At 40.9% G+C, this 72,089-nt stretch overlaps 2 protein-coding genes, 1 long non-coding RNA gene and 1 pseudogene across 3 annotated transcripts; 3 read left to right on the top strand and 1 right to left on the bottom strand.

Moving 5' to 3' along the window:
* Positions 1–371: 371 nt before the first annotated feature.
* On the bottom strand, positions 372–10,254 carry LOC117530855 (heparan sulfate glucosamine 3-O-sulfotransferase 2-like). Its single transcript, XM_034193799.1, has 2 exons — positions 9,704–10,254; positions 372–991 (listed from the first exon to the last, which is right to left on the bottom strand). Exons 1-2 carry the CDS (start codon positions 10,204–10,206, stop codon positions 373–375), a joined length of 1,122 nt encoding a protein of 373 aa, XP_034049690.1. The 5' UTR covers positions 10,207–10,254; the 3' UTR covers position 372.
* A 26,601-nt stretch (positions 10,255–36,855) lies between these two features.
* Positions 36,856–44,682, top strand: LOC117531105 (annotated as a pseudogene).
* Positions 44,683–57,424: 12,742 nt separating this feature from the next.
* Positions 57,425–69,481, top strand: LOC117531107. The gene is made up of 3 exons (XR_004566526.1): positions 57,425–57,590; positions 63,699–63,701; positions 69,471–69,481. It is a non-coding gene; the product is annotated as an uncharacterized LOC117531107 (long non-coding RNA).
* LOC117531106 (leucine-rich repeat-containing protein 4B-like) lies at positions 64,986–67,834 on the top strand. The gene is made up of 2 exons (XM_034194144.1): positions 64,986–65,451; positions 65,543–67,834. The coding sequence occupies exons 1-2, from the start codon at positions 65,209–65,211 to the stop codon at positions 67,517–67,519; spliced, it is 2,220 nt and encodes a 739-aa protein (XP_034050035.1). The 5' UTR covers positions 64,986–65,208; the 3' UTR covers positions 67,520–67,834.
* Positions 69,482–72,089: the final 2,608 nt, after the last annotated feature.

The raw sequence follows: 72,089 nt of genomic DNA, 5'->3' as shown, positions 1-72,089 counted from the left end.
TAGCTTAATCCCGCTGTTCCTCAAGTCCTCACTGACATTTTCCAAGGTCTGGCTTTCCAACCCTGCCTTGATTAGTGAAGCAGGTTTTAAGAAGAGCTAATCCCTGGAAGTTCTTACATTTATAAAGTAGTCAGCAAGCAGGAGAGCAACTCAGCGGAAACATAAAGAAACGGGATCAGACACGGAGATGCTGAAGCTAGAATGATGGCTATATCTGGCAACAAAGAGGCCGCTGACGCCGGCTGGTAACGGATCTTTACAAGTGCATCATCAGAAAGTTGTCAGGTTCACGTCAAATAACAGTGTCTTTGCAGTTTGGCTCAAAAATGCAGACTATATAAATCTCTTGGGGTCCTATTTGTCAAGTCTTTATTACTCCCACTTGAAATCATGGCCGACCATTTCATAAAATCTGACATTGTAAGGTCTGTAGAAGTCTCTCAGCAGCTCGATGGCGTCTCTGTCTATTTGCACGTGGGTCCGGCCCTTGGACTTGCCCAGGCAGCGTGGCGAGCTGCTGCTCTCCGGCTTTTTAAGGCAAGGGAAGCCTTTGGTGCGATTGAAGTAGAAGTGCTTGTCGGTGACGATACGTTTTATCCCAAGGAAATCTTGCACTCGTGCCAACTCCCCCGCCGGGTCGGTGATTAGACGCTCCCCGCTAACAAAGTGGATCTGAGCCAGAGGGAAGTAACGCAACCAGTTTTCAAGATGTAGTGCGTAGAGGCCGATCCGAATGGCGTTCCACGTGGTGTCCACCAGGCCCAGGCTCTGGTTTCTGAAGGCCAGCTCTGGGAAGCTTGGCAGATCTGGAGTTTTTGATAAAGTCTGAGTGTAATCGGATATTGCGCGTGTGACGGGGTCACGTACTACCACAATGAGCTTCATATCTCGGGACAGGGTGGAGATCCGCTGTGGTGTTTCTTTTGTTACAAAGTAGCTTGGTGTCTTCTCCATTGTGATTTGGCTTTCAAGAGTCCGTGGCATCAAACTTCTGAATGAAAAATGAAAAGGAAAAAGTCAAAGTTTCAGTCAATTATATTCCCATTTTATGTCACATATATTGTTAAAAGTATTAACCACTTTTGGATATGACTTTTAACTTTTGTCAAAAAAAAAAAAAAAAAAAAAAAAAAAATCAGCCTTTTATATAAAAAGACCTAAAATAAATTTACTTTCAAAAAATCTCAAAGTGAAATTAAATCTGTGCAACACTGTAATGAGCAACAAAAAACACAATGGCTTGTACGCTATGCAACAGAAGTGAATACACTTCTGTAAAAAATTAATTAGATGTCAAATGAAGTTGTATCATGTGTTATTCTTTGCTTTATACAGTGGCTTGAACAAAAACAAACAAACAAACAAAAAAGCTCCAGCAGTCTGTGGCGCTAATATGTGCCGTCACCTAACCACCATCTCCAACGAATAAAATATGACTTCGAACACCATTAGCGGCACAATTAGCTTCTGCTAAATTCCACTAGCTTTAAGTCTGCTAGCATTTAAAAAAAATACAGTTTAACTTTCAAAAACATTTGTAAACCATAAATTCATACATTTGTTCCCGTTAGAGCATATTCTTGAGGTCTGCGCCACGTCACTTCCTGCAAAGTGGCCAATCCGAAGGCGAGAATTCGTACTTCCCGACTAGCCACTCGGTGAAAACACGCTCGGGCTGTATGCTTGTCTACTGAAACCAGTTGATTTGGTTTGAAATGAACCACTGTACATTAAATTGACTTTACTAATGAGTGACCTGACCTCTTTGAAAAGTGACCAAATTACATGTACTTGTACTGAGATCGGTGATGTTTTCACTGACAAAAATGGCCACTAGAGGGCGCTGGGGTAATGTCCAACCTCGAGAATAGGTCTCTTCTTAAACTAGCGTTACGAGACACATTTCATTTTAAATATTACAATTTCATAGAACAGCATTTAGCACCAATGCTTGCATTTGTGTATCAGTTATTTATTTATATGTGTATAAAATTGTCCTCTTCCGCTTTTACCAGAATTGTTTTTTCTCCTGACCTAGTGGTTAGCTATGTGTGCTTGCCTGTTAGCCTCCCCCAACACTGTCGGGTTGAGACACATTCTGTAATCATAACGCAGTAGTCATGCACGTTTTTCGGTATGGATATACTAAGGTCCCCATGTTGTTGGCATTGGTGATGAAAAGACTTGCAGTTACATTTTGTGTGCGTCTCTCTGTTGCATTAGCATTAGCAGCTTCATCTTTGCTTCCCCTCTGTCCTAAAAAACTTTCTGCACAGACAGTAATCCATGTGGACGCCAGTGGTCTGACTGGTTCTGAAAGAATATTGCAGCCAAATATCTTATTGTTATACACAAACTATTAAAATGATGTATAATAGTGGATGCTGGCTGCATGATATGCTAACAGAGCTATAGCTACAGGAGGCTACTTGTTCACATTGTCCTCATATCTGAATGTGTTCAATTCCAGATCTACTCCTCCACACAACTAAATTCATGTAATAGGTTAGCCGTAATCACTTCATAAACATTTTTCAGCTGTATTTCGGCTTAGCGTGATCACAGTTAACTTTTCAGTAAGCGGATTAGCCGCTACCGAAGCTGTCTCTTTGGTTAGCTGTGCCCACTGCCCACCACTGGGATTAAGTCAAAGCTGCCAAGTATGAGTTCACGAGCATTCAAAACTAAAGACTTTAAAAAGACTATGTTGAAACTGCAGATCCCAAAGTAGAAACTAGATGCTACAATTAGATAGCTCAGGGGATGGACACCAAAATGTCTGTATCTCTTGGATTTCATGTCATTCCATCAGTAAAAAAACAAAACAAAACTAAATATTATGCTTTTGTTTGGAGCAGATTCTCTTTAAAACAAACAAACAAACAAACAAACAAACAAAAAAAAAAACTGAGTGATTGCAAACAACATAGGTGAGTGAGGAAAGCTTCCAAAAGCCCAATGACAACTCTGAAGAAGGTGAACTCATACTGTAGGTATCTCATATTTGAGTGACTGAGACCCAACATCAATAGATGTATCGTCTATACAGAAATCTTGCGATCAAAGGAACTGGCGTAATGATTGACGGGGCAGCTTGTGGACAAATTGTTCTGTAGTTTTGTTGTGGGCTTTGGAACTCTCTTGTCTTGGTGACTGGTCTGGCATAGCCTGTTTCTCTGGGCTTCTGATCTACACCTCACTGTTGAACATTCAGTTATCCCACCACTGAAAATAATGGCTGGAGATACACACTCTAAAAAAGGAACTGCTGTCTCAACAAGAAAAACTGATGTAACAATTTGCATAGATTTTTTTTTAACTTGATTTCAACTTTCAACTGAGTTAATGCCACAAGACTCTTTGGTTAAGTCGAAATAACAAAAAAATTGTTATATCATTTTTTTTTCTACTTGAGACAGTGGTTCATTATTTAAGAGTGCAGTTGTTTGGTTGCACCATTTTTTTTGTGCTTTTTTTTTTTTTTTTGCTAGAATGGCTGTAGCAGATGGTCATCCTGCTGAGTCTGGTCAACTTGAGGTTTCTTCCTGCCATGAAAAAACACTGAGGCAGTTTTTCTTGCCATTGTTGCAAATGTGTTTGCTCACAGGCTGGGTCGAGACTTTACTCATACCGTGACCTTACTAGCACTTTGAGGTGACTTACGTTGTGATTTGATGCTGTATAAATAAACTGAATTAAATAAAATAACACAAAAAAGGACAAAGTTTTAAAAAAAGAAGATGTCAGATTTAAACTGCCATTTGCCAGAAGCCACAGGACAGACTTGAGCCTAGATTTAATCTGTTTTAATGAATGAATAAATAAATAAATAAAATCCTTCTTTATTTCATGCTACGATGACAATCTAACTGGTAAAATGGCAGCAGACACATTGCACTATTTCTAGTTTCTTCAATCACATCCACAGAAGCTTGTAACTCATCAGAGGTACATCGAAAACTTCCCTCACTTGTCTTATTTGGTTTAACAGTGAATCGGCTCTAAACAAACCTGCCGTGCTGTTTATTGCTTTTGTGGCCAAAAAATGTTCTTATTTCCTTCCCATGCTTTGTTTTCTCATTTGGATGAACTTCCTGACAGAATTCCACATGACATGGACGATGGGCAGAACTGGTTTTGTACTGGGAAAAATGAAAGGGTATATATACGATACTTTATTCTTGAACTTAGTTTTCTAAATTGTACATGTAGTCTTATTACAAGAGACTACACTTTGCCATAATGTAATTATGTAATTACTGAGAGGGGACATTTTGGTAATTTTACACACAGCCGAACTACAGAAAAACAGCTCTCCAGAGTCAACTAAGTTTCATATTTTAAATTGCATTTTTTAAAATAAATATTTTGCATGAAAATTCTGATTACTGATTGTCAGAAAACAATAAAACCATGCAAGATACCATTATTTTTCCTCTTTTTTTTTTCTTTTTTGCTCTTGTACTTGTGCTTTCAGTGGCTTCACACAGCAGTGGCTAACTCAATCAGACACAGAGGACATGCCGTCCTTACATTCACTCCGTCAGAAAGAAAATATGTATATTAGATGTCTATTTAGGGCAGGATTACACCAGTGAGTTGCAACATGTCAAAACTGAGAAGCTCCAGTTTGCTTGTGAACCCAGTTTCTCTGTGTAAATGATAATAGGACCACTGAAGCAGTGTCGTAGCAGCGTGTTGTCACAGGAGACTTGTCTTGAAGACAGCTCTCCTGTGCATCAGCTTCTCTATGGTTCACCAGCAATAAATCACCCTGAATGCAAACGGAACATATGCAGTAGCGAGACCCCTTTCAGGTTACTTCTGGGTCTAAAAACTAGGCCGCCGTTGAAATAATCTGGACAAGCTCGCCGATTCAGAAGCCATGAAGCTATTACTAAGAATTTTTCAAAAAACTCTTTAAAGCAACAGTGTGAAAAATGTAGTGCCATCTGGTGGTGAAGTTGCAGATTGCACAATGCTGTCGCTGGTCACAATTTTGTTTCCCTTCATGCTTTTGCTTTTCTCTCTGTGCTGTGAAATGTAAAAAGGCAGAGTAAGTATGTCCGTTTTGGGCTACTGTGTCAACATGGCGGTGCAATATGGCGGTCTCCATAAGGGGCGCACTCCACTGTAGATATTGATTGCTGTATTCCATCTCTGCTAACAGTGCAGCAGATAAGAGAATATTTAGAGTGGAATACTGCAAATGGTGATACAAGCATCAAATTCGGCACAAATACTACTTAGACATTCCTCTTTTGAAAAAAATGATTAGCCTCTTGAATTTTCAATCAGCATTGAGGTAGGGGTCAGTGCTTGCAGTAATATTAAAAATGAGTCAAAGTGAACTGATTTCACAAATGTGCACAATGTGAAGTTGAGCAAAAACCTCATCTGAGAGTAAAAAAGGCGCATTTGGTGTGTATAAATTCGAGCTTGTTGTTCCCAAGACAACTTGTGAAAAATGTGCTCCACCAGAACCAACTGTCTGTGCTCAGAAACCTTTCATCCAGCACATTGCATGATTATTGTAATGAGTTTTGCTCTTACTTTGTTGCGATATTACACAATCTGAAGCGTGCACACAGCAGCCTGTTAGTGGAGAAAGAATCGATTGCTGCAGGTGCGGGCAGATATGTCCACAGAGGCCAAACAATCCCCGAATCACTCCCAGTCTGAATGCAGATATTACTGTAGTATGTCCAGATTGTCTCTCGTTTATAACAGACAGGTCTCACCCAGATCAATGTGGAGAAATTGATTAAAAAAAGTCCAATTTCACCTCATTGAACCTTGTTAATAAAATGACAATCCACAAAAGCAATCTAGAGGTGTTGTCTCCTTCAAATTTCCACAAAATTGACAAACTTTACTTTGTGTTCAAATCTAGATATTGTAAAGTACCTTCATTTTTGTGGTTGATCACAAAACATGAGCAAATTTTATTGCTGGTATTTATTTTGGGGTGACCATGAAAAATATTGTGTGTTTGCTCCATGAATTCTTGGATTTGATATGGAGCAAACGCATGTGCGCACATGCACAAGGTTCGAGGTTTACCATAGACCATACGACCGTGTCTAAAACATTAACCTCCCCACTGATTCACTTGGGCACACCAAGTAGTAAAAACATAACGGTAACTAACGCTCATATTAACAGCAGACCCGTGTGAGTCTTTTTTTTTTTTTCACCTGTCCAGCAGGTATCCAGCAAAAAATTCTGGTGAAATATGTTCACATTTTATCCTGAGTTTTTCCCCAGTAGGATACGTGGTTAACTGTGTTTACTAGCTGTATCTATTGCTTTCTTTCTGCTTCAGTTATTTGTCGTTTTACGCCCTTTTTTGACTCTCATTATTGAAGGTCTGCCCTGCATTTCTTTAGCGACATTACTTTAAAACATTGAAATGTTACATTTACTTTATCCAGTTATGTTAAGTGGTCCCACAGAACTTTGTTATTAATAAATGGTAAATGGACTGCATTTGTATAGTGCTTTTTTTATCAGAAGCTCATAGTGCTTTACAATGATGCCTCACATTCACACAGACACACCGATGTCAGGGTGCTGCCATGCAAGGCACACCGGGAGCAACATGGGGATTAAGGACCTTGTCCAACGGTCCGGAGTGATTGTCCGGCTAGACAGGGGTTTGAACCGGGATCCTCTGCTCTGAAGCCCATAATGCTTAACCACTAGACCGTCACCTACAATTAATTGTAACAATAACCCTTTTCCATTTAAGCAACCAAGTTTTGTGGAAGTGGTTGACAACTAGATTAAGCAATTTCAATTTCAATTTATTTTCATTTATATAGCGCCAAATCACAACAAGGTTGCCTCAAGGTGCTTCACACAAGTAAGGTCTAACCTTACCAACCCCCAGAGCAACAGTGGTAAGATAAAACTCCCTCTGAGGACAAAACCTCAAGCAGACCAGACTCAAAGGGGTGACCCTCTGCTTGAGCCATGCTACAGACACAAATTACAAAACAATTCACAAAATGAACATTAGCAAATTTATTTTTTTTTTTAAGTGTGGCAGATCAATTTTGCTGCTCAAGGGTTGGAAAAGCCCCCCCCTCCCCCCACCATGTCATCTATGATGTCACCACAGAAAGTGTCATGGCATCTTGTCACTGTATTTTGAACCCTATGGGGTCAAAAATCCTAAATTATTTCCAGACAAGGTGTATTTTGATCATTGTTGGCGATATAAGAATTTGAATTCTTGATTGGAATGCTAAAGAATAAAACTATGATGTGCCAAAGAAAATATTTTTTATGACTTAAATTGCAAAAACATCAAAAGGGGCCACAGCTTTAAAGGCTTTTCCCCTAAGTCTGATCATTTCACCAAATTGTGTGTCAAAAGTCAGAATTAAAAACATAACCTCTGGTGGAGGCTAAAAAAAAAAAATCACTTTATTGATGACTAACTGTTTACAGAAGAGAAGCAAATATTTGCTTTCAAAGCGATCCGCAGCCGCCAGTGATTTAACATTTGACCTTTTCTTGCTGGCTCTGACAGCTGACAGTCAAACTCCCGCGATAGCGGAGAGCGAGTTCACGTCTCGGAGATAAAAAGGCCTCAGCAGCCGACCATCCTGAAGTCTGCCAATTAGAGGAGATGCTTCCAGGACATGTTTTCGAAAGCCAGCGTGGCTGCTGCAGGGGGAACAACGGTTCATCATTAGCGGGAAGTGGATCTACGAGCGGCCAAAGCAAAACATATTTACACTCTAAACAGGAGCGAACGGAGGGCAACGATGACAGGAGTGTAGAGCCACGCAGTTATTCCGTCATCGATGCTGCTTTAAGATCAATAAATCCATCAGAGTTCATTTTGAGGTGATGGTGTGATCACCATAAACAAACATCCCAGAGCATGACTCAGCACTTATCCACAATGTAGGTTAAAGTGAAACAAGGCAATTATTCATAATCACAAAAGGAATAGCAAATAGAAATTATTCATACCGTATCACAAACAATAACAACAAACAAACAAACAATTATTTAATTATCAAAAATAACTGATTATTTTCAATGGAGTAATTGTTGAATGACATTATTTCTGCACTACGTTACTGCTCTTCCTTGTTTTGGTTTCATATTACATCCAATAAGAAGGTTCCGTTTTAGCTGGCATCTAACTAACAAACAAACAACTGATCCAATTAAATTAGCAGGAGAGGCGGGGCATCGGCCAAGAAAGAAATCATTAAAAATGGAAGCAGATCCAGTATTATTTTTATTTATTATTTATTTTTTGGGGGGTGGGGGGTACTTTACAAATGGCGAGACAGGATATTATTTTATTTATGTATGTATTTTACCATATTTATACATATTTATACTCACTATATTCTATTCTATTACATAATCTGTTCACATCAAACATCGTGATGTACTTTAGTCACCTTTCTTTAATGTAAATATTTTTCTTTTTCTTTACTACTACTTGCTGCTGCAACAAGTGATTTTCTTTGCTGTGAGGTCAATAAAGTTTATATTATTTTATCTAATTTATTATGTATTTATTTTTTCCATGATCAGATTTTCTTCTTCTTCTTCTTGTTCTTTTGGTTTTCACCTGCATGTCCTCCCTCAGCACAACCATAAACCTCCTCTTTCTCCCCCTCCTGCCTGGTGGCTCCATCCTCAGCATCCTTCTCCCTATATACCCTGGGTCCCTCCTCTGCACATGTCTAAACCATCCCAATCGCGCCTCTCTGACTTTGTCTCCAAACCGTCCCACCTGAGCTGTCCCTCTGATATGTTCATTCCTAATCTTGTTCATTCTCGTCACTCCCAAAGAGAATCACAACATCTTCAGCTCTGCCTCCTGTCTTTTTGTTAGTGCCACCGTCTCTAAGACGTACATCACAGCTGGTCTCACTACTGTCTTGTAAACTTTCCCCTTCACTCTTGCTGATATTCTTCGGTCACAAATCCGTCCCGCCACCTTTTTCCACCCCGTCCACCCTGCGTGCACTCTTTTTTTTCACTTCTCTACTCTTCATTACTTTGGACCATCTTTTTGTCCTACAAGAGCTGCACAGATGTGTGGAGGATGTTCGGCAGACGTATGCACTCCAAGGTGCCCTTCCAGTTATTATTATAAATATTGTTATTTTTGTAAGGGGGTTGGGGGGGGGACTGTTTAAACATCACAGGAATTAAATTATTACTTGCTCCGCCCCTCCCACTTTCTTTAATATTACAAAGCAGGGCATTAAAATAAAACATGGCCATTTTTGTGACTTTTGATGAATACGATAATTGCACCCCGCCTTGGCACATGTGCACTATGATGGAAAAAAACAAAGCGTAAGACTGTGCTGGCACTCTGCGGAGTGCCCTTCCAGTTATTATTATGAAAAGCAAAAGAAAAATGCAATTTTGCAATCAGAAATAAGCATTTGGCTTCAAAACAAAAGGGGGAGAAGATTAAATTTATCACCAACTTTGATGTTTTTCAGCTTTAAACATTTGTGGACTTAACTTGATTATATGGGATGAATTTTGGGCTGATGGAGGCTCTTTTGAAAAGAAACAATATAGATACAGTGTATTGGGGCCCCACGCACAGGGACCCTTCATTAAAACACTTGGAGTGGTTTATAACTGAAGTCCTACAGAAAACAGTACAAATGTTGACCTTAAGCAGGATTTTATTTGTTTCTTTATTTACCTGTACCACTCCAGGCCCCTGTCGTAGTTCCTGTCGAAAAAATGGGTCTCTGTTCCAGCTGCTCTCACATCAGGATGGATTCGGATGAACTCCAGAACCGCTCTGGTTCCTCCTTTTTTCACTCCAACTATGATGGCGTTCGGCAACTTTTTATTCCCAAACTTTAAATTCCCCACGGGTGGACTGGGCGTGTCGTTCCGGACCACACGGCGGTACGAGGGGGCTCTTTGGATGCCGGGGTCGAGGCGCGGTGCCTGCGCGCCGCCCGCTCTCGGATCGATCGGCAGAGCGCACGATTTCTGCAGGCGCCTTTTGCTTCCATCAGCCGAAACGCGCCGACAGCCGCGCGCCGGGTCATCACCTGACCCCTGCAGGACGGTGTCGGACGGGAAGAGCGCAGAGTAGCACAGATATGACAGAAAAATGGACAAGACGCAAAGAGAAGATCTGGTGAGCCTGTGCGAGAACGGAACAAGTCGACTGAAGACGAGCACGCACGCCATCCCTCCACGGACAGCGCATGGTTTTGATTGTTCCTTCCTTTCTGGCTCTTTCAGTCTCTCTGTGGCATCGCGCACCTTCTCCAAAAACCAAAAACAGACACTTGTGCGCTTCGTCACTTGCACGCTCGGTCCGTGCGCGTCCCTCCTGCTGGGCTCATTGAGCGGATCCTGCGCGCACCGACTTTGGACATCCTCCTGCGAGACGGCGCGTATGACGCACGGCGCTGGTGGGGAAACAGGAGAAAACTTCCAATCCCCAAAGAGGCAAGAGAAGATTTCACCGCCGTGACGTCACTAAGGGCACTTTGATTGCAAACGCTGACAAACTTTGGCCAAGGAGGATCATAAAACAGTGCAAGGAGACTTGTGAGGGGAGCCACCAAAGACTCCAACTAGAGTAGTGCTCAGATTTAATGACTTTTGAGCGACAATGACCGTTTTCCAAGGCAGCTAAAAGAAATATTTCACACTAAACGTCATATCTGGCATAAGAAAAGACATGGAACATGAAGGTTGGTGGTGGCAGCAGGATGCTGTGAGGATGCTTCTCTCCTGGAGACCCATTACAGGCTCCTCGGAGTAAAAACAATGCTGTAAAAAAAACGTGAAATCCTGGAGAAATTAAAGATTGATGCAGTCTGCAGAAATCCTGTGATGTGGAATATTTGTTTTCTACAGTTAAAACCATACAGCAATTTAAAATTGTCTGGGCTCAAAGCAGCATTCCACCCATCCTCAAATATTTCATAGCCATGGCTTTTTGAAGCATGGCCTTTTGAAACACTGAAAGACAAACTGCTTCACAAAATAATTCACTGCTTCAGCTTGAAATAGCTGATGAAATTATTTCAGACAAGGACTTGCTGTTTTCAAGCTCAACAAAAACTAAAATGCTTTAGAAAAGAATTACTTTTGAAAAGCTCAAAGCAATAAATGAAACAATTATTACAAAATATGTTTCACTTCTGTTTATGCAGTGGTCAAAACACTAAATGAAACAGTTGATTCAGAAAAAAATGATCTGCTGTTTCAGAATACTCAAACACTATTATGTTTCAAATAATAAATGAAACAGTAGTTGCAGAACATGGTTCACTGTTCTTTTCGCAATACCCCCTCCCCCCCAAAAAACAAACAACAACAAAAAAACACTAAATAAAACAATGCTTAAAACTTAACACAAATGTTTCAGAATATAATTCAATCATTCGAACTGTTTCAAACAACAAATTAAGCAGCTGTTGCAGAACAGGATTCACCTTTGTTTTTGCAATGCCCCAAAAAGAATTCACAAAACAATTAGCTGTTTCTGAATGCTCAAAACTCCAGATTCTCTGAATCTTCAGATTATATGATGGACTGTAGATGATGGAATCCCTACATTCCTTGCAATTGAACATTGAGAAACATTGTTCTTAAACTGTTGGACTGTTTTTTCATGCAGTTGTTCGCAAAGTGGTGATCCTCGCCCCATCTTTGCTTGTGAACGGCTGAGCCTTTTGGGGATGCTGCTTTTATACCCAGTCATGACACTCACCTGTTTCCAATTAACCTGTTCACCTGTGGAATGTTCCAAACAGGTGTTCTTTGAGCATTCATCAACTTTCCCAGTCTTTTGTTGCCCCTGTCCCAGCTTTTTTGAAACATGTCCATTTCAAAATGAGCAAATACTTGCACAGAAACAAAAAAGTCTATCAGTTTGAACATTAACTATCTTGTCTTTATGGTGAATTCAATTGAATATAGCTTGAAGAGGATTTGCAAATCATTGTATTCTGATTTTATTTACATTTCACATAGCGTCCCAACTTCATTGGAATTGGGATTGTAATCAGAATATTTGCAAAAATGTCCAAGTTACTGAATCAAAGAAAGTTTTCAAACACTGTAATTAAAAAACATACAGATACAAAAATTTTCACAACACAATTATCGTCATACTTTGGTGAGTAAATTATCACTTTTGTTGCCAGCTGTCTTTAAACAAGCTAGGTGATAGATACATGAATATTTCCAAGTTACTGAATATGTCTTGAACTTTATTTACATAAATCATCACTAAAAGAAATACAGTCTAAGTATGTCTAGAGCCATCAGTTCTGAAAAACTGAGTGCCTGTGCAAGGAGACGAGTGAGGGAAGCCACCAAGACACCTGTTACAACTTTGTAGGAGCTATAGCTTTCTTTAGCTATCATTGGAGAAACATATCACCAACTATACAACTTCATGGAGAAATTAAACAGAATTTTTTTTTTTTATAGGTCTTGAAAAAGCCTAGACATGTTCCCTTGAAAATGTAGAGTGAAAAGCTGAATCATTGTGTTCCTCTCCTCCAGTTTGTTAACACAATAACTCAAAAACAATAGGTGCTATCATCTTGTAACTCACCAGATTATGAAAAGAATAAACTACCTCTGCCAATACTACTTTCCAATTTCACAAATTTTTACCTTATTGGAAAAAAAAATTCAAGGTTAGAGTCCTGTTAGAAGTGACTTTTCACAAGCTAAAATATTATACAAAATATAGATCAAAAGGGCTTTTCAATGTTAAAATCAAATATCCACTAAATACACAATATGGATCACATGTGGCTCAGACTTAGTCTATTCATTGATAGTGCCGGTTTGCCGCTTAGTGTCACAAATGAGAGTGACTTATGCACTTTTGATTGACATATAATGCAAAATGTACACCAAATGGGCTTTTCAATATTAAATTCAAATGTCAATAAAATCCATAATCCATATCAGATCTGGATCAAACCTGTCAGGCGATAGTGAGTGCCAGTTTGCACATCACTTTCAAATATTAGCGCGATTGGGCCATGTTTGGTTAAGATATCATGTAAAATATACATTAAATGGGGTTTTCAATGTTAGCTTTAAATGGCCACAAAATCTGTAATCTGGATCAGATCTGGATCAAACTCTGTCAGTCGATAAAGGATATTGACCTACATAACACTCTCTTATATGAAAGAAATTCAGTCTTTGTTGACCGAGCTATGAATTTTTGAAAATTTGTTCAATGTTAAAGGATAGGTAAGTAAGTCCCTTCGGCTGCTCCCTTGTTTGCACTTGGGGTCGCCACAGCAAATCCCAGGTGGATCTGCATGTTGAATTGGGATTTTTCAAATTTTCCAAGACTTTTTCTGACTTTGACCTTTGACCTATGACCTTGAAATTTGAACCAGTTCTTGCCTATCAGGATATGAATCATCTGTAAAAATTTCATAATGATAGATGAAAAATTGTGGGTTACAGGCTGTTCACAATCAGACAAACAAACGAACAAACAAACAAACGGATGAAAACATAACCTCTGACCAACTTTGTTGGTGGAGGTGATAATGAGAACAACCCCGTTTGCATCTGGCTTCAAGAAAAAAAGCAACTTAGGGTAGCTGACGTAATATCCTGTAGACATATCTGCCACCTGCTGGAAGGTCATTAATAAACATTCAAATGAAATTAAATTAAACATCCAAACAGATGAATAGTCTTGTAGGCATTATATCAGTGATTGTTTATCCAGTGTTATCGTAACAATGTCTTTTTTTCAAATGTTTACTGCAGCCATCATTATAGTGTAACATTTTTAGTGCAGTATTATTTCAGCGGTGTGCGGTTTTCCATTTGAAAGCTAAAATAGTTGCAAATTTTCTGATCAGGAGAGCAGAAACAGATAGGATGAAACCTAACAGATAATCCTTTAATCAGAGCCGTCAGTTCTGCACCTCACTTCCAGTGTGACAGATCTGCAGGAAACTTTTTGGAAGGTCACACTTTGGTTACCGCCAGAGTCAGAGGCCATGCATCCTGAGAACAGGATTCTTGTCCTTCCCTGACGTGTTAGCGGAGTGTGGAGGGCGGATCATCCCTCTCAGTTTCCTGATGAATGATACAAATGCAGACAAGCTGCAATGAGAAGAGGATGAAACTCCCAGAAGTGCAGATACACATACGGAGGAGTTGGGGTGCCACGGCGGCGCTCCTGCGGGTGTCTGCGCCCAATCTCAAAGGTTTTATTAAAGAATGATTTATAGGAGCTGGTAGCAGAGCCCCGCTCTGTAATCTGTCTACTGAATGAGATTTTTTTTCCTCTTGAAGAGGGCGGGTAAATCAAACCTCAGGGCGAGGAGCCTGCCCAGCTCAGAGATAGGGCCTGTGATTAAATGGTATAATCTATTCTGCTGAGAGTGCGGCTGCTTTCTGCAGCGCCGCCCTCTGGGAAACTGAAGAATACGTCCAAATCAAATCTGGTTAACCTTTGTTTACTTTACAGTGCAGAGGTCCCGTTACACTGGTGGCTCCAAGTTTTTTTTTTTTTCTTCGTAGGCCTATACATGAGAGTGTGATTACATCATAGTGGACCAGAGGATTTTTAGGAAATGTGCAAATATGCATTTTAAAGTAAATTATAAGTGCTCTTTTTGTCTTTTACAGAAGTACTAACAAAACAAAAGAGGTTTCTGCCTCTCCTTGAAACTGTATAAGGTGTGATGCAACAGTCACAAGTTGCACTGTGCAGTATCTCAAATCACAGTCACAGAAGCCTATAGTGTTATGTGTCGGACGCGGGCGGAGAACTGACCAGCGTTTGAAGTAAGACCCAGTATAAAATAAGCAGAGCACGGTACAAAGGATAACTGAATTTAATAACATAACAGTGATGTGCAGAATTACAAACAAATAAGTGCACGGTCTGGCATGGTGGAATAGCGGTGCGCTCCCAGCAGCACAAACGGTCCGGAGCCAGAACAGTTCGGACCCAAGGACCCCGCCGACACCCCCCAGGTGGCCGCGACCAACCGAGTCTGTGAAAGAAGACACCATCATGTGAGTCCACCACTCCACACACAGAGAGACCACTCAAAGGTGTACACAAACAGCAAACACTTCCTGGCTTAATCACTAATCAGCTTCCCACCCTGCAGGCATGGAACACCCAGTTCAATTCTCCACTGCAATGGAAGCTGATTAAATGACTAACATAACAGCTCAATATAACAAGGTGTGAGGGACACCACATCTACTGACTGTACTCATGTTAGTCACAAAACCTAAAGTACCTCAGGAAGTGTGCTGACGAGCGTGAGACCTCACCCCCTCCTCTTTCACAGACCATGGCGTCAAACCTGGTACGGTCTCTGCATCCATGATGATGAGATGGCTCTGTAGACGACGATCTCACCCGTCTGGTCACAAGGTCGAGTCTCTGGAAAATACACACTGTGTACTCCAGACTTAAATGCAACCATGCCCCAATCCATAAAGATGCACCACAGCTGTGAGTCCTGACGAGCTGCACATGACCAGCCTCAGGTGATCAAGGTGAGGTCCTGATAGCTCAGCCACACAGCCACTCAGTCCTGAACGCAAGCCACCTGGAAGGAAAAACAAAAGACAGAACAGAAGACAGAAACAAAAGGCAGCCAGGCACCCCCAGCCATACAACATATAGTCCCTTTAGATTTAACATGGGTCTTTTGGTGGCTTCCTTCACCATCATCATCCAAAAACTCCCTTTTAACAGGAAGAAACCTCCAGCAGAACCAGGCTCAGGGAGGGGCAGTCTTCTGCTGGGACTGGTTGGGGCTGAGGGAGAGAACCAGGAAAAAGACATGCTGTGGAGGGGAGCAGAGATCGATCACTAATGATTAAATGCAGAGTGGTGCATACAGAGCAAAAAGAGAAAGAAACAGTGCATCATGGGAACCCCCCAGCAGTCTACGTCTATAGCAGCATAACTAAGGGATGGTTCAGGGTCACCTGATCCAGCCCTAACTATAAGCTTTAGCAAAAAGGAAAGTTTTAAGCCTAATCTTAAAAGTAGAGAGGGTGTCTGTCTCCCTGATCTGAATTGGGAGCTGGTTCCACAGGAGAGGAGCCTGAAAGCTGAAGGCTCTGCCTCCCATTCTACTCTTATAAACCCTAGGAACTACAAGTAAGCCTGCAGTCTGAGAGCGAAGCGCTCTATTGGGGTGATATGGTACTACGAGGTCCCTAAGATAAGATGGGACCTGATTATTCAAAACCTTATAAGTAAGAAGAAGAATTTTAAATTCTATTCTAGAATTAACAGGAAGCCAATGAAGAGAGGCCAATATGGGTGAGATATGCTCTCTCCTTCTAGTCCCCGTCAGTACTCTAGCTGCAGCATTTTGAATTAACTGAAGGCTTTTTAGGGAACTTTTAGGACAACCTGATAATAATGAATTACAATAGTCCAGCCTAGAGGAAATAAATGCATGAATTAGTTTTTCAGCATCACTCTGAGACAAGACCTTTCTGATTTTAGAGATATTGCGTAAATGCAAAAAAGCAGTCCTACATATTTGATTAAAATACGCTTTGAATGACATATCCTGATCAAAAATGACTCCAAGATTTCTCACAGTATTACTAGAGGTCAGGGTAATGCCACCCAGAGTAAGGATCTGGTTAGACACCATGTTTCTAAGATTTGTGGGGCCAAGTACAATAACTTCAGTTTTATCTGAGTTTAAAAGCAGGAAATTAGAGGTCATCCATGTCTTTATGTCTGTAAGACAATCCTGCAGTTTAGCTAATTGGTGTGTGTCCTCTGGCTTCATGGATAGATAAAGCTGGGTATCATCTGCGTAACAATGAAAATTTAAGCAATACCGTCTAATAATACTGCCTAAGGGAAGCATGTATAAAGTGAATAAAATTGGTCCTAGCACAGAACCTTGTGGAACTCCATAATTAACTTTAGTCTGTGAAGAAGATTCCCCATTTACATGAACAAATTGTAATCTATTAGACAAATATGATTCAAACCACCGCAGCGCAGTGCCTTTAATACCTATGGCATGCTCTAATCTCTGTAATAAAATTTTATGGTCAACAGTATCAAAAGCAGCACTGAGGTCTAACAGAACAAGCACAGAGATGAGTCCACTGTCCGAGGCCATAAGAAGATCATTTGTAACCTTCACTAATGCTGTTTCTGTACTATGATGAATTCTAAAACCTGACTGAAACTCTTCAAATAGACCATTCCTCTGCAGATGATCAGTTAGCTGTTTTACAACTACCCTTTCAAGAATTTTTGAGAGAAAAGGAAGGTTGGAGATTGGCCTATAATTAGCTAAGATAGCTGGGTCAAGTGATGGCTTTTTAAGTAATGGTTTAATTACTGCCACCTTAAAAGCCTGTGTTACATAGCCAACTAACAAAGATAGATTGATCATATTTAAGATTGAAGCATTAAATAATGGTAGGGCTTCCTTGAGCAGCCTGGTAGGAATGGGGTCTAATAAACATGTTGATGGTTTGGATGAAGTAACTAATGAAAATAACTCAGACAGAACAATCGGAGAGAAAGAGTCTAACCACATACCGGCATCACTGAAAGCAGCCAAAGATAACGATACGTCTTTGGGATGGTTATGAGTAATTTTTTCTCTAATAGTTAAAATTTTGTTAGCAAAGAAAGTCATGAAGTCATTACTAGTTAAAGTTAATGGAATACTCAGCTCAATAGAGCTCTGACTCTTTGTCAGCCTGGCTACAGTGCTGAAAAGAAACCTGGGGTTGTTCTTATTTTCTTCAATTAGTGATGAGTAGAAAGATGTCCTAGCTTTACGGAGGGCTTTTTTTATAGAGCAACAGACTCTTTTTCCAGGCTAAGTGAAGATCTTCTAAATTAGTGAGACGCCATTTCCTCTCCAACTTACGGGTTATCTGCTTTAAGCTACGAGTTTGTGAGTTATACCACGGAGTCAGGCACTTCTGATTTAAAGCTCTCTTTTTTAGAGGAGCTACAGCATCCAAAGTTGTCTTCAATGAGGATGTAAAACTATTGACGAGATACTCTATCTCACTTATAGAGTTTAGGTAGCTACTCTGCACTGTGTTGGTATATGGCATTAGAGAACATAAAGAAGGAATCATATCCTTAAACCTAGTTACAGCGCTTTCTGAAAGACTTCTAGTGTAATGAAACTTATTCCCCACTGCTGGGTAGTCCATCAGAGTAAATGTAAATGTTATTAAGAAATGATCAGACAGAAGGGAGTTTTCAGGGAATACTGTTAAGTCTTCTATTTCCATACCATAAGTCAGAACAAGATCTAAGATATGATTAAAGTGGTGGGTGGACTCATTTACTTTTTGAGCAAAGCCAATAGAGTCTAATAATAGATTAAATGCAGTGTTGAGGCTGTCATTCTCAGCATCTGTGTGGATGTTAAAATCGCCCACTATAATTATCTTATCTGAGCTAAGCACTAAGTCAGACAAAAGGTCTGAAAATTCACAGAGAAACTCACAGTAACGACCAGGTGGACGATAGATAATAACAAATAAAACTGGTTTTTGGGACTTCCAATTTGGATGGACAAGACTAAGAGTCAAGTTTTCAAATGAATTAAAGCTCTGTCTGGGTTTTTGATTAATTAATAAGCTGGAATGGAAGATTGCTGCTAATCCTCCGCCTTGGCCCATGCTACGAGCATTCTGACAGTTATTGTGACTCGGGGGTGTTGACTCATTTAAACTAACATATTCATCCTGCTGTAACCAGGTTTCTGTAAGGCAGAATAAATCAATATGTTGATCAATTATTATATCATTTACCAACAGGGACTTAGAAGAGAGAGACCTAATGTTTAATAGACCACATTTAACTGTTTTAGTCTGTGGTGCAGTTGAAGGTGCTATATTATTTTTTCTTTTTGAATTTTTATGCTTAAATAGATTTTTGCTGGTTATTGGTAGTCTGGGAGCAGGCACCGTCTCTACGGGGATGGGGTAATGAGGGGATGGCAGGGGGAGAGAAGCTGCAGAGAGGTGTGTAAGACTACAACTCTGCTTCCTGGTCCCAACCCTGGATAGTCACGGTTTGGAGGATTTAAGAAAATTGGCCAGATTTCTAGAAATGAGAGCTGCTCCATCCAAAGTGGGATGGATGCCGTCTCTCCTAACAAGACCAGGTTTTCCCCAGAAGCTTTGCCAATTATCTATGATGCCCACCTCATTTTTTGGACACCACTCAGACAGCCATGCTTGAACCCTCGTGGGCATGCGAGAGTTTTTTCACGCCTGTCAGTTACGTCATTCGCCTGTGGGCAGTCTTTGAGTGAGGAGTTGTCCACCCTCTCATCGTTTTTTTCATTGTTTAGGAATGGCTCAGAGACTGCTGCTTTGTTTGATCAAAATTTTTTCAAAAACTGTAAGGCACAGCTGAGTGGACACCATTCGATAAATTCAGCTGGTTTTCGGTAAAGATTTTAACGGCTGATGAGAGATTTTGGTCTGGTAGTGTCGCTTTAAGGACGGTCCACGGTGCCTGACGGCGATCTGCGCTTCGAGGCGGCAGCGTCTCGCCGTTTCAAGTTGAAAACTTCCACATTTCAGGCTCTGTTGACCCAGTAAGTCGTCAGAGAACAGAGAACTTTCAGAAGAAGTCGGCATGAGAAGTTTATTCGGACATTCCATTGTTAACGGACATGTAATGAAAGAACGTGCGGGCAGAGTCGCATGTCGAGCCGGACCCGACCACGGGGGGTTGCGACAGGAAAAACACCTCCGTTGGAAATCTTAACGGGCAAGTTGGAACATGCCCAAGCTGTTAAACAATTTCTCAGTTACTCACTTGTTGAAAGCCATCAAAAGACGCCTGAATTTTACAAATGGTTTTCAACACGGAGGTGTTTTTCCTGTCACGGCGCACACAGATTCGCCGAGTTGTCACGGAAACGACTCGCCGAATTTGCGCGCACGTCTTTCATTAAAAAATGTCCTTAAACAGTGGAATGTCCGCATAAAGTCCTCATGCCGGCCTCTTCTGAATGTTCTCTGTTCTCTCACAACGTCCTGGGTTAATTAAGCCTTAAATTCGGATGTTTTCAGGTCGAAACAGGCCGACGACGGCGCCTGGAAGCGTTGCGTGACGTCCCGCTCCGTGGTAAGTCCTTACAGCGACAGAAACACCCCATAATCTCTCATCAGCCGTTAAACTTTTCACCGAAAACCAGCTTAATTTCTCGAATAGTGTCCACTCGGATATTCCTCACAGGTCCAGAAAAAATGTTGATAAAGCAACGCGCACCGTCCGCAGCGGCTATTCAGACAAAGAGATTCCGACGGGCGGGGTGGAGCACTCCTCACTCAAAGCCTGCCCACAGGTGAATGACGTCACCGACACGCGTGAAAAAACTGACGCATGCGCACAAGGGTTCAAGCATGTCTGACGTAAAAACATATGAATCAAATCCATTTATTTTTTGAAAAAAATAAAAAGGACTGCTTTTTTCATCACAGACCTCGTATATATATAGTACTATTCAACTAAAAGATTAAGGCAACTATTTGCATGACTGTGTTTTTAAGTAATTGTAAGTCACTGCTGAGTACATGCCATGTTTTAGGTTTTTGTTGTTGTTGTTTGTTTTTTGTTTGTTTTTTTTACTAATTCCACTTGTCATAATAAATTACATGTTGAAATTCCAGTTTTACCCTCAAAAAATTATTTTAAAACATTGTCCAACTGTTTTTAAACTGTGAAGTTATCAACTTACAAAAAATATGAACATAAAAAAAATAGTTTTTCATGCTGAAAATACTGAACAATTTATACAAATTAACCCCACAAAGCATTTTTACAGTGCACACATTCAAGTAAACACTTACAGTTAAATAAAGCATATAAATAGATTACTTGGTTTATTGATTGTTTGGTTCTTTTACGTAAAACAATATCACCAGGTTCCTATATATACTAAAGTTCTAATAACTGATTTTTGATTACATATGGTTAAAAATTGAAGTAATCACTTACTTCGAGTTTTTAAGTCCTGCCAAATTATAGTGTTTTGAACGCAGTATATCACATTGTTTGTATATTTTAATGATGTAAATGAACTCCAAGACATATTCAGTGTCTTGGAAATGTTCATGTTGTTGTGCAGGGGGTCATGTTTGTTCCATAGTCGTGGCTTTAATTCATTTATATTTGTGCCATGTTGTAAAAATTTGTTTTCACTGCAAGTTTAAAGGGCGTATATATATATATATATATATATATATATATATATATATATATATGTGTATATGTATATATATATATATATATATATATATATATATATATATATATATATGTGTATATGTATATATGTATGTGTATATGTGTATATGTATATATGTGTATATGTATATGTGTATATGTATATGTATATGTGTATATGTATATGTATATGTATATATATATGTGTATATGTATATATACATGTGTATATATACATATATATATACATATACATATACACATATATATATACATATACACACACATATATATATATATATATGTGTATATGTATATATATATATGTGTATATGTATATGTATATATATATATGTGTATATATACATATATACACATATATATATGTATGTTTTGTTGGAGTGTAGCTGCTCGGTCGAAGCAACGACTGACCTGATCCTCAATCTCAATGCTGAAGACCGATAATAGTTTGACAACTTGAAGAATAACCCCAACTATACCAAGATGCCCTCTGTAACATTTCTATTTGACCTTTTAATTGTGATTTTTGTGTCTTCAGAGCAATCCTTCTTTCTTTCATATAAGTGAAAATGAAACAAACAAACAAAACAATAGCAACACAACACCCTACCCCCTCAAAAACCCAAATAAACTAAACAACAACAAAAAAAACTCCATTCTAGGAGTTATTTTTCGAAGTATTGACAACTGCATGAAAGAATTTGATGCGTCATAAAGCTTCTGAATGATTTCTAAAATCACAGAATAATCTTAAATAAATGTCTGAGGAGAATTACATATTTTGAAGTTATCTACTGAATTAAAACATCATGACCAAAATAAATAAATGAATAAATAAAATCAATAAAAACAAATGAAAACAGATCTGAAAGTTAAATGTGGTCGGTTCAACAATGTTGCAATACTGCTTCCTTGTGGTCACATTGTGATATTACATGTAGCGATAGTTAATTTCAGGATAACTACATCCAAATCAGGTGAACACTACATGAATCAGAGCAGAAGGTTTTTTTTTTTAATGTGTGAAAAGTTAAAGTTGCTCCAATTTTGGTAAAAAGTGATCCAAATTGTTAGTTGAACTAATAGGATTAATAAACATGAGTAGTTTTGACGGTTGAGTGCTTGGTCTCCAAAATAAAGGTCAAACAATGCCAACGTCCATTGGATCCTAGGACATGTGACACATGTTACCCCGTAACATAACTATTTCTTTTTAAAACCTCATTACTCATTACCCTTTACTGATCCGTGTACAAACTGAAATGGATCTTTGTCACCATTCTTGCTGTTTTTAACCCATAACTCCTTGACATTCAGTCACACATAGTCCAAACTATACCTTTTTGGAATCTTTATGTTCAGACAAATAATAGAGTAGAACAGAACAGAATAGTCTTTATTGCCATTGTATGGGGGAGGGGGAGGTGCACAACAAAATTGGGGGTGCTCCTGCAGAGTTACTGTACATCACAATAAAAGAAAACAAAAAGAAGACATCTTATACACCACCAAAAATTGTTTTGTTACATATCAAATATAATTGGTACTGTATACTGATTATATATATTGAGGTTCACCAGTGACCATCTGGATGATCCAGAGGAGGCATGGGAGAAGGTCTTGTGGTCAGATGAGACCAAAGTACAGCTTTTTGGTATCAACTCCACTTACCATGTTTAGAGGATGAGAACAACCCCAAGAAAAACATCCCAACCATGATGCATGGGGGTGGAAACATCATACTCTGGGGATGCTCTTCTGCAAAGGGGACAGGACGACTTCACCGTACTGAAGGGAGGATGGATGGGGTCATGTATTGCGAGATTTTGACAAACAACCTCATTGAAGATGGGTCATGGCTGGGTCTTCCAGCATGACAATGACCCCAAACACACATCCAGTGGCAACTAAGGAGGGGCTCCATCAGAAGCATTTCAAGGTCCTGGAGTGGCCTGGCCAGTCTCCAGACCTGAACTCAATAGAAAATTTTTGGAGGGAGCTGAAACTCCAAACCTGAAAGATTTGGAGAAGATCTGTATGGAGGAATGGACCAAAATCCCTGCTGCAGTGTGTGAAAACCTGGTGAAAAACTACAGGAAACGTTTGACCTCTGTAACTGGAAACAAAGGCTACTGTACCAAATATTAACATTGATTTTCACAGGTGTTCAAATACTTATTTACAGCAGCAACATACAAATAAATTATTAAAAAACTAGAAGCACTTTTGCAGCTAGCTACCAGCCTATGATGTCACCATGCTTACATAGGCGAAATGTCTTGTAAATACGTTCAGAGGTGTTATTAGATTCCAAAAACAGTGTTTATTTCTTGCAAGCTTTTACATACTATATTATATGACAAAGAGGATATATTTACACACAAACAAAACAGACTTTTGCAGATAGATACCAGCCTGTGATATCACCATCCTAGTGTCCGTGAAATGTCTTGTAAATAAGTTCAGCGGTCTTATTATGTTCCAAAAACAGCATTTTCAGTTTTAGAAGTTTTTATTTCTCACTAGCTTTTACATAATATATGACAAAGAGGAAATATTTACACACAAACGAAACAGAGTTTTGCAGCTCGCTACCAGCCTGTGACGTCATCTTGCTAATGTTCGCGAAATGTCTTGTAAATAAGTTCAGAGGTATTATTAAGTTCCAAAACCCCGTGCTTTCTTTTTTAGAAGTGTTTATTTCTCCCTAGCTGTTACAGAATATATGACAAAGAGGATATATTTACACATATACGAAACAGAGTTTTGCAGCTGGCTACCAGCCTGTGATGTCACCAATGCTAATGTAGGCAAAATGTCTTGTAAATAGGTTCAGAAGTGTTATTAGGTTCCAAAAAAAGTGTTTTCAGTTTTAGAAGTGTTTATTTCTCACAAGCTTTTACATACTATATTATATGACAAAGAGGATATATTTACACACAAACAAAACAGACTTTTGCAGATAGATACCAGCCTGTGATATCACCATCCTAGTGTCCGTGAAATGTCTTTGTAAATAAGTTCAGCGGTCTTATTATGTTCCAAAAACAGCATTTTCAGTTTTAGAAGTTTTTATTTCTCGCTAGCTTTTACATAATATATGACAAAGAGGAAATATTTACACACAAACGAAACAGAGTTTTACAGCTCGCTACCAGCCTGTGACGTCATCTTGCTAACGTTCGCGAAATGTCTTGTAAATAAGTTCAGAGGTATTATTAAGTTCCAAAACCCCGTGCTTTCTTTTTTAGAAGTGTTTATTTCTCCCTAGCTGTTACAGAATATATGACAAAGAGGATATATTTACACATATACGAAACAGAGTTTTGCAGCTGGCTACCAGCCTGTGATGTCACCAATGCTAATGTAGGCAAAATGTCTTGTAAATAGGTTCAGAAGTGTTATTAGGTTCCAAAAAAAGTGTTTTCAGTTTTAGAAGTGTTTATTTCTCACAAGCTTTTACATACTATATTATATGACAAAGAGGATATATTTACAGACATACGAAACAGAGTTTTGCAGCTAGCTACCAGCCTGTGACGTCATCTTGCTAATGTCTGCGAAATGTCTTGTAAATAAGTTCAGAGGTATTATTAGGTTCCAAAACCAGTGTTTTCAGGTTTAGAAGTGTTTATTTCTCCCTAGCTGTTACAGAATATATGACAAAGAGGACATATTTACACATATACATATATACACATATCAGGGTACCAGCTTGTAAAACTAAACATTACAAAAACAGTTTTGTACCAGTGGCCATCAGTGTTGTAAACAAGTAACAGAAACTTAAATATAACTTATGTATTTATTTTTTGTATAGTCTCTTTTACCTTGTTTTTATGAATAGCACATTTTTATTTTTATTTATTTATTTAGATTTTATCCTTTTGGCTTGATATGGTATGTTTTTTGTTATGTGCTGGGGTGTTTGGCTGGCTTGGTTTTTGTTTTCTGTTTCTCCCACCAGGTGGTATGCATTCAGGACTGAGTGGCTGAGTATTAGGACCTCACCCTGAACACCTGAGGCTTGTTTTCACGTGCAGGTCATCAGGACTCACAGCTGTGGTGTATTCTGTCTTGATCAGAGATTGCTGCACTTAAACCTTGAATGCACAGTGTGTGATTGCCAGAGACTCGACCTTGTGAGCAGACGTGTGAGATCAACGTCGGGTGAACAATCTCACCATTACGGAGGCAGAGACCGCTTCAGGTTTGACGCCACAGTCTGTGAAGGAGGATTGGGTGAGGTCTCATGCTCTTCAGCACACTTCCTGAGGTAATTTGGTTTTGGTGACTTTTGTGAAGTAATGACAGTGGATTTGGTGTCCCTCACACCTTGTGTTAGTGAGCTGTCACGTTATGCTAATTGTCTAATCAGCTTCTGCTGCAGTGGAGATTTGAACTGAGTTGTTCCGTGCCTGCAGGGTGAGAAGCTGATATATATTTAAGCCAGGAAGTGTTTGCTGATTGTGTGCACCTTTTGAGCCGTGTCTCTGGGTGGAGAGTGTTGGACTCACCTCATGTTTTCTTTCTCCACAGACTTGGTTTGTCGCGGCCACCTGGGGGGTGTCGGCGGGGTCCCTGGGTCCGAACTGCTGTGGCTCCGGACCGTTTGCACTGCTGAGAGCGCGCCATGTTTTCACCTCACCAGACCGCGGACATTTTTGGTTGTTTATCACTAAACTCACTATGATTATTAAATTCTGTTATCTTTTGAACCGTGCTCTGCTTATTTTATGCTGGGTCCTGTCAAACGCTGGGTCGGTGCTCCGACCGCGTCCGACACATAACATTTTTAGACTTTTTATCTACTGATGTTTTAACTCATCTTGCTTTTATTCTACTTTGGGGCCGTCCTTGTGGTTCTTTTAGCTTTTTTTTAGCACTGTTGTCGCTTTGTCTTGTTCTGTGTTTTACTGTGTGTTTACCGAACGAGATGACTCACTCACTGTAAACTAATTTTACCCAAGGGTATAATAATAAATTGAATCTGAATCTGAATATACGAAACAGAGTTTTGCAGCTAGCTACTAGCCTGTGACGTCACCATGCTAACGTAGGCAAAATGTCTTAAATAGGCTCAGAAGTGTTATTAGGTTCCAAAAAAAGTGTTTTCAGTTTTAGAAGTGTTTATTTCTCACAAGCTTGTACTGTACATAACATATGAGAAACATGTATGTAAACACACAAAACAAAGCAATTATGAAAAGACCAGCCACTGATGTCACGGTGCAACTCTACTCTGATTGGCTGTCACGTCCGTCACTCAAAAAAAAAAAATAAATAAATAAAAAAATAAAATAAACATTGAAACAGATGTGAGTTTTTAACCTCTTTAAACACCTCTTAAAATATGTCAAGGTTAGCCATCTTTGTACTTGTCCAAGGTCTGTGTCCCATATACTGAGCACGGACAGACGGACGGACACAAAGCCTTCACCTGATGGCCATATTTGATGGCTTTGGGTTTAAAAAAAAATGGCTGAAATTCTTTAATAGTACGTGCAATTTAACTTTTGTGCTTGCACTTTATAGCCTTGTACACCAGATGGCAGTACAGCAGAGCGTTTTCTCTGCCTTAAAGCGCTGATTAGTACACAAACAGCACACTGTCTGTCTAAAAATGTGATGGAGCAAGTGCAAAATGTTGGCTATGATAAAACTAACCACCTGGGTTCCTGCAAATACTCCAAATACTTTAAATGTCTGCAATCAGACTAACTACTTCCGATGGTACCGGCAAGAAAACACTTTGTGAAATGTTTTGAAAACTTTCAAAGCAATCCTAATATTATTCCTTAATTTTGATTAATTATTGTAGAAAATTGTCTGTTTTTTGCTCCATCTGAAATAAATCGCGTCTGCGACGGCGCACATGTTGCACGCTGCATGCTGGAGGCCCACATCTGCATATACAAAAACAACCACACACATGCCCTCACAAATCACACGCACACAAACACACTGCAACCAAAAGTGAGTTCTCACAGACAGGAAATGATGTCAACTCTTGTCTCCAAGGAAATGGAGGCAGTTGCTAAGATACTGTGACACTAGGATTTTTCTCTGTCTGTCTCGCTCACACGTACGGGGATGTCACCACCGATAATTCCAAACTCTCCAGTGTCTCTCGTCTTCTCCGGCGCGGATGGCTGAAACTTCTTCAATTTCTATAAATAAAAACACACACATGCAAAAATCACATGTCCACACAAACACCATTTGGGGGGGCGCAACAGATTGATCGCTAACAGGCTCCACTCCAATCTGACATCAGTGCCGTAAAAGTGAGCCGTGCTTGAGTGTTTTGGCGAGGGCCTGGAAGCGATGGATGAATATCAGCGCCCCACCGATGCTTTTTCACAGTGTGAGCTGCACCTCTCTGGTGCTATCAGCATGCCACATATGCCTTGGCACGAGTGTGTCGCTGCCAAATCCTCCTCTCCCCCACCCCCCATCCTTTCCCTCATGTACGGCTCCGACAGGAATTTACGGGGCTCGTTCGGGATTGCGGTGGAAATGCCACGCACTCATCCTCTCCGGATAGCGGGATTAGGTTCCTCCAATGCATTTCTGCTCCAAGAGCAGAAACACGAAGTACTGATGACACAAGCAATATAACGATGAGTGTTTTGTTTATTTATTGTGCACAAATGCCTGCACCCCCACACCACCCTTCACATAAGTGTACCATATATGCATAAGGGGGGAAATCAGATCCAGCATGCAATGACACAGTGAGGACACAGTGGGAGTGGGTATTGGGGGGGGGGGTGGCGTTGGTAATGGGCGGGTTTGGTGAGGAATTGTTTTAAACGACAAAGCGGTTGGACGGTGAAAACGAATAAAAACACCCGAAAGGCAGCCGGAGACTGGATCTAGGCTAAGATTTCAGCATGAGTGAGAGGGAATGATGGAGAGAGAGAGAGAGAGAAGAGAGGAAAGGAGGAATATCCTCTGCACCACTGTGTGACTGGAAATTTAATAGAGGGAGAAAGAGAGGGTAGATGGGTGAGAGAGAGAGGGGAGGGAGGGGAGAGGAAGGGAAGGAAAAAAAAAAGGCACAGAGACCTCATTGCTGCGCCGCTTTCAGCCAAAGCTATAGCGATTGTGAAAAACGTTCACTACAGTACACGGGGGGGTTGGAGAGGTGAGGGGACGAGGGACAGAGAAGACAGGAGGCAGGATTAGCCTCCACCGTCCTTTGACCTTTAGCGTGAGCGGCCGAGCAGCCATTTATTTATATCCACAAACTGTGACAGTAGCCTAGCAAGGCGTGGTCATGTTCCCGCGCGGCCGATTTATAACGCTGTAAAAGAGAACACTGATAAACGGGAGCCAAACCACACGTGTGACAAAGTCTGCACGCTAACACATTAAGCGACTGTTTGAACGTGCAGCAGGCCTCTGGTGCGCGACCTTTTCTCAGTAAATCTAAAGTTTCACTATCAGTTTTTATATCTCAAGTCGCAGTCCGACACAGCTTATGAAGGCTGCGATGTAATTAAAACTACCATATTGTGTGGAGTTGATTTTACATTTTGAAATAGTTGGAGTCTAATGTCACTCTTTAAAGTTTTCTGTGTCTGCCCACGTAGAATTTCTGCTGCTTTTAGTCAAATTTAGTCCTGAAATGACTCATTTCAGATTTCTGGATTGTAAGTCAAAGATCCCAACTTTAGTTTGAGACCCTCCCACTTTGTCAGTCTGTACTCTGTGGGGCATGCCCACAATGTTTGTCAGAAACAGACACACCCCTTGCTGAAGTGATAGGATGGTGTGGCAAACAGCAGATCCTTTCAGATTAAAGCAACAGGTGCAGGAGCAGGCTATCCACTAATATAAGCAAGAGGTTGATTGTCGCCATGTCCCACAGCAGCCTGTACACAAGGTTCTTGAAATGGAACAATGATTCCACCTGGTGGACATTTACCATTGATACAAGTACAACAGAATTTTGCCAAGAGCTCCAGTTCCTTATAAACCTGAGCACACTTTTTAAAATTTTTTTGGGGCGAGGTGGGTGCATTAACTGGGTTTGTATGAAGAATTTTTGGGTGCAGTATCTAATGTTCATTTCTAAGACACTTGGTGACATATATTAAGCAGTGGCGGCTCCAAAGGTTTTGTTTGTTGTTGTTGTACATCTCGATATTATTTAATAATCAAGGAACTGAATTTATAATAAATGTGCAGGCATGTAAATGGGGAATGGGGTAAATGGGGAATCTTCTTCACAGACTAAAGTTAATTATGGAGTTCCACAAGGTTCTGTGCTAGGACCAATTTTATTCACTTTATATATGCTTCCCTTAGGCAGTATTATTAGACGGTATTGCTTAAATTTTCATTGTTACGCAGATGATACCCAGCTTTATCTATCCATGAAGCCAGAGGACACACACCAATTAGCTAAACTGCAGGATTGTCTTACAGACATAAAGACATGGATGACCTCTAATTTCCTGCTTTTAAACTCAGATAAAACTGAAGTTATTGTACTTGGCCCCACAAATCTTAGAAACATGGTGTCTAACCAGATCCTTACTCTGGATGGCATTACCCTGACCTCTAGTAATACTGTGAGAAATCTTGGAGTCATTTTTGATCAGGATATGTCATTCAAAGCGCATATTAAACAAATATGTAGGACTGCTTTTTTGCATTTACGCAATATCTCTAAAATCAGAAAGGTCTTGTCTCAGAGTGATGCTGAAAAACTAATTCATGCATTTATTTCCTCTAGGCTGGACTATTGTAATTCATTATTATCAGGTTGTCCTAAAAGTTCCCTAAAAAGCCTTCAGTTAATTCAAAATGCTGCAGCTAGAGTACTGACGGGGACTAGAAGGAGAGAGCATATCTCACCTATATTGGCCTCTCTTCATTGGCTTCCTGTTAATTCTAGAATAGAATTTAAAATTCTTCTTCTTACTTATAAGGTTTGAATAATCAGGTCCCATCTTATCTTAGGGACCTCATAGTACCATATCACCCCAATAGAGCGCTTCGCTCTCAGACTGCAGGCTTACTTGTAGTTCCTAGGGTTTGTAAGAGTAGAATGGGAGGCAGAGCCTTCAGCTTTCAGGCTCCTCTCCTGTGGAACCAGCTCCCAATTCAGATCAGGGAGACAGACACCCTCTCTACTTTTAAGATTAGGCTTAAAACTTTCCTTTTTGCTAAAGCTTATAGTTAGGGCTGGATCAGGTGACCCTGAACCATCCCTTAGTTATGCTGCTATAGACGTAGACTGCTGGGGGGTTCCCATGATGCACTGTTTCTTTCTCTTTTTGCTCTGTATGCACCACTCTGCATTTAATCATTAGTGATCGATCTCTGCTCCCCTCCACAGCATGTCTTTTTCCTGGTTCTCTCCCTCAGCCCCAACCAGTCCCAGCAGAAGACTGCCCCTCCCTGAGCCTGGTTCTGCTGGAGGTTTCTTCCTGTTAAAAGGGAGTTTTTCCTTCCCACAGTAGCCAAGTGCTTGCTCACAGGGGGTCGTTTTGACCGTTGGGGTTTTACATAATTATTGTATGGCCTTGCCTTACAATATAAAGCGCCTTGGGGCAACTGTTTGTTGTGATTTGGCGCTATATAAAAAAAATTGATTGATTGATTGATTGATGTATTTTAAAGCAATTTCAAGCACCTAATTAGTGTTGTTAAATTTTATGTACCATTGTGTTTTTTTTTTCAGGAAATAATATAGTTTTCAGTATTATATACAGTACAGAAATCAAATAACAATAAATAAATAAATAAATAAAGTAAACCCAATTTCCTATTTTCCTTGTTGCAAATAATTTGTTAATCAAGTAAATATTGATGAAGTTGTTATTGACATTAACATATGACATATTAACATAGAAACGCACAAAGTATCAAAGCAATGCACCAAAATGCATTGGTTTATTGAGGTTCTTAAGCCCCCCCCCCCCCCACTCCATCTGCTAAGGGGCAATAGGCAGTTTGCCTTCACTTTACCTCATTATGGTAGCATTGTTTTTGTAACAGTCAACAAGTGTTTTCTTTTTAATACCCTGCATATCAGCAAAGGGGTGATAACAGGATATTGTTTTCAATGGTGTGTGTGTGTGTGTGTGTGTGTGTGTCTGTGTGTGTGTGTGTGTGTGTGTGTGTGTGTCTGGACAAGATAACTCAAAAACAACTGTACAGATTTCCTTCTAAGTTGGTGGGAATATGACATGAATAGATATTGATAGGTGATTAGATTTTGGAGTAGAGTGATCAAAGATAAAAAAAAGACCTTTTTGTGTATATCAAGAAGATTAGATGGATCAAACTTAAAGGGACTTTTACTTGGAAAGATGTCTAGAAGTGGTTATATTTTGGAGTAGTTTAGTCAAAGGTCAGAGGTCAAGGTCAAGGAAAACATGGTCTGGAAATGCCTCTTTTCTATACCTCAGCAACCAAAAAGCCGACATGGATGATTGAAAGCATATGTTGATCAGCAAAATATTTGTGATTGATTGGTATGAATGACTTCATAATGACATCACAGAGAAGTCATACGAGGAAGTCATACATTCTGAAAGACATCATAAACAGACATTTGTATATTTCTGTGTATATTAATAATATTGTAGGTATGCATCAGCCCTCTGATCCCTTTCATTTCTGCTTGTTTGATGATTGGATCTTTTACTGTGAAATAGTCCATCACTGCTTTGTGGCGTCGCATGTGAGTTCCCATATTGTTGATTTTGCCAAATACAGAGGAGGGTAAATGTTATGTGGTTGTCTTTGTCTGTCTGTCTGTCTGTCTGTCTGTCTGTCTCCAGAACCTAAACCAGACAACTGCAGACAGTGAAAACTGTATATTAAAAAAAAAAAAAATCTTTAATGTTGCCAGACACGTTTTTCTTCATTCTCACCTTATGATATCAAGGACATCAAATGGGAATCAAATGATCAAATTCGGAATTTTGACTGCCTTTGTCATTGTCGGAGGCCAACTGACATTCATCCTGCCATCTGACAGGAGGGCAGAGGTTGTGTGACCATACCTGTCCAAGGTTGGGTAGGATTACTTTGAAATGTAATCCAAAAGTAATCAGATTACAAGTAATCCAAATGTATGTACATACATACGAGGTCTGTGAGAAAAGTATCCGACCTTTTTATTTTATGCAAAAAATATATGGATTTGATTCATATGTTTTTACGTCAGCCAAGCTTGAACCTTCGTGCGCATGCGTAAGTTTTTCCACGCCTGTCGGTTGCGTCATTCGCCTGTGGGCAGGCTTTGAGTGAGCACTGGTCCACCCCTCTTGTCGTTGTTTCATTGCGAGGAAATGGCGGCATGATTTGGGCTTTTTTTTCCATCAGAATTTTTTCAGAAACTGTTAGAGACAGGCAGCTGGAATCCATTCGAAAAATTTATCTGGCTTTCGATGAAAATTTTGCCTATCTCGGCTTTCAGTGCTTACCAGTCGAGTGAGTATAAGAGAAACTGTGGAGAGCTGGGCATGTCCCAACTTGTCCTCTAACACTCCGAAACGGAGGTGTTCCTTTGTCTTGCTTCATCAGCGAATCGGTCGTGATGCGTGAAGCCTCAGCGCGGCTTTCCATGACAAAATCTCTTGTTAAAAGTGAAATCTGCCGGAAAATGGCTGATGTCCAGCTCTTGTGATAACCAGAGAAATTTCACACGACGGTCCCGCTCCACTCAGCGATCCATTTAGAAATGATGTGGTGGTTTCTGCCTCTCGATGGCGGCTCGGAGCGCGGTGCGCCATGTGCCATTGTGGCCCGTCCTTAAAGCTGTAGTAACACTCCTTATTCTCTGTGAAGCCCATAAAATTTTCACCGAAAGCCAGATAAATTTTTCGAATGGTTTCCAGCTGCCTGTCTCTAACAGTTTCTGAAAAAATTCTGATGGGAAAAAAAGCCCAAATCATTCCGCCATTTCCTCGCAATGAAATAACGACGAGAGGGGTGGATCAGTGCTCACTCAAAGCCTGCCCACAGGCGAATGACACAACCGACAGGCATGGAAAAACTCATGCGTGCGCACGAAGGTTCAAGCTTGGCTGATGTAAAAACATATGAATCAAATCCATATATTTTTTGCATAAAATAAAAAGGTCGGATACTTTTCTCACAGACCTCGTACATGTAATCCACATGTATTCTTTTCAAAGTAATCCTACCCAGCCTTGCGCCTGTCTATGATTGTGTACCAAAAAAGTCAAACATTTTTGGAAAAATTTTGTGGAAGCAAAACGTTTAAACCAGATCCCACTCTGACTCAAAATGTTTTAGATTAGATTAGATATACTTTATTGATCTCACAGTGGAGAAATTACATTTACACTCCAATTACCTCAGACAGCAATTAGTCCACAGTTATTGCTTGTTTACCGTAACAATGGCACACATCAGAATTAAAGGCAACACATACACATTTGACATTATTTATGTGCACTAAGTTTGAAGAAGTCCGTTATCCGAATTGAGGCAAGTGGGTGAAGGCCACGCAGCAACCCTGAGATGCGCCGCCATCAGCTTGCTTCATCAACATGCTTCAGTCCTGTGAAAAGCAGTTTATTGTCTTTGTGAGATGAGATAAGAAACAGCCAATGTTCCCCAGGCCGAAACAAATCCCTTTGGAGGAGACAGTCGGGCAATTTGACCTTCAGGCTTGATAAGCCTGTAATGTTATAGTTACAGCAGTGAAAAACACTTTTTAACAGTTCCACTTGCACAACTAAATCCCAATTATGAATTAAGAATATTCCCCTTTTATGAATATTAAGAATATTCACCGGCCTCTGAAATCTTCAGCTTCAACTACAAGGCATGCATCTGCTCCAAGATGTCATCCAATTTGCATCTGAGTTCAAGTGTCATTGCAATCTGAGAATGCACTACCTTGCCAACCTCTTTAATCTTGATGGACAAGGAAGGGGCCGTCTTACCAATTTTCTGGTAGATCAGTGCAGCACATACGCCAAAAAGTACCAGCCCTGCTACCATGGGACCAAAAATGAATAAATCCTCGACATCCTCAACAGAGAAAGGCGCCAAGCATGCCACACGCCAAGACCCCCAGGAGTCGTGGACATAGCCCGCAGGATACGTTCCATCTCGGCAGGTAGGATCCCCCGGTCCTGACCTTCTTGTAGAAAAAATGGTGTCAATAGCATTCAGAGACCAGCTGATCAATTCCATGGTTAATCCAATAGTAGTCCAATAGATCCAGAATCCAATATAATTTGAGGAATTCACAGTCTGGTGAAGTAGGGACTTGAAGGTTAAAGGCAGAGAACAGAGATAAGGGAGAGTGGAGGAGATGTGACTGCCCTCGTCGGAGTCCCAAGCTGAATTTCCTGTCCACTTGTTTCTTTACTTTAATCTTTTTCTTAAACAGTGTCCTTATGACATCATAACAATATACAGCGCATCCAGACAGTAGTCAGTGTACTTCACTTTTTCCACATTTTTTTGTTACAGCCTTATTCCAAAATGGATGAAATAAATTTTTTTCCTCAAAATTCTACACACAATACCACATAATGACAATGTAAAAAAAAGGTTTTTTTTTTGTTTTGCAAATTTATTAAAATTGAAAAGACAAGACAACCCCCCCCCCCCCCTCCTGTTTCCACTAATCATCCTTCAAATGTTTCTACAGCTTAACTGGAGTCCACCTGGGGTAAATTCAGTTGATTGGACATGATTTGGAAAGACACACACCTGTCTACATTTAAGGTCCCACAGTTGACAGTGCATGTCAGAACACAAACTAAACATGAAGTCAAAGGAATTGTCTGTAGACCTCCGACACAGGATTGTCTCAAGACACAAATCTGGAGAAGGATACAGAAACATTTCTGCTGCTGTGACCTCCATCATCCATAAATGGAAGAAGTTCAGATCCACCAGAACTCTTCCTAGAGCTGGCTGCACATCTAAACTGAGTGATCGGGGGAGAAGGGTCTTAATCAGGGAGGTGACCAAGAACCCAATGGTCACTCTGTCAGAGCTCCAGCATTCCTCTGTAGAGAAAGAAGAACCTTCCAGAAGGACAACCATCTCTGCAGCAATCCACCAATCAGGCCTGTATGGTAGAGTGGCCAGATGGAAGCCACTCCTTAGTAAAAGGCACATGGCAGCCCACCTGGAGTTTGTCAAAAAGTACTTGAAGGACTCTCAGACCATGAGAAATCAAATTCTCTGGTCTGATGAGACAAAGATGGAACTCTTGAACGCTCATGTTTGGAGGAAACCAGGCACCATCGCTACAGTGAAGCATGGTGGTGGCAGCATCATGCTGTGGGGATGCTTTTCAGTGGCAGGAACTGGGAGACTAGTCAGGATTGAGGGAAAGATGAATGCAGCAATGTACAGAGACATCCTGGATGAAAACCTGCTCCACAGCGCTCTTGACCTCAGACTGAGGTGACAGTTCATCTTTCAGCAGGACAATGACCCTAAACACACAGCCAAGATGTCAAATGAGTGTCTTCAGGACAACTCTGTGAATGTCCTTGAGTGGCCCAACCAGAGCCCAGACCTGAATCCAATTGAACATTTCTGGAGAGATCTGAAAATGGCTGTGCATTGATGCTCCCCATCCAACCTGATGGAGCTTGAGAGGTGCTGCAAAGAGGAATGAGCAAAACTGCCCAAAGATAGGTGCACCAAGCTTGTGGCATCATATTCAAGAAGATTTGAGACTGTAATTGCTGCCAAAGGTGCATCAATAGATATTGAGCAAAGGCTGTAAATATTTATGTACATGTGATTTCTTAGTCTTTTATTTTTTTTAATTTGCAAAAAAACAAACAAAACAAAAAAAAAAAAAAAAAAAAAAAAAAACTTTTTCATGTTGTCATTATGGGGTGTTGTGAGTAGAATTTTGAGAGGGAAAAATTAATTTACTCCATTTTGGAATAAGGCTGTAACATAATAAAATATGTAAATTGTGAAGCACTGTGAATACCTGTATAGATATGCAGGTAACACAAAGAATTTTTGCTTTATGATATCACAAAGCCACCTTCTGTCAGTTTGGAAGCACCTTGGTGGAGGCATGCACTCCCTGAGTGCACATTCTCTTTTGATTTTAACATCTATTTTTGTGTGTATATACATTTTTTTTAAATATAAAACCTGCAAGGCAGCAGCTCTGGCACTTGCTGTTGCTCATCCAGTTTCCCAGATTTATTTAAGTATTAAAAACAATCCAAGTTTACGCCCTGTGTTGGTCAGAAACGTTTCTCACTGCAGATGTTTTGGGCTGTTGTGGTAAAATGGTGTTTAATGCTGAAAACTGACCAAAATGGAGCTGACCCTGTTTGCAACCTCATGGTTAAAACACCGGCGTGCCACTGAGCCACGGCCGCAGCCGCAGGACTAAAATTCTATTCATTAATATTATTATTATATATATTTTTTTTTTCAAATGATGATCCTGGTCGCATCCGGTCGCGCGTGTGCACAGATGAGCGCAGGTAAACGACTCGTTGCTCCTCCATCTATTCTTTGAACGCTGTCTTAGCTCGATTCAGGTCCAAACATACGGAGTGTGCGTAAAGAGCCGCTCCGGCTTCACGCAAAAAAAAAAAAAAAAAAAAAAAATAGCGCTCTGCCCAGCGGGCGCCGCTTAAAGCTGCGTCTCTCCTACGACGAGGACGCGGATGCGTTCGTCCCAGACCTGATTCCATTACATTCTCCGCCGGGTTCGATCTGATGTCTGCTTGGCCCGTGTGCGCGGACTGCACTCTTCCGTGTGGCTCCCCGCGCGTTGCGTTGGCGCTGCGGAATCGGAACGAGAGCCAGCCGCGGAAAGCGAGAGAATCAGTTTAGGAGGAGGGGGAGAAAAAGAGAGACGGATAGAAGCGAGGATAGAAAAGTGATCATCAGAGGGGACGAAAGGAGAAACGACAACAGCCGCAGTCGCCGAAACGTTTAAGGTACGTGGAGAACGCTTGTGCGTAATTATTCCATCTATTATCATCATCATCATTATTATGATTATTATTATGACTATTTTTTACCCGATCTGCGTGGAAATCAAGTGGCAGCGACTCAATCTGTGCAAAATGTTGTGTGACATGTGCGTAATTAAGATGAGAAACGCGCATTTTTATTTGTTAAATGCAAAGATTGAGGTTATGGAAGGTTTTTCTTGTGCAGTCGTTTTGTCATTGCCCTGAAGAGAGAGAGAGAGAGAGAGGGAGAGAGAATGGATGCAAGCCATTTTGTAATGCAGCATGTGCAGAATTAGGCCTATTCAGAATTTCAATTGCGATCCCGAGAAGGTGCGCCGTAGTGCGCGCAGCTGCGGATGAATAAGGCCATTCTGTGCCATTGTAGGAGATGTTACGCTGGAGGCTATATGATGGGGGAGACTTTGCTCATTGGAGGTTAATGCTTGGATTTGTGCGTGTTTATTTTTTTTTTTTTTGTTTTCTCTGTGCACGAGCTGCACTGAGGATGCCAGACGCAAATGTGTTAGAAAAAAATATTGGCATAAAAATGCACTTTTCTCTCTCTGACAGCCTGCATGGTGAAACAAGTCCCATCCTACCCTGATTTCCCACGTCCTGAATCTGTTGTCATAGTTACAGTAGATGATGTTGGCCCTGCTGCACCTGTGTGGCTTTGTGCTCGTCCACACCATCTGTAAAAAGTCTAATTAGGCGTTTTTGTGCAGGAAAACATTCCAGAGCCCTGATCCTATGAAAAAAACATCACCACAATATACATAAATATATATATATATATATATATATATATATATTGCCTCTTTCATAAACTGTGATGTCTCTCTTCTGCAGAAGGGGGCATCGATACAATCAGGCAGCATACAATGATGTGATCAGTTTGCAATTTGGTCTGCAGCCTGCAGCTAATTTGTCTTTTCACGACCGAGCACTCTCTCAGCCCTGATCGATCAATCGATGCCTACATGGGAGCAATCTGCTCTTAATGTGAAAAAAAACCCCTACAAAGATCAAGAAAGAGGAGCATGTTTGGGAATATACATTTTTCTAAGCTTTACTTGACAAAAATGGTCATGTATCTCAGAAATGTTGTGTTGAACTTGGACACGCAATTTAAAGAAAATCTGCAGTTTCCCATGTCAACATGATCTGGCCTTAAAATCTTTAAAGAGCAGGCATCACGTTTACACCCTTGGAGGCCATGAAGTGAAGATAAAGGTGCACAGAAGGGCTAACAAGTCCAGCATCACCTCACCAAGATGCTCAATTATCATTATGTGTGGATGAGATAATTAAAGGAAAGCAGCAGCAGCAGTGCTGCAAAAAAAGGGGGGCAGCATTTTAGTCCTGCATCTGTCGCCATAAATTTACACTGCACTTCCTTATCAGATTGTGTTGCTGCAGCTACAGTGTTTAAAGATGTGTGAACACATGAGAATGAGAGAGAGAGAGAGACAGTCTGTGGGATGTGAAGAGTGGAGCATCTGAAAAAGTCTATTTTTAGCATGCATTCCCTCATGAGCTTTCTTAAGAGCTGCTTTAAGAGTTCTCAGAGCTATGTTTTAATAAAGACTTGTGTTGACCCAATCCTCTTCCCCTGCAGGTTTAACATTCACAGCAGGTTTCGTCCCTCGGTTGCGATGGCGATGGTGCAACTATGTGATTTTTTGGACTTTTCCTCCACGTACCAAATATATAATTTGAGACATTAATGATTAAATCACTGGTTCAGCCCTGGTGCAGCGTTTTAAACATGCTGCTTTTGTTTACGTGTCGGCGAAGACATCGAATGTGGAAAATATGCCAAATTTTTGTCGTAAGACGCCAAACAGTAAGAAAAATGGGAATATACATAAAAGATAGAGAGAGAAAATGTGCGTAATATTCATCATCTCAAATAAACAGTAATGTGGAATAGGGCACTGGACAGTAAAAACACAAGATGGTGAGTGAGCAGGTTGCCACAGCAACTGTGTTTCTAGGAGCGCATGCACCCTCCCTGCATAGGAGGGAAGATGCTAAGGGCTGACATGCAACCGTTTAAAACACCACATTCAGCGCAGAGATTTTCAAATTTTGATGTAAAGGTTCTCTTCGATTTGATGGATTTGGATACGCGGCTGTAAAATTGTGACCTGTCTCCTCGTGCATAATTGTGACTGGAAGAGTTGCACCGTCGAGCGAAACGAGACAACAATGAAGACTTTGTTTGTGGTCTAACAGTTAGAAGGGAAACAGCCTGACCTTTTTTTTTTTTTTTTTGCTAAATTTAGTCTTTGCGTTGAAGCTCACAGCCATCACGGTTTCAAGAAGTGTGTGTGACGTCCTGTTTCAAAGCAGAGCGCACATTTGCACATCACAAAAAAAAAAAAAAAAAAAAAAAGACTGGCAGCAGTCTGTGCCTCCTTTTCAACTTCAGAAGGTGGGAACTTTGGCTGATTATGTTGCACGTGCATTGTAGCATCAATAACGTTTCCCTTTGATCTGCATTGGATGACACAACTGTCTTGCCTGCAATCTTCGAAATACGGTGCATCTGGAAAGTATTCACAGCGCTTCACCGTTTCCACATTTTCTTATGTTACAGCCTTATTCCAAAATGGAGTTTATTAATTACATTTTTTTTCCTCTCAAAATTCTACTCACAACACCCCATAATGACAACATGACAAATGTTTTTCTGAATTTTGCTAATTTATTAAAAATAAAAAACTAAGAAGTTACATGCACATAAATATTCACACCGTTCGCTCAATACTTTGTTGACGCACCTTTGGCAGCAGTTAGAGCCTCAAGGCTTCTTAAATATGATGCCACATGCTTGGTGCACCTATCTTTGGGCAGTTTTGTCCATTGCTCTTTGCAGCACCTCTCAAGCTCCACAGGGTTCGATGGGGAGTGTCAGTGCACAGCCATTTTCAGATCTCTCCAGAGATGTTCAATCAGATTCAGGTCTGGGCTCTGGCTGGGCCACTCAAGGACATTCACAGAGTTGTCCTGAAACCACTCTTTTGATATCTTGGCTGTGTGTTTAGGGTCATTGTTCTGGTGAAAGATGAACTGTCCCCCCAGTCTGAGGTCAAGAGCGCTCTGGAGCAGGTTTTCATCCAGGATGTCTCTCTACATTGCTGCATTCATCTTTCCCTCAATCCTGACTAGTCTCCCAGTTCCTGCTGCTGAAAAACATCCCCAAAGCATGATGCTGCCACCACCATGTCTCACTGTAGAGATGGTGCCTGGTTTCCTCCAAACATGATGCCTGGCATTCATGCCAAAGAGTTCAATCTTTGTCTCATCAAACCAGAGAGTTTAGTTTCTCATGGTCTGAGAGTCTTTCAGGTGCCTTTTGGCAAACTCCATACATGTGGCTTTTACTAAGGAGTGGCTTCCGTCTGGCCATGTTACCATACAGGCCTGACTGGAGGATTGCTGCAGAGATAGTTATCCTTCTGGAAGGTTCTTCTCTCTACAGAGGAATGCTGGAGTTCTGACCGAGTGACCATTGGGTCTTTGGTCACCTCCCCGACTAAGGCCCTTCTGCCCTGATTGTTCAGTTTAGACGGGTGGCCAGATCTAGGAAGAGTCCTGGAGGATCTGAACTTCTTCCATTTATGGATAATGGAGGCCACTGTACTCATTGAGACCTTCAAAGCAGCAGAAATGTTTCTGTACCCTTCCCCAGATGTGTGCCTCGAGACAATCCTGTCTCAGAGGTCTCAGAGGACAATTCCTTTGACTTCATGCTTGGTTTGTACTCTGACATGCCTCTGGACCTTATATGTAGACAGGTGTGTGCTTTTCCAAATCATGTCCAGTCAACTGAATTTACTCCAGGTGGACTCCAGTTAAGCTGTTGAAACATCTCAAGGGCGATCAGTGGAAACAGGATGCACCTGAGCTCAATTTTGAGCTTCACAGCAAAGACTGTGAATACTTATGTACATGTGATTTCTTAGTTTCTCCCTTTTTAATAGATTTTCCAAAAGTAAAAAACCTTTTTCACATTGTCATTATGGGGTATTGTGTGTAGAATTTTGAGGGGAAAAATATTTCATCCATTTTGGAATAAGGCTGCAACATAACAAAATGTGGAAAAAGTGCAGTGCAGTGAATACTTTCTGGATGCATGGAAATGTGATTCTTGCACCAGGGGGAAGCATTTGCAAAAACATTGTCACTCCAGTCAGCGTGCTGCAACACTTCTGAGCTTTCAGAATTTGTGGCCATTTCAGATCATGACCCAGATGTTTAGTTGAACCTATGAAGAAAATGGAAGCTGACTCACCAGTTAGACTTCAGGCCATAATTTGAAAGCTGTCTTTCCACCAGAAAAATCTAACAGAGCCTGTCATGCACTGTGTCACGCACATCTATATCTAGTGGTGTTATAGCTTTAAATTCAGTCTTAATAATGCATGCATGTAGGCCAATATTTGGACATTGCTACACGGTGCACTTGTTTGACCTTTTTTTTCTTTCTCCTCTCTCGTCCTTACAGTCAGCATCGGCCTCGACAGAGACGACGCTTCTACAGGCAAACCCTCGCCCACGCTGTAATAATAGTATGGGAAGGCAAAATGCAGACTTTGCCAAAATTTTGAAAAGGAAAAGGTGTTTGATGTAGCCAAGAAGCCAACAAGCATGAGCAAAGTAAAATAAGGATCTGATCATCAGATTGTTTCATGTAAGGTTACATCCGGTTTTGGCAACACAAACTAAAATGCATAAAGGATAAACACCGAGATAAGTACTTAAATTCCCTTGGTTGGAGGTGACTTATCAACATCATAGGAATAGGGGTGGGTCATGACTCAGTCGCCATGCATGTTGTCATGGTGACCAGCCCCTGTACCCCTTCCTCCCTCCTCTGGTTGGTCCACATTTTGTTGTGGTTTCACAACCATGGACCTCAGCTGACAGAGGCAGCACCTCCATGTCCCACCCCCTGCACCTGCTCCAATCAGGCGAGCCGTGTCATTTGTACAAGAAAGAGTTTAGACCAAGTCCCAGAGAGTATTTCAGAGAACACAAGATACCTTAATCTACAAGAGAACTCCATTCAGGTAAGCATGGCTTCGTTGACAGATCATATACGCATTTAACGGATGTAGTTAAAAAGCAAAAGTTGTGACGTTTGTGTGTTTTCCATACCAGGTGATCAAGTCTGACACATTCAAACATCTACGGCATTTGGAAATCCTCCAGCTCTCCAAGAATCACATTCGGCAAATTGAGGTGGGAGCTTTCAACGGCCTCCCAAACCTCAACACGCTGGAGCTGTTTGACAACCGTCTCACGGTGGTGCCATCGCAAGCCTTTGAGTACCTCAGCAAACTGCGAGAACTATGGCTACGAAACAATCCAATCGAGACACTGCCGGCGTTTGCCTTTCATCGTGTTCCCTCGCTGCGTCGTCTCGATCTAGGGGAACTCCGGAAGCTGGATTTCATCTCCGAGGCTGCCTTTGAAGGCCTGGTCAACTTGCGGTTCTTGAACTTGGGCATGTGTGGCTTGAAGGACATTCCTAACCTTACCCCGCTGGTACGACTGGAGGAACTGGAGCTTTCAGGAAACCAGCTTGGAATAGTGCGGCCTGGATCCTTTCAGGGTCTGGTATCACTTCGCAAGCTGTGGCTAATGCACTCCAGAGTTTCAGTCATTGAACGCAATGCTTTTGACGATCTCAAAAACCTGGAAGAGCTCAACCTCTCTCACAATTCCTTGCATTCCCTACCCATGACCTGTTCACCCCTTTGCACCAGTTAGAGAGGGTGCATCTCAACCACAACCCTTGGGTGTGCAACTGTGATGTGCTGTGGCTCAGCTGGTGGCTCAAAGAAACAGTGCCCAGCAACACGACTTGTTGTGCTCGCTGCCACGCACCCCCGGGTCTAAAAGGCAAGTATATTGGAGAACTGGACCAGAGCCACTTTACCTGCTATGCTCCAGTGATTGTTGAACCACCCACTGACCTTAATGTCACAGAGGGCATGGCTGCTGAGCTGAAATGTCGCACGGGAACCTCAATGACCTCTGTCAACTGGTTCACGCCAAATGGCACTCTGATGACCCATGGATCGTACCGAGTTAGGATCTCAGTGCTTCATGATGGGACACTGAATTTCACAAATGTAACTGTGCAAGACACCGGGCAGTATACTTGCATGGTAACCAACTCTGCTGGAAACACCCACCGCGACAGCCGTCCTCAACGTATCTGCGTCAGACAGCAGCAACAGCTACAGCTATTTCACCACGGTCACTGTAGAAACAATGGAATCAGTGCAAGACAAGAACTCTGCAAGACAGTATATTAATGAAACGTTAATAGAATTCCCAGGGCCTACTGTTCATGGAGGGGTATTAGAAGGCCGACCTGGAATCACTATATCGCCATCTCTGTCTTCTCTTTCCTCATTGTCTCCAAGAGCCAACAGAGCCACTGAAAATGCAGTAACTGTGTCCATAATGGATGTAACTAATATTCCAGGCCTGGACGATGTAATGAAAACTACTAAGATAATCATTGGTTGTTTTGTGGCCATTACTTTTATGGCAGCTGTAATGTTGGTGGTTTCTATAAACTTCGGAAGCAGCACCAGCTACACAAGCACCACGGTCCTGCTCGAGCCATTGAAATCGTCAATGTTGAAGATGAGATCGGAGCCGGGGCTGGAAGCGGAATCTCAGGTGGATCAACTATGAATTCTGGAAATGGAGGAGAAGGAACGCTAAGATTGCATCATCCAGAAATAGTCAACCTTCCCAATATTGGCCGCTCGGATAATCTCAACCACTACTACAAGACCCATCATTTCAACAACAACGTGATGGGATTAGTATCGGGACAGAAGGAGTCGGACCTGGAGGCATCCTCAGCACCAAGAGCAACCAACAAGGCCAGGACATCCCCATCTCATGTACCTCAGTTCCAATCTCTACATCGGGCAACGGCACCAACTCCAACATCAGTTCTATGTCTCCACCGCTGCCGATGTCGCTCCCCATGCCCACGATGGGATTACATGGATCGATCAAGGGTTTTATGAGCCACAACCAGAATCCCAAATGGAGCCGCTTCTCTTCAAGGGAAACTCAAAGGAAAATGTTCAAGAGACTCAGATCTAAAAACAAAGCGAGAGTATATAGAGAGAGTGAGGAGGAGTCGAAGACAGAGAGGGGATTGATGTTGGGTTTATGTGCTGGATGATTGGACACTAGAGTGCATTGACATTACACCAGGAGAGAGGATAGACTGACACGGCGATACAAACACATACACTCGTCTGTGACAGTGTACCGAGCCAAGGATTACTACAATGGGCCACTTGTGTTTGTAGTAACGATCCCGGCCATGGAGATCAAGGAACGGACATTGAAACAATGTAAATCTGTGCCAAAGCAAATGTTTTTTGCAGTTTTTACAAGCTGTGTTCTTATTGGGGGGGGGGAAATAGCCTTTCAGAATAATTGTCCCCAAAATCGTCGTTGACCAGCAGAGATGAAAGACACACACGGTACTTACCACACTGAAGATGGGATGTTATTACAGAACAAAAACGCAGTGACACTTTTCTTCCACATGAGCCACACTCTCTCTAAAGACTCCTTCAAGGCGACTGTTTATGTAGGCATAAATAGAAGGATGAAAAGGTACAGTGCAGTACAAACTACTGTGAAAAATCCACAAATGATATAAATATATTTTCATTTAAATATGTACCATTGCAGATTCCGACACAGAGATATTTTGGGGTGGATGCATACGCTGGTATAGTTTGTTTTGTTTGTGAATAACGGCGGGCGGCGGTAGCGGCGGTTGGTTGTGATATCACGTTTTCAGTTCGGCTATTCTCAGAAACATAAGGGCTCAATTGCAACACTCATTGTGAATCTTTAAATTGGCTTTGTGACATGAAGTCCATTTAGGTTGTAGAGCAGTAAAACGCAGATCTCTGTTTGACAAACGTACATCTGTTGCTTCAGTAATAATCATGACAAACGTTTTGTGTTCTGAGAGTGTATTATGTATTTTGTAAAAGCCAGCTACTTGGTATTCGAACGGACAATTGTGATACTTCAAAAAACGGCATCAAACGACGTTCCACCAACACGGTGAGGTAATCTGACGCAAAGACCTGTACTGCTGAAATAAAGTGTTGACAATGTGTTATTTGAACCAGATCAGTAGCCAGATTTTTGCTTTTAGACAGGAATTTGATATGACCTCCATAATCATGCCATAAAATACTGCCGTAAGGATGATCCGCCTGCAGCAGCATTTCAGAAGGGATTTAACATCCGTCTTAGGATGATTGGAATGAATGGAAATGTACAGTATATTAATAATAATAATGTCCGGTTGTATGACAATTGTAAGATCCACATTTTTACAGTGTAACTTTCATATGTTAAATGCCATTTACGCTTCTTGCGTTTCAACTATGTATTTCTTTATTTTTGTTAGTTTGATATAATGTGTACAGTTGTCTAGCCATGTGTCATTTACGTGTGAAATAAATCAATCATATATTGGGTTGTGGCAGGTCACTATGGCAACCACATATAGATAATGTTTGTAGAGGGTGAGACGCGACGGAGGCTTGAACGCATGGTTTGTGGTTCAGTGTTGTTGATTATGCTTTTGACATCTTTTTTTTAAAAATAATGTTTTTAAACATGGAGCAGGGTGAAGGTGAGACATATGAGCCATGAGAGTGTCGTAAATTACAGTTTTTAAAGAAAATATCGCAAGAACCTAAAATGCTTGTTGCAATTGAGCGCAAACTGGATAAGTTATTCTAGCTCGGATATGATTTTGGATTTTAATGCAGCTATGTTTGTGATTTTGCTTTCTCTCAGACCTGAATACATATTGACAGTATAGGATTTCTGTGATTTGTTTACATTTATGGATGAAAAAATTGGGATCCTCGTAGATGGATGAGACAAATCTACATCAAAGAATGCAACACTCTTGCTTTCATTCTACACAATCACAGGCAGCTCTCGGGGGGGGGGGGGGGGGGGGGGGGGTGTTTGAGTGGCTGCAGGGGTGCCGAAAAGGGGAGAATAAGGAGAAGGATTCTATACTAGGGGAGCTACGGACTACTACCTTTGCACCCCCCCCCCCCCCCCCAGGACTAAACCAAACCAACTTTTTTATGGTTCCTTAGATGACTCCAAAACACCAATCAGGATGTTCCCAAAACTGGCATCAAGCAGTTATCCAAGATGGCGTCCAAGATGGCCGCCAAAATAGGGTTTTTCACTAAAACACCTTTAAACAGCATATAAACAACTTAAATATCACAGAGATTGAATGATAATGGTCTATTATGGCCCATTTGGATGCCATTTTGAATCTTAAACCCATGAATGAATTTAGGCACAATGGAGTTTGCTGTGACCTGCAATGGTCTTCCCATTGAATCTCCTGTGATATTAAGTTGTTTATAAGTTGTTTTAAAGGTGTTTTAGTGAAAAACCCTATTTTGGCAGCCATCTTGGATAATGGCTTGAGGCCAGTTTTTTATTTTTGGGAACATCCTGATTGTGTTTTGGGGTCATCTAAGGAACCTAAAAAGTTGGTTTGGTTTAGTCCTGGGGGGGGGTTGCAAGGTAGTGGCCGTAGCTCCCCTAGTACTAGACGCCCATGATTAACAGAGGCCCAGAGAGGCCCCTAATACAATTATAATACTGACAAAATAATATTGGATGGCCCAGTAAGATTTGCTTTCATGGGGCCCCAAAATTCCAGGTAGCACCCCTCGGTGGCTGTCACCCCCCCAAGAACTTCAGTAGCCTCACCAGAAAATTGACAGTTTTCAGCCTGAAGTTTCTCAATTCTCTGCCTGATCCAGTACTACATCAGTCGGCCTGTCATCATAATTATTCATATATGGGACATGACCTTGATCATTCTTGTTGAGCTCAATATTGCCCGTTGTGTTTACATGGTGTATTCATTACATAAGAATGTCAGCAACATTTTAGCTACATGATGTCAGGATAAACAGTGGGGGTTTTCATCAAGAGGCAACCTCTGAAAAATGAAGCCAACACAGAAATGCCAAACCCCGCAACTCTTCAAACAGCCATTTGAGACTGGCCCAAAAATGAGTCAATCCCAGTAGAAAGTCCATGTTATAAATGTCAAACTTTACATCTTAAATATTTAGACCTTCTTTGAGCTGCTAGCGTGATGTCACTTACTTCCTTTTTGGGTATTTTATACAACAAGATACTATGGCTGTGCAGCATGTTGGACAGTTTACTTTGAACAAGGTCCTTTTAGTTACTTATTACAGCTACTTTATATAGTTACGTTTCTAGCAGCCTGCAGGCAACTTGTTTTGCCAGCTGCTGAATTCAACTAATTAAGGTAACTAGGTAGATCTGACTTGGTTATTTTTCAAGAATTGTCTGGATGCTGCTAATGAAGTAACTGTATGATGTAACTATATTAAAGTAACTTTTCAATTCGTAACACTGGAAACACTGCTGTGCATGTTTGAATCGTACTAACAGCTCATCTAAGAAGTCTGTGCTCAGTATTTTCCATGAATGGAATTTCAGTATTGCACTGAAAAAAGAGAATAGATGAACCAACTTAAATGAATTGTTCAGTTGGTAACATCTAAATTAATTAAGTTGTTTGAACGTAGGTTTGTAAGATAGAGCTGATCTAACTTATTAACTTAAGTTCAAACAACTTAATTCATTTAGATGTTACCAATTAAAACAACTTTTTAAGTTGGTTCTTTTATCAGTGTATTTCATTTGTACGAGTATGTTTGTGCCTTTGGCAGGAATTACCAAGTATTGATAGCTAGGTATCAGTAGATACTAGTGCCACATTTATGTAACTATATACCAGTCCAAGTTTTTACACCAGTGTTGCAGACCGAACGGTCCCCCTAAAAATCGCCCCCGATGATGCGGGTCATGGATTAACACCTCCTTTTCTGTTCAAACTACACTCAAGTCATCATCCATCTCAGCGACAGATATCTGAAGCTTTTGTACAAACAATTTCCACATAAATTGAGCATTATTTCATCATAAAAGACGGCAGAAGCGATCAGAGTGCCGCGGCTCAACGAGATGCTCGCTGATGCGTTCAGGGCGCATCGGACATTTCAAAGTATCACGGAATTTCGCCTCGTTTCTGCTTAAAACAGCCTCGTTTCTGCTTACAATTGACTTTAGAATGATTTCAGAGGTTTTACCTTCATCATCTGATGGTTAATAATTTCATTAATCCATTTGATTGCGTTGGGTGAAGAGACTCCGTCTCAGACGTGCTGCTGTGGTCCGAAATTATGCATGCGCAGATGCAAAAGGCGGACCGTTTCGGCCATGTGCGATCAGAGCCACTGCCCAGTATGAAAAAATATGATTTAATCAAAATTCAAACCCAAGACACCTACCTATTAGCTTTAGTCACCTTGGTAACTTGAAGGACAGGTGGGAGTGTTTGGCCACTTTTTAATTTTTTACTTATTTATGGGTTGTTTCAAGTTAGGTCGAACAGGCGCGGCAAAGATGGTGGCATCTAGAGCCGACTCACACTTCCAACGCTTTTCCGTAACCCTACGGGTGATGTCCCAGTGGGGTTTGTCCATTATATACACAGTTTATATGTAGTCTCCACCGTTGTAAGACTTGGGCGCAGTGTCCTTATTGAATGAGGAGAAAAATTCATGATGAGACTCATTTCGCTCTCATTTCTGCTCATAGTGTTTTCTGTGCTGCAGCTGCTCAGTACACATGCGTGCACACGCAAAGTGACAGCGGCAGTGAACGCGTGAAGTCCACATAATGTGTTACTCAAAGCTAATCTGGGTTTTTCCCAATGATTGCGTCATTCCACTTAGAAAGTTTGGAAGAATGTCCAAATGGATTTACACTAGATTGAAAAAAAAAAAAAAAAAAGTCATTTTACACATTTATTGTATATGTACTTTCATCCATCCATCCATTTTCTGAACCTGCTTATTCCACTTAAGGGTCAAAAAGGGGTGGAGCCTATTGGGGCGATAGGCCTTGGACTGACACATATAGACAGACAAACTCATTCACACTCAGGTTCACATTTACTTTACAGATTTCCTCTATTTTAAAAATGCATGGAAAACAAGAAGCTTACAAAAACAGACTGAATTTACATATGTAATGTTAAAGAAACAAAAAATCCTCATGATGGTTATTTTCCATTATTTTACAGTACCTTTATGACATCCCACCTGCTCTTTTTTCCCCACTGTGCTTTCAAAGTTTCCACTCCACAGCTCTGGTGTGGGAATACTTTGGGTTTTAAGCTCAATGAAAAAGACAAACCAATAACACACCCTAAGATGGTGTTATCTTAGTGTTAACTCTTTGTTAAATTTAAAATCTGATACTTCTAACAGACCGAAGATCCCATTTTATTTGTTTTACTGTGTGCTTTTATTTGTTTAATTTATTCTGACTGCATACATTTTTTTTCGCACACACTCACAGAAATATTTAACCCTAACTTTTAAGATTTATGTAATTTTATTATATGACAAATTCCCATTTACTTTTTTAGATAATTTTAATACAAACCTACCAAATAAACCTTACATGATGCATATTCATTACTGTAATAAATCCTATTTATTTGAAATGCATAATCCTCAGCTTTATGTATTTAGTATTAATAAAATATAATTACTCTAAATCAATAATAATGACAGTATTTATTTAAATACATAAAGTAGATTGTTTGAATTGCATAATAATTACGTTACCTATACAAGATAAATGGCATAGGTAACATAATTATTATGTTGTCCTAAAATGACAATATTATTGTTTAAAGTAATTATTTCTGGGATAATAAGCTGTCCAGAAAAAGTAGTTATCATGACAGGCCTCTATAGCGCCCCAGTTTCCGTAACGACATGAGATATTGTTCATGTCCTGCAATGTGATCAACTTGAGAAAGTTCACACCACTCATTTATGGGTTGTTCTTATTCTGCTGGCTTTTGGTATGCTTGGATTTGGAAAACAGATCATTTCCTTGTCAAACAACTCCAACGGGCAACTGGGAATTGAGAAACAGGGCAGCAGACCAACATTCAGAATAGCCCAGCAGGCTGAAGAAATAAACAATTGTCCAGTTTTCTCTAAAGTACCAAATTTGGCTCCCATGTAGATGGATGTATTTCAAAAACACATCTGTTCACTGAGCTCTCTTTGTCCATGGGAACCATTTTTCAAAATGCCCATTCAGTACTGCAGATTGCACACTCTAAAACATTGCAGCTGCATTTAGTTATGTCCACTTGGTACCCCTTGGTACTTTACAACTCAACTTGTAAAGTGAGTTCAACATCCACAATTTTTAAGAGCTCTTTATGTTACAGAGAGGTACCAAGTGGACATAACTAAACACGTTTTAGAGTGCAGGGGATGCATCATTATCTAAATATTTGTGCTTGCAGAAGGGCCAAGTGCATTCAAATATTGCGCTAGAACTCATAAATGCTACTTTACGATAGTCATTTTGCCCAAAATAATAAATATGGCAGCCATTTTGGCAGCCATTTGAAAAATAACTAACACTTAAGTTGCTCTCTTCAGGCATAAACATATTCAGGAAAAATAACTGAAAACAGAAACTTTTTTTTTTCAGTTATCTGGATATGTAAATGTAAGAAAGTAAGAGTATTTTTCAAACTTAAAAGTTATTTTGTGCTTTATTTGTAAACCAGTTCCAAGATATACATAATAAGACTAATATATGTGTATTACATTCTATATACTCCCCAATTAGGGTTGGGATGACTGATAAAAATCATTTTTCGATTATACAGTCCAGCACCATTAGTCATCTATGAGTCAGCTGGTCAATGACTAATCTTGACAATAAATTAATAAGGTCAAACAAGCTGTTGAAACTCTAAATTGGCCTCAATAAAAACAGTGCAGTTGTGCCATATTCTTCAGCTACAGGCGTGTTTCTGTAAATGACTTTTTATTTCTCATACCTGTGCTGCAGCCTCCCAGCCTTTTTCCTGGAAAGTGAAATTGGTCCTGATTCTCTGCAATAGAATCTTAGCTGGAAACAAACTGAATGGAAACTGAGAGCCTTGGAGATTACTGATTCTTGGAAATAAAAGTAATCATTCTTCAAGTCAAGGCGGCATTGTAAATCAACCACAGCAGAAATGTTTACACTTAAAACTGTTTCTGTAAATTGAACATCAATGCCATAAAATACACAACTTAAAACATTATTGAAACTGTTGAATGATTTACTCTTAATTTGTTGGAAATCATGCTTTTACTTGACTAGTCAACTAGAAGGAAACTCTTCAACTAGTCAGGTACTAGCAGTTGCAGTCAACTGCTATACCTAGTAATCACAACCCAACTACCAATCACAAAAGTAACTATCCTTTTGCAATTGGCCAAAATGGTTTCTATAAATATAAATATAAATATACTTATAGATAAATATATCTATAAGTATTGACTGCTGGAAGTATTCACAGTGCTTCACTTTTTCTACATTTTGTTATGTTACAGCCTTATTCCAAAATGGATGAATTATTTTTTTTCCCCTCAAAATTCTACACCACAATACCCCATAATGACAATGTGAAAAAATTTTTATTTTTAATTTTTTATTTTTTTCCCAATTTATATTTAAAAAACTAATAAATTACTGTGTGCTTAAGTATCACAGCCTTTGCCATGAAGCTCAAAATTGAGCTCAGGTGCATCCTGTTTTCCAATGATCTTCCTTGAGATGTTTCTGCAGCTTAACTGGAGTCCACCTGGGTAAATTCAGTTGATTGGACATGATTTGGAAAGACACACACCTGTCTACATATATGGTCCAATAGTTGACAGTGCATGTCAGTGCACAAACCAAGCATGAATTCAAAGGAATTGTCAAGGCACAAATCTGGGGAAGGGTACAGAAACATTCTGCTGCTTTGAGGTCCCAATGAGCACCCAGTGGCCTCCATCATTTGAAAATGGAAGAATTCAGATTCATCAGGACTCTAAACTAAGTGATCTGGGAAGAAGGACCTCGTCAGGGATGTGAGCAAGAACCCGATGGTGACATACTTCCAGCACTCCTCTGTGGAGACAGGGAGAACCTTCCAGAAGGAGAAACCGCCTTTGCAGCAATCTATCAATAGGACTGTAGAGGGCCAGATGGAAGTGACTCCTTAGTAAAAAGGCACATGTATGGAGTTTGCCACAAAGGCACCTGAAGGACTCTTAGACAATGAAAACAAAAGTCTCTGGTCTGATGAGAAAAAGATTGAACTCTTTGGCGTGAATGCCAGGCATCATGTTTGGAGGAAACCAGGCATCCTCCCTACAGTGAAGCATGGTGGCAGCATCATGCTGTGGGGATGTCTTTCAGCAGCAGGAATTGGGCGACTAGTCAGGATTGAGGGACAGATGAATGCAGCAATGTACAGAGACATCCTGGATGAAAACCTTCTCCTGAGGGCTCTTGGCTGCAGACTGGGGTGGACAGTTCATCATTCAGCAGGACAATGACCCTAACACACAGCCAAGATATCAAAGGAGTGGCCTCAGGACAACTCTGTGAATGTCCTTCAGTGGGACAGCCAGAGCCCAGACCTGAATCCGATTTGAACCATCTCTGGAGAGATCTGAAAATGGCTGTGCACTGACGCTCCCCATCCAACCTGATGGAGCTTGGGAGGTGCTGCCAAGAGGAATGGACAAAACTGCTCAAAGATAGGTGCACCAAGCCTGTGGCATCATATTCAAGAAGACTGAGGCTGTAATTTGCTGCCAAAGGTGCATCAACAAAGTATTGAGCAAAGGCGGTGTGAATACTTATGTACACGTGACATCTATTACGTCCGCCAAGGACGTAATAAAATTATCTCTATTTGTCTGTCTGCTAGCAAGATTACATCAAAACTACTGCACGGACTTTGACAAAATTTTCACCACAGATAGATATTAGGCCATGGAAGACCCCATTAAATTTTGGAGGTAATCTGGATCCGGATCCGGATTGTGGATCAAGTTTCATTTTATAGGCTTTGAAGATTACTTCAAAACTACTTCACGGATTCTCACCAAATTTGCACCATAGATAGATATTAGGGCATGGAAGACCCCACTGAAGTTTGAAGGTGATCCAGATCTGGTGCGGATTCTGGATCAAGATTTCCCTTCATATAGGGTTTGAAGGATTACTTCAAAACTAGTTAACGGATTCTCACCAAATTTGCACCACAGATAGATATTAGGGCTTGGAAGACTCCACTGCATTTGGAAGTGATCCGGATCCTGTTTGGCGGACATCAGAAATCTCTGTTTTCTCTTGTTTTTAATTACATTTGCAAAAACAAACAAACAAACAAAAAAAAAAACTTTATGCTGTCATTATGATGTGTTGTGAGGGGAAAAAAAAGAATTGACTCAATTTTGGATTAAGGCTGTAATATAACAACATGTGGGGAAAAGTGAAGCATTGTGACTACTTCCCAGATGGACTGTATATATGGTTTCAAACATGTGGTCTTGACACCATGAACAATAAATCACTGGTAGACCTTCTGCAGATCATTTTTCAAAATAACCACCATATTGATTGTTTTTGACAAACTGTCATGAACATTACCAGTTCTAGCTGATCTGGAACAAATATCTACTCATGCTAAGACCAACAGATAAGGACACGCCCCTATAATTGCTACTGCTGATTGACAGCCATTTTGAAAAATGGCTGCCATGGCTTTGGCTGGGTACAATTTCACAGCACTCACCATCAAGATTTGCATAGAAGATATTAGTCTACACGTGAGCCAAATTTTGAGTTTTTAAACAAAACTGAACAGTTTGATTTTTTTTGATGGAACCGCTGCACAAGAGAGCATTGAAGAACATTCTCACTGAACACAGAAGCGGCCTGGATTCTGACGGCATCATTCATTTTCTATGGTCTGTCTGTATATCTCCTCAGATCTACAAATTTGCATTTATGCCCTGTCAGATGGGTAGTTATGATTTTTAAACTTGTTTTTGGTGGTTGCTGTTGTGGTACTGTTGTGTACTAAAAATGCATATTTGCACATTGTATACAAATATTGTCGTGTCACCATGAAAATCAGCTTCCTTCACCTCCTGACAAATTCTAGGTCCATCAAGAGAAAAAAAAAAAACCTCTGGAGTCGCCAGTGTACAGAACTGAGCCATGTCACACAAATACATTTTTTAAAATTTATTTTCAAATTCCATCTTTTAATGCAGCCAGGTTTTGCCTAATGTTGGCATCATATGTTTAGGCCGCTAGTCTCTTTGAGAATTTTATTTTACTTGATTTATTATTTTTTTTAAGTATAATTCAGTGGCCACCTTGCACACAAATCTGGTGGGCAGAGTCCAACTGCAGCCCCGCAGAGACACAAATAGAATATAAATGAAGGCTGAAGACGTAACATATGGCTGCTCATTTGATGTGCTACAGCGGTGGCTTTCATTTGCAGATTTCAAACGGCATATCAAATACCTCCTTGTGTGCTGTATTTGAGGATACAGTTGTGCATGTTAACGATAGTACCGATGCAGTGTTTAATGGTGATTATTGTGAGACGCCTCAACGGCAACCAACAGAAATGAACCCTTTCATTATACACAGCAATCTTTGAACATTTTTTCATGATTATTCTAATATTTGGAGGAAAGGCTTTGCTACATCATTAGTGACTGGAACGGCCATGTGACTGTCTTCAATTTAAGACAGATATGAATGAGTGTGTAGCTATAGCATGAATGTAACTGATTAAACAAAAGACGCACTGACAGTATGAATTATACATATTTGGGGTTGGGGCGTTCTTACCTACTTTGTTAGCTAATGTTAGATAAACAGACAGGCATTCGGTCCAGGGTGGACCCTTCCTCATGCTGTGTGACTGTTGCGATTGGCTCCAGCCTCCACTGTTACCATTAATGCTACAGTCACATTAGCTACAAATGGCGGCAAACACACAGTTAGCTTTGTCGCTTGATGGTGATTCCGGGGTGTGCACTCTACATCTCCGTAAGATGTCTTGTAAATCACTTCAAAGGTGTTATCTGGTTTTAAAAATAGTATATTTAGTTTTAGAAGTGTTTATTTCTTAGCAACTTTTACAAAACATATGAGAAACATATTCGATTAATACAGAAACACAACTGTTTCGGAGCATTTTCCGTCATGTTCATTCAATCAAATTGATGCAACAACAACTAGCTGACTTTTTGCTGCCTATTCACTCTAATTGGCAGTCGCCGTGTCGCACCACTCACTATTTGCATAAAATAGAATTCAGGTCTATTTTGGCCCAGCCTAGCTGGCAGCAGAGCAACTGTTGTCCCTTGCCGCGAGAAAACGGCCACTCTGATTGAAAATAAATGGCAAGTCATTGCTTTGACTCTGTCGCCTGCTGTTGCTTGGCGCTAATGTGACCGTAGCTTAATTGGAGGAAGCGGGTATAGAGAATGAATGAATGAATGAATAATGTTAGATAAAGTAAATATTAGCTATATCCTCAAACCAAAAGAAACATATCTAACACATATCTAAGGCAAATGCTAACTTTAGCTAGATACTGTTTATTAGTTTAACTGTAACCTAAGGCGAAAAACTATTTCATGTTAGCTAGCTAATGCTAACATTTGCCTATCTGGATATTAGTTAGCTAATGTCAGGTAAAGCAAATATTAGCTTCAGCAAAATACTGTTAGTTCAGGTAGATTGCAGGTGGTGACGTTGATGCAACAATTTGGTGGCGTTCACAGGCACACTGCTCAGAGTGTCGCTCTCGTTGGATCAACATCTCTGCTATTTTGGCATTGTGGGTTAGCTCGCCGGACTAGCTTGGCCTGGTGCGCGTGAGGTTATGCTCTTTCAGTGCAACTTCTTGTTCTGACTTTAACCCAAAGTTAACACCATTAAACCATTCCAATTGTACATTTCTGAACTCTTCTGCATCAAACTCCATTGTGTCAATGTTTACAATGTGCTTGAGTGATAATAGGTGAAGTCGCTCCAAAACTTTCGTAAATATTTATTACAGCCACTCTTAAAACTTCATTTGTCTTTATAATTTTATGACTGGTAAATTTTAGAATTGATTTTGATGAGATATACGAGGTCTATTAGAAAAGTATCCGACCTCATTATTTTTTTAAAAAACCATATGGATTTGAATCACGTGTGATTACATCAGACATGCTTGAACCCTCGTGGGCATGTGAGAGTTTTTTCACGCCTGTCGGTGACGTCATTCGCCTGTGAGCACGCCTTGTGGCAGGAGTGGTCCAGCCCCCTTGTTGGAATTCCTTTGTCTGAGAAGTTACTGAGAGACTGGCGCTGTGCTTCATCAAAAGTTTTTCGAAAATTGTGAGGCACATCCGAGTGGACACCATTCGACAAATTAAGCTGGTTTTCGGTGAAAATTTTAACGGCTGATGAGATATTTTGGATTGTTTCTATCGCTGTAAGGACTTCCCAAGGAGCGGGACGTCGCGCAGTGCTCCGAGGCGACGTCATCCTGTTTCAAGCTGAAAACCTCCAAATTTAAGCCTCTGTTGACCCAGGACGTCGTGAGAGAAGAGAGAACTTTCAGAAGAGGTCGGAATCAGCAGTTTATCCAGACATTCCACTGTTAAAGGAGATTTTTTTAATGAAAGACGTGCGGACGGAATGCACCCGCCACAGGAAGCCGTTGGAAGCCTTAAGGACAAGTTGGAACATGCTCTGCTGTTAAACAATTTCTCAGATACTCACTCAACTGAAAGCCACCAAAAGCCGCCTGGATTTTACAAGTGGTTATCAACACGGAGGTGTTTTTCCTGTGGCAGCGCGCCGCGTCGGCTCGCAGCCGGCCAATCCGTCCGCACGTCTTTCATTAAAAAATCTCCTTTAACAGTGGAATGTCCGGATAAACTGCTGATTCCGACCTCTTCTGAAAGTTCTCTGTTCTCTCACGACATCCTGAGTCAACAGAGGCTTAAATTTGGATAAAGGGGCCGCCATGCATTAATGAGTTCATCGTGAATCAACATGGCGACATCCAGCCAAGGGTGTGATTTCGGCTGTTCTGGGTCTCTATAGAAAACCCATGGGTGACGTCACCCAGGATTTGTCCAGCATATACCTTATTTTTCGGACTATAAGTCGCACTTTTTTACATGTTTTGGCTGGCAGTGCAACCTATACTCCAGAGGCGACTTATAAATGAAAATATACAGGTAGATTGTCAATTAATTTAACGTAATAAAACAATTTTACATGACAGAGTTGCTCTATGTTTTAAAATGGCCACCGTAAACGGAAATGCAATGCATCATGGGCACTGTAGTATGGTGGCCGCCCTGTAGGTCACGCTGGTCACGATAACCAATCAGAGAACAGAACATTGGATGCGTATTCCTCACCTCACCCAGACCAACCTGACACAGGACAATGTGAAGAGTGTGTGAAGCAGACGAACACGGTACTTGCTGTTATTCCTGGAGGGCTAACAAACAGCTTCAACCCTTGCATATCAGTGTGAGCAGAGTGTTTAATTGATGCTGAGACCTGTGTGGGAACACTGGGTGAGCGACGGCAGAGAATTAGCGTCTGCACTTAGAAGGAGCTGGCGTCAACACCACGGGGTAGCGCCATTTCTTCCAATTGCCGTCACAATAGTATCATCTGAACTTTTCATGTTAAGTTAACATAACTGTATGTCATACGACTTATAGTCCAAGTGCGACTTATTTATGGTTTATTTTTCTTTATAATGGATATAGTGGCTGGGTGCGACTTATACTACCGGTGCGACTTATAGTCCGGAAAATACGGTGTGTGTTATATATATATATATATATATATATATACACAACACATTAGCTTTAGTCAGATTGCGTTCATTAGTTAAACTGCAACTTAAGGCAGAAATTTGAAACTAGCTTGTTTTAGGTTTCTGTACCAGTAATTCAGAAGATCTGACGTAAGGAAGTAAAGCATATAAAGAAAGCTAGACAGCTACTTACGTTAACTTACCACAGTATCCTTTAGCTAGCCACATGAGTTGTTGCGATGATGGAAGTGAGGTAGGAAAATGAGCGTTTCAAGTAAGGTTACGAAACGGTATGGTCCACTTTAGGAGTGTCTAAAATCATGTTGCAAGATTCTTACATTCTCACATGATTATGTGAATTATATTGAAATATAGATAAGAACAATAAAAAATGCTCCCCCACCCCATAAGAGAAAAACAAGTCCAAGGTGTCTCAATTCAGGGGCCACATCCTTCAAAGGCTTTGTTCTTTGAAGATCTGGTCTTTCCAAGACCATGGAGGTTAAACTAAACATTCAAAAATGAGATGGCTTAGCCCACGAAACATTTCGCAATTGCATCATTTGCTTATACAGTTCCTACCCCCCTCGCAACCTTGACAATTGCACATGACAACCTGTATTTTAGTAATAATTTTCAATGCTTATTTATGGAATTAGTTTTTTGTAACTGTCAAGGGTGCAATTTAGAACTACAAATTGGGGGGGGAGTGCGAGGCCCATAGGGCCGAAGCCAATAGGCCGGGGGTCTGGGGGCTGCTTTAGGCCTCCAGAAGCCAACGGTTACTAGATAAGCCCAGATGCATTCTGAGCATCCAGAACAGTAATTTTAATGTTTTGAGAAGACCATAAAGTCGACACCATTTGACTTATACAATTTGAAACTGTGGATATTAGTACTTTATTGTGAGAATAGCCAGCATTGATTTTATTAACATCCTGGCGTAAATAAGGTATCACCACATGTGTAGAACTCAAAAAGAATGATAGGTTGAGTTTTCATTAAAAAACAACTGCAATGTGGTAAAATGTATTCATAAATAAAAAAAAAATTAAACTATCACATACTGTATTTTTTTTCCTTAAGATTTGTTTTTGCATAAGTTTGAAAAAACAACAGATCATAAATTTAGGATAAATTACTTATCATGAATTTAATTTTCGAAGTAGCACTAATGACAACACTCATACTGAACATAATTTTGCATGTATAGACTGATTTTGGAGATCAAGCATTAATTGCAGATGGGCTTTCTGAGGTCCCAGATAGCTTTTCTGATTTCCTTTTCTAACTTTCAGAATTTAGTAAATTAGCATATGGTCCATTGATACTTATGTGTAGACACTAGTCCCTAGAGGCAACTGTTTTTGATTTCAAATGTGGGCAAATGCAGTCCCAGAAAATTCCGAATGTGACAAACAAGAAACAGGTGTTGTAAACAAGTCAATGCTGCTAAAAATACAAACTTGCAGAAACAAAGATACTATTCTGACATGGTTTTGCACATAAGACTGACATGGTTTGCACATAAGACTGGCATAGCATGTTTCAAGTACACACATATATGTCAGAAGGTGGGGGGGCATACCATATTCTGTCCCCCCTGGTTGAAAAGGTGGGGGGGACATGTCCCCCTATCCCCCACCAAATTGTGCCCATGGTAACTGTATATATGGAGCTCAAAATTGTCCAAAAGTTTTGACTTGACCAAAAAAAAAAAAAAAAAAAAAAAAAATCCTTTCATGGCTCTTGGGATAGTTTTGGCCTTTATTTTCAGCAGAAAGAAGGCTGCATTTGTTGGCCGCATTCCAAGCAGGCTTCAAAATGTAACAGACTAGTTGATCAGGAAGCCTGTGTTTGATGAATGCAGCCTTCGAAGGATGCAGCCCTTGAATTGAGACACAGCCCAAGTCTTAATTGAGTTGGGGGGGGGGTCACATCCCCCACATACCCTGTGTAATTTGGCCCACATGCTTCAGCCCTGATGGCATTTCTTGGTTTGTCAGAAGCAAACCTCTTTAATAGAACAAATGCTTGCACCTGTGACTTAAGTTGTAAGATGAGAAAAGGGGCTGATGTTTTCGTTCTAAAGGTAAGGTGTTGTGTTTGATGACAACTGGTAGATTCTGCTGCTGCTTGGATGCATTTTTAAAGAAAGTGAGAATGGAATCAAGCAGCGGGACAAGTTAAATTCCTTTTAATGCTAAATGATTTTCTTAAAAGCATATATATGTGTGTGTGCTGTATGTGACATTTGTGTGCTGTATGTGACTTCATCAGTTCCATTTTTTTCATGCATTTGTCATAAATTGTTTTTTCACACCTCCATCCACGTGCACAGTGTGGAAGAAGAATAATGCATTTTTCTCCTCCATACTGACTGAGGACATTTTGTTTCGGGATTTTCAGCCTGTGTGTAACTTCAACTTTTCACCCAGTGTAAATCTGCTGTTACAGAACACTTTTAATCTTTTAAAATTTTGATTTCATCCCCGCAGAGCTCCACGCGTAACCGCACAAGAGCTGCAAGTTCAAAGGGACATTTCAAATAACCTGTGAGGAATTTCATAAAGGAAAATGAAAAAGACTCGGGGAAGAAAAATGCTTATACTGTATTTGCTGTCACATTTTGTATGATAAAGAACAAAGGTCACGTTCTACCCACTTACTCTTTTTGCATAACTACAGTACTGTGCAAATGTTTTAGGCACATTTAATGCATCATAAAAGCATTAAAAACAAGGCGATTAGAGATAGCAGACTTCACCCATTTTACACAGCTAGTGGAATGTACCAATTAACAAAACCATTTTATCAAATAATTTCTGAAAATTTTATATATATATATAATATATATATATACACAATATATATGTGTGTGTGTGTGTATATATATATGTGTGTGTGTTATATATATGTATATGTGTGTGTTATATATGTATATATATATATATATATATATATATATATATATATATATATATATATATATATGTGTGTGTGTATATATGTGTGTGTGTATATATATGTGTGTGTGTATATATATATATATATATATACGAGGTCTATTAGAAAAGTATCCGACCTTATTATTTTTTCAAAACCATATGGATTTGAATCACGTGTGATTACATCAGACATGCTTGAACCCTCGTGGGCATGCGAGAGTTTTTTCACGCCTGTCGGTTACGTCATTCGCCTGTGGGCAGTCTTTGAGTGAGGAGTCGTCCACCCGCTCGTCGATTTTTTTCATTGTTTAGGAATGGCTCAGAGACTGTTGCTTTGTTTGATAAAAATTTTTTCAAAACTGTAAGGCACAACTGAGTGGACACCATTCAATAAATTCAGCTGGTTTTCGGTAAAATTTTAACGGCTGATGAGAGATTTTGGTCTGGTAGTGTCGCTTTAAGGACGGTCCACGGCGCCTGACGGCGATCTGCGCTTCGAGGCGGCAGCGTCTCGCCGTTTCAAGTTGAAAACTTCCACATTTCAGGCTCTGTTGACGCAGTAAGTTGTCAGAGAACAGAGAACTTTCAGAAGAAGTCGGCATGAGGAGTTTATTCGGACATTCCATTGTTAACGGTCATTTTGTAATGAAAGAACGTGCGGGCAGAGTCGCATGTCGGACTGGACCCGACCGCGGGGGGTCGCGGCAGGAAAAACACCTCCGTTGGAAATCTTAACGGGCAAGCTGGAACATGCCCAAGCTGTTAAACAATTTCTCAGTTACTCACTTGTTGAAAGCCATTAAAAGCCACCTGAATTCTACAAATGGTTTTCAACACGGAGGTGTTTTTCCTGTCGCGGCGCACACAGATTTGCCGAGTCGTCACGGAAACGACTCGGCGAATTTGCGCGTACGTCTTTCATTAAAAAAATGTCCTTAAACAGTGGAATGTCCGCATAAATTCCTCATGCCGGCCTCTTCTGAATCTTCTCTGTTCTCTCACGATGTCCTGGGTGAATTAAGCCTTAAATTAGGATGTTTTCAGCTCGAAACAGGCCGACGACAGCGCCTGGAAGCGCTGCAGGACGTCCCGCTCCGTGGGAAGTCCTTACACCGACAGAAACACCCCATAATCTCTCATCAGCCGTTAAACTTTTCACAGAAAACCTGTTGTGAAAGTGTAGGTGCACGGACCCACAACAGGGGGCGCAATGAACGGACAATGGAGAAAAGTAAATAATAAGTTTTACTGTTGTGAGAAGAACACAACTAATACAACAATTAACAATTTGGAGGCGTAAGCCGAAATCTGCTGGTGTTGTGGGCAGGCTCGAAGGTAGGAGACGCCCGTCCTAGTCGAACCGGAACCACCCAGATCTCCTCTGCCACCGAAACCCAGAAAGTACTGGAACCGCCAAGTCCCGAATTCCCAGGTGGCCACTGCCTTCGCTCGTCGGATCCGGTACTGCTGGCGGAGAAGAGCACAAACACACAGGTAGGGATGCGACCGCACCCAGTAGACGGAGAGGGGCAAAGCCGCCTCCACCTCTTGTCACACTTAAGCAGGAAAGGTGAGTACTTATCCAAACACTTGGCCTTCAGTAGTCCGCTGTCCTGAAAGGGTTATCAAATATTGTCAAGAACACAGAATATGCTGCTGAGGTGATTACCTTAAACTCGCACATTTGCACATCACAAAAAAAAAAAAAAAAAAAAAAGACTGGCAGCAGTCTGTGCCTCCTTTTCAACTTCAGAAGTGGGAACTTTGGCTGATTATGTTGCACGTGCATTGTAGCATCAATAACGTTTCCCTTTGATCTGCATTGGATGACACAACACTGTCTTGCCTGCAATCTTCGAAATACGGTGCATCTGGAAAGTATTCACAGCGCTTCACCGTTTCCACATTTTCTTATGTTACAGCCTTATTCCAAAATGGAGTTTATTAATTACATTTTTTTTCCTCTCAAAATTCTACTCACAACACCCCATAATGACAACATGACAAATGTTTTTCTGAATTTTGCTAATTTATTAAAAATAAAAAACTAAGAAGTTACATGCACATAAATATTCACACCGTTCGCTCAATACTTTGTTGACGCACCTTTGGCAGCAGTTAGAGCCTCAAGGCTTCTTAAATATGATGCCACATGCTTGGTGCACCTATCTTTGGGCAGTTTTGTCCATTGCTCTTTGCAGCACCTCTCAAGCTCCACAGGGTTCGATGGGGAGTGTCAGTGCACAGCCATTTTCAGATCTCTCCAGAGATGTTCAATCAGATTCAGGTCTGGGCTCTGGCTGGGCCACTCAAGGACATTCACAGAGTTGTCCTGAAACCACTCTTTTGATATCTTGGCTGTGTGTTTAGGGTCATTGTTCTGGTGAAAGATGAACTGTCCCCCCAGTCTGAGGTCAAGAGCGCTCTGGAGCAGGTTTTCATCCAGGATGTCTCTCTACATTGCTGCATTCATCTTTCCCTCAATCCTGACTAGTCTCCCAGTTCCTGCTGCTGAAAAACATCCCCAAAGCATGATGCTGCCACCACCATGTCTCACTGTAGAGATGGTGCCTGGTTTCCTCCAAACATGATGCCTGGCATTCATGCCAAAGAGTTCAATCTTTGTCTCATCAAACCAGAGAGTTTAGTTTCTCATGGTCTGAGAGTCTTTCAGGTGCCTTTTGGCAAACTCCATACATGTGGCTTTTACTAAGGAGTGGCTTCCGTCTGGCCATGTTACCATACAGGCCTGACTGGAGGATTGCTGCAGAGATAGTTATCCTTCTGGAAGGTTCTTCTCTCTACAGAGGAATGCTGGAGTTCTGACCGAGTGACCATTGGGTCTTTGGTCACCTCCCCGACTAAGGCCCTTCTGCCCTGATTGTTCAGTTTAGACGGGGCCAGATCTAGGAAGAGTCCTGGAGGATCTGAACTTCTTCCATTTATGGATAATGGAGGCCACTGTACTCATTGAGACCTTCAAAGCAGCAGAAATGTTTCTGTACCCTTCCCCAGATGTGTGCCTCGAGACAATCCTGTCTCAGAGGTCTCAGAGGACAATTCCTTTGACTTCATGCTTGGTTTGTACTCTGACATGCCTCTGGACCTTATATGTAGACAGGTGTGTGCTTTTCCAAATCATGTCCAGTCAACTGAATTTACTCCAGGTGGACTCCAGTTAAGCTGTTGAAACATCTCAAGGGCGATCAGTGGAAACAGGATGCACCTGAGCTCAATTTTGAGCTTCACAGCAAAGACTGTGAATACTTATGTACATGTGATTTCTTAGTTTCTCCCTTTTTAATAGATTTTCCAAAAGTAAAAAACCTTTTTCACATTGTCATTATGGGGTATTGTGTGTAGAATTTTGAGGGGAAAAATATTTCATCCATTTTGGAATAAGGCTGCAACATAACAAAATGTGGAAAAAGTGCAGTGCAGTGAATACTTTCTGGATGCATGGAAATGTGATTCTTGCACCAGGGGGAAGCATTTGCAAAAACATTGTCACTCCAGTCAGCGTGCTGCAACACTTCTGAGCTTTCAGAATTTGTGGCCATTTCAGATCATGACCCAGATGTTTAGTTGAACCTATGAAGAAAATGGAAGCTGACTCACCAGTTAGACTTCAGGCCATAATTTGAAAGCTGTCTTTCCACCAGAAAAATCTAACAGAGCCTGTCATGCACTGTGTCACGCACATCTATCTAGTGGTGTTATAGCTTTAAATTCAGTCTTAATAATGCATGCATGTAGGCCAATATTTGGACATTGCTACACGGTGCACTTGTTTGACCTTTTTTTCTTTCTCTCTCTCGTCCTTACAGTCAGCATCGGCCTCGACAGAGACGACGCTTCTACAGGCAAACCCTCGCCCACGCTGTAATAATAGTATGGGAAGGCAAAATGCAGACTTTGCCAAAATTTTGAAAAGGAAAAGGTGTTTGATGTAGCCAAGAAGCCAACAAGCATGAGCAAAGTAAAATAAGGATCTGATCATCAGATTGTTTCATGTAAGGTTACATCCGGTTTTGGCAACACAAACTAAAATGCATAAAGGATAAACACCGAGATAAGTACTTAAATTCCCTTGGTTGGAGGTGACTTATCAACATCATAGGAATAGGGGTGGGTCATGACTCAGTCGCCATGCATGTTGTCATGGTGACCAGCCCCTGTACCCCTTCCTCCCTCCTCTGGTTGGTCCACATTTTGTTGTGGTTTCACAACCATGGACCTCAGCTGACAGAGGCAGCACCTCCATGTCCCACCCCCTGCACCTGCTCCAATCAGGCGAGCCGTGTCATTTGTACAAGAAAGAGTTTAGACCAAGTCCCAGAGAGTATTTCAGAGAACACAAGATACCTTAATCTACAAGAGAACTCCATTCAGGTAAGCATGGCTTCGTTGACAGATCATATACGCATTTAACGGATGTAGTTAAAAAGCAAAAGTTGTGACGTTTGTGTGTTTTCCATACCAGGTGATCAAGTCTGACACATTCAAACATCTACGGCATTTGGAAATCCTCCAGCTCTCCAAGAATCACATTCGGCAAATTGAGGTGGGAGCTTTCAACGGCCTCCCAAACCTCAACACGCTGGAGCTGTTTGACAACCGTCTCACGGTGGTGCCATCGCAAGCCTTTGAGTACCTCAGCAAACTGCGAGAACTATGGCTACGAAACAATCCAATCGAGACACTGCCGGCGTTTGCCTTTCATCGTGTTCCCTCGCTGCGTCGTCTCGATCTAGGGGAACTCCGGAAGCTGGATTTCATCTCCGAGGCTGCCTTTGAAGGCCTGGTCAACTTGCGGTTCTTGAACTTGGGCATGTGTGGCTTGAAGGACATTCCTAACCTTACCCCGCTGGTACGACTGGAGGAACTGGAGCTTTCAGGAAACCAGCTTGGAATAGTGCGGCCTGGATCCTTTCAGGGTCTGGTATCACTTCGCAAGCTGTGGCTAATGCACTCCAGAGTTTCAGTCATTGAACGCAATGCTTTTGACGATCTCAAAAACCTGGAAGAGCTCAACCTCTCTCACAATTCCTTGCATTCCCTACCCCATGACCTGTTCACCCCTTTGCACCAGTTAGAGAGGGTGCATCTCAACCACAACCCTTGGGTGTGCAACTGTGATGTGCTGTGGCTCAGCTGGTGGCTCAAAGAAACAGTGCCCAGCAACACGACTTGTTGTGCTCGCTGCCACGCACCCCCGGGTCTAAAAGGCAAGTATATTGGAGAACTGGACCAGAGCCACTTTACCTGCTATGCTCCAGTGATTGTTGAACCACCCACTGACCTTAATGTCACAGAGGGCATGGCTGCTGAGCTGAAATGTCGCACGGGAACCTCAATGACCTCTGTCAACTGGTTCACGCCAAATGGCACTCTGATGACCCATGGATCGTACCGAGTTAGGATCTCAGTGCTTCATGATGGGACACTGAATTTCACAAATGTAACTGTGCAAGACACCGGGCAGTATACTTGCATGGTAACCAACTCTGCTGGAAACACCACCGCGACAGCCGTCCTCAACGTATCTGCGTCAGACAGCAGCAACAGCTACAGCTATTTCACCACGGTCACTGTAGAAACAATGGAATCAGTGCAAGACAAGAACTCTGCAAGACAGTATATTAATGAAACGTTAATAGAATTCCCAGGGCCTACTGTTCATGGAGGGGTATTAGAAGGCCGACCTGGAATCACTATATCGCCATCTCTGTCTTCTCTTTCCTCATTGTCTCCAAGAGCCAACAGAGCCACTGAAAATGCAGTAACTGTGTCCATAATGGATGTAACTAATATTCCAGGCCTGGACGATGTAATGAAAACTACTAAGATAATCATTGGTTGTTTTGTGGCCATTACTTTTATGGCAGCTGTAATGTTGGTGGTTTTCTATAAACTTCGGAAGCAGCACCAGCTACACAAGCACCACGGTCCTGCTCGAGCCATTGAAATCGTCAATGTTGAAGATGAGATCGGAGCCGGGGCTGGAAGCGGAATCTCAGGTGGATCAACTATGAATTCTGGAAATGGAGGAGAAGGAACGCTAAGATTGCATCATCCAGAAATAGTCAACCTTCCCAATATTGGCCGCTCGGATAATCTCAACCACTACTACAAGACCCATCATTTCAACAACAACGTGATGGGGATTAGTATCGGGACAGAAGGAGTCGGACCTGGAGGCATCCTCAGCACCAAGAGCAACCAACAAGGCCAGGACATCCCCATCTCATGTACCTCAGTTCCAATCTCTACATCGGGCAACGGCACCAACTCCAACATCAGTTCTATGTCTCCACCGCTGCCGATGTCGCTCCCCATGCCCACGATGGGATTACATGGATCGATCAAGGGTTTTATGAGCCACAACCAGAATCCCCAAATGGAGCCGCTTCTCTTCAAGGGAAACTCAAAGGAAAATGTTCAAGAGACTCAGATCTAAAAACAAAGCGAGAGTATATAGAGAGAGTGAGGAGGAGTCGAAGACAGAGAGGGGATTGATGTTGGGTTTATGTGCTGGATGATTGGACACTAGAGTGCATTGACATTACACCAGGAGAGAGGATAGACTGACACGGCGATACAAACACATACACTCGTCTGTGACAGTGTACCGAGCCAAGGATTACTACAATGGGCCACTTGTGTTTGTAGTAACGATCCCGGCCATGGAGATCAAGGAACGGACATTGAAACAATGTAAATCTGTGCCAAAGCAAATGTTTTTTGCAGTTTTTACAAGCTGTGTTCTTATTGGGGGGGGGAAATAGCCTTTCAGAATAATTGTCCCCAAAATCGTCGTTGACCAGCAGAGATGAAAGACACACACGGTACTTACCACACTGAAGATGGGATGTTATTACAGAACAAAAACGCAGTGACACTTTTCTTCCACATGAGCCACACTCTCTCTAAAGACTCCTTCAAGGCGACTGTTTATGTAGGCATAAATAGAAGGATGAAAAGGTACAGTGCAGTACAAACTACTGTGAAAAATCCACAAATGATATAAATATATTTTCATTTAAATATGTACCATTGGAGATTCCGACACAGAGATATTTTGGGGTGGATGCATACGCTGGTATAGTTTGTTTTGTTTGTGAATAACGGCGGGCGGCGGTAGCGGCGGTTGGTTGTGATATCACGTTTTCAGTTCGGCTATTCTCAGAAACATAAGGGCTCAATTGCAACACTCATTGTGAATCTTTAAATTGGCTTTGTGACATGAAGTCCATTTAGGTTGTAGAGCAGTAAAACGCAGATCTCTGTTTGACAAACGTACATCTGTTGCTTCAGTAATAATCATGACAAACGTTTTGTGTTCTGAGAGTGTATTATGTATTTTGTAAAAGCCAGCTACTTGGTATTCGAACGGACAATTGTGATACTTCAAAAAACGGCATCAAACGACGTTCCACCAACACGGTGAGGTAATCTGACGCAAAGACCTGTACTGCTGAAATAAAGTGTTGACAATGTGTTATTTGAACCAGATCAGTAGCCAGATTTTTGCTTTTAGACAGGAATTTGATATGACCTCCATAATCATGCCATAAAATACTGCCGTAAGGATGATCCGCCTGCAGCATTTCAGAAGGGATTTAACATCCGTCTTAGGATGATTGGAATGAATGGAAATGTACAGTATATTAATAATAATAATGTCCGGTTGTATGACAATTGTAAGATCCACATTTTTACAGTGTAACTTTCATATGTTAAATGCCATTTACGCTTCTTGCGTTTCAACTATGTATTTCTTTATTTTTTTTTTGATATAATGTGTACAGTTGTCTAGCCATGTGTCATTTACGTGTGAAATAAATCAATCATATATTGGGTTGTGGCAGGTCACTATGGCAACCACATATAGATAATGTTTGTAGAGGGTGAGACGCGACGGAGGCTTGAACGCATGGTTTGTGGTTCAGTGTTGTTGATTATGCTTTTGACATCTTTTTTTAAAAATAATGTTTTTAAACATGGAGCAGGGTGAAGGTGAGACATATGAGCCATGAGAGTGTCGTAAATTACAGTTTTTAAAGAAAATATCGCAAGAACCTAAAATGCTTGTTGCAATTGAGCGCAAACTGGATAAGTTATTCTAGCTCGGATATGATTTTGGATTTTAATGCAGCTATGTTTGTGATTTTGCTTTCTCTCAGACCTGAATACATATTGACAGTATAGGATTTCTGTGATTTGTTTACATTTATTGGATGAAAAAATTGGGATCCTCGTAGATGGATGAGACAAATCTACATCAAAGAATGCAACACTCTTGCTTTCATTCTACACAATCACAGGCAGCTCTCGGGGGGGGGGGGGGGGGGGGGGGGGGGGGGGTGTTTGAGTGGCTGCAGGGGTGCCGAAAAGGGGAGAATAAGGAGAAGGATTCTATACTAGGGGAGCTACGACTACTACCTTTGCACCCCCCCCCCCCCCAGGACTAAACCAAACCAACTTTTTTATGGTTCCTTAGATGACTCCAAAACACAATCAGGATGTTCCCAAAACTGGCATCAAGCCAGTTATCCAAGATGGCGTCCAAGATGGCCGCCAAAATAGGGTTTTTCACTAAAACACCTTTAAACAGCATATAAACAACTTAAATATCACAGAGATTGAATGATAATGGTCTATTATTGGCCATTTTGGATGCCATTTTGAATCTTAAACCCATGAATGAATTTAGGCACAAATGAGTTTGCTGTGACCTGCAATGGTCTTCCCATTGAATCTCTGTGATATTTAAGTTGTTTATAAGTTGTTTAAAGGTGTTTTAGTGAAAAACCCTATTTTGGCAGCCATCTTGGATAATTGGCTTGAGGCCAGTTTTTATTTTTGGGAACATCCTGATTGTGTTTTGGGGTCATCTAAGGAACCTAAAAAAGTTGGTTTGGTTTAGTCCTGGGGGGGGGTGCAAAGGTAGTGGCCGTAGCTCCCCTAGTACTAGACGCCCATGATTAACAGAGGCCCAGAGAGGCCCCTAATACAATTATAATACTGACAAAATAATATTGGATGGCCCAGTAAGATTTGCTTTCATGGGGCCCAAAATTCCAGGTAGCACCCCTCGGTGGCTGTCACCCCCCAAGAACTTCAGTAGCCTCACCAGAAAATTGACAGTTTTCAGCCTGAAGTTTCTCAAATTCTCTGCCTGATCCAGTACTACATCAGTCGGCCTGTCATCATAATTATTCATATATGGACATGACCTTGATCATTATTGTTGAGCTCAATATTGCCCGTTGTGTTTACATTGTGTATTCATTACATAAGAATGTCAGCAACATTTTAGCTACATGATGTCAGGATAAACAGCGGGGGTTTTCATCAAGAGGCAACCTCTGAAAAATGAAGCCAACACAGAAATGCCAAACCCCGCAACTCTTCAAACAGCCATTTGAGACTGGCCCAAAAATTGAGTCAATCCCAGTAGAAGTCCATGTTAAAATGTCAAACTTTACATCTTAAATATTTAGACATGCTTTGAGCTGCTAGCGTGATGTCACTACTTCCTTTTTGGGTATTTTTATACAAACAAGATAATATGGCTGTGCAGCAGTGTTGCGACAGTTACTTTGAAAAGTTACTTTTAGTTACTTTATACAGCTACTTTATATAGTTAGTTTATTAGCAGCTGCAGGCAACTTGTTGCCAGCTGCTGAATTCAACTAATAAGGTAACTAGTAATCTGACTTGGTTATTTTTAAGATTGTCTGGAGCTGCTAATGAAGTAACTGTATGATGTAACTATATAAAGTAACTTTTCAAAGTAACACTGGCAACACTGCTGTGCAGTTAATCGTACTAACAGATCATCTAAGAAGTCTGTGCTCCAGTATTTTCCATGAATGGAATTTCAGTATTGCACTGAAAAAAAGAGAATAGATGAACCAACTTAAATGAATTGTTTCAGTTGGTAACATCTAAATTAATTAAGTTGTTTGAACGTAGGTTTGTAAGATAGAGCTGATCTAACTTATTAACTTAAGTTCAAACAACTTAATTCATTTAGATGTTACCAATTAAAACAACTTTTTAAGTTGGTTCTTTTATCAGTGTATTTCATTTGTACGAGTATGTTTGTGCCTTTGGCAGGAATTACCAAGTATTGATAGCTAGGTATCAGTAGATATAGTGCCACATTTATTGTAACTATATACCAGTCCAAGTTTTTACACCAGTGTTGCAGACCGAACGGTCCCCCTAAAAATCGCCCCCGATGATGCGGGTCATGGATTAACACCTCCTTTCTGTTTCAAACTACACTCAAGTCATCATCCATCTCAGCGACAGATATCTGAAGCTTTTGTACAACAATTTCCACATAAATTGAGCATTATTTCATCATAAAAGACGGCAGAAGCGATCAGAGTGCCGCGGCTCAACGAGATGCTCGCTGATGCGTTCAGGGCGCATCGGACATTTCAAAGTATCACGGAATTTCGCCTCGTTTCTGCTTAAAACAGCCTCGTTTCTGCTTACAATTGACTTTAGAATGATTTCAGAGGTTTTACCTTCATCATCTGATGGTTAATAATTTCATTAATCCATTTGATTGCGTTGGGTGAAGAGACTCCGTCTCAGACGTGCTGCTGTGGTCCGAAATTATGCATGCGCAGATGCAAAAGGCGGACCGTTTCGGCCATGTGCGATCAGAGCCACTGCCCAGTATGAAAAAATATGATTTAATCAAAAATTCAAACCCAAGACACCTACCTATTAGCTTTAGTCACCTTGGTAACTTGAAGACAGGTGGGAGTGTTTGGCCACTTTTTAATTTTTTACTTATTTATGGGTTGTTTCAAGTTAGGTCGAACAGGCGCGGCAAAGATGGTGGCATCTAGAGCCGACTCACACTTCCAACGCTTTTCCGTAACCCTACGGGTGATGTCCCAGTGGGGTTTGTCCATTATATACACAGTTTATATGTAGTCTCCACCGTTGTAAGACTTGGGCGCAGTGTCCTTATTGAATGAGGAGAAAAATTCATGATGAGACTC

This window comes from Thalassophryne amazonica, chromosome 18 (genome assembly GCF_902500255.1).
Source record: "Thalassophryne amazonica chromosome 18, fThaAma1.1, whole genome shotgun sequence".
In the NCBI taxonomy this organism is placed as follows: domain Eukaryota; kingdom Metazoa; phylum Chordata; class Actinopteri; order Batrachoidiformes; family Batrachoididae; genus Thalassophryne; species Thalassophryne amazonica.
Note: the sequence above shows the minus strand (reverse complement) of the source record. Positions and strands in the feature narration are given on the sequence as shown.

What these genes read in the sequence shown, in the direction of transcription:
- LOC117530855 (XM_034193799.1), bottom strand. Translation starts at nt 10,206, where the DNA reads ATGGCGTGCGTGCTCGTCTTCAGTCGACTTGTTCCGTTCTCGCACAGG. An exon ending in AGGGGCCTGGAGTGGTACAG is followed by an intron (nt 992 to 9,703) that starts GTAAATAAAGAA and finishes TTTTTCATTCAG; the next exon opens with AAGTTTGATGCCACGGACTC.
- LOC117531106 (XM_034194144.1), top strand. Translation starts at nt 65,209, where the DNA reads ATGCATGTTGTCATGGTGACCAGCCCCTGTACCCCTTCCTCCCTCCTC. An exon ending in TACAAGAGAACTCCATTCAG is followed by an intron (nt 65,452 to 65,542) that starts GTAAGCATGGCT and finishes TTTCCATACCAG; the next exon opens with GTGATCAAGTCTGACACATT.